At 41.5% G+C, this 60,357-nt stretch overlaps 4 protein-coding genes across 8 annotated transcripts; 2 read left to right on the forward strand and 2 right to left on the reverse strand.

The window, feature by feature from the left end:
* Window positions 1-12,163: 12,163 nt before the first annotated feature.
* On the reverse strand, window positions 12,164-24,932 carry hnrnpc (heterogeneous nuclear ribonucleoprotein C). Of its 4 annotated transcripts, XM_030075852.1 has the most exons (10): window positions 24,807-24,932; window positions 22,271-22,304; window positions 19,126-19,175; window positions 17,472-17,737; window positions 16,139-16,211; window positions 15,983-16,030; window positions 15,394-15,554; window positions 15,162-15,275; window positions 14,124-14,281; window positions 12,164-13,577 (listed from the first exon to the last, which is right to left on the reverse strand). In XM_030075852.1, the coding sequence occupies exons 3-10, from the start codon at window positions 19,128-19,130 to the stop codon at window positions 13,482-13,484; spliced, it is 921 nt and encodes a 306-aa protein (XP_029931712.1). In that variant the 5' UTR covers window positions 19,131-19,175; window positions 22,271-22,304; window positions 24,807-24,932; the 3' UTR covers window positions 12,164-13,481. The 4 variants fall into 4 exon arrangements, with proteins under 4 accessions (XP_029931712.1, XP_029931715.1, XP_029931714.1 ...); XM_030075855.1 differs by lacking the exon at window positions 19,126-19,175; XM_030075854.1 differs by lacking the exon at window positions 22,271-22,304 and having other exon boundaries at window positions 24,807-24,905.
* Window positions 24,933-25,995: 1,063 nt separating this feature from the next.
* On the reverse strand, window positions 25,996-32,160 carry LOC115376579 (FH1/FH2 domain-containing protein 1). The gene is made up of 9 exons (XM_030076255.1): window positions 31,083-32,160; window positions 30,404-30,547; window positions 29,290-29,472; window positions 28,716-28,835; window positions 28,411-28,572; window positions 27,451-27,701; window positions 26,666-26,894; window positions 26,309-26,417; window positions 25,996-26,114 (listed from the first exon to the last, which is right to left on the reverse strand). The coding sequence occupies exons 1-9, from the start codon at window positions 31,566-31,568 to the stop codon at window positions 26,086-26,088; spliced, it is 1,713 nt and encodes a 570-aa protein (XP_029932115.1). The 5' UTR covers window positions 31,569-32,160; the 3' UTR covers window positions 25,996-26,085.
* A 5,355-nt stretch (window positions 32,161-37,515) lies between these two features.
* LOC115376939 (uncharacterized) lies at window positions 37,516-46,555 on the forward strand. 2 transcript variants are annotated; one of them, XM_030076784.1, is made up of 7 exons: window positions 37,516-37,701; window positions 39,912-40,017; window positions 41,138-41,227; window positions 41,356-41,430; window positions 43,120-43,190; window positions 43,285-43,456; window positions 44,251-46,555. In XM_030076784.1, the coding sequence occupies exons 2-7, from the start codon at window positions 39,949-39,951 to the stop codon at window positions 44,461-44,463; spliced, it is 690 nt and encodes a 229-aa protein (XP_029932644.1). In that variant the 5' UTR covers window positions 37,516-37,701; window positions 39,912-39,948; the 3' UTR covers window positions 44,464-46,555. The 2 variants fall into 2 exon arrangements, with proteins under 2 accessions (XP_029932644.1, XP_029932646.1); XM_030076786.1 differs by having other exon boundaries at window positions 37,516-37,705; window positions 39,916-40,017; window positions 44,251-46,392.
* On the forward strand, window positions 46,383-58,118 carry LOC115376219 (kelch-like protein 33; the record flags this gene model as incomplete). The annotated part of the gene is made up of 6 exons (XM_030075709.1): window positions 46,383-46,540; window positions 52,101-52,219; window positions 53,462-54,133; window positions 55,393-56,332; window positions 56,453-56,620; window positions 57,596-58,118. Coding segments are annotated over 6 exons (2,580 nt in total), but the record flags the coding sequence as incomplete, so codon positions are not given.
* Window positions 58,119-60,357: the final 2,239 nt, after the last annotated feature.

The following is a 60,357-nucleotide window of genomic DNA, read 5'->3' on the forward strand; positions in this document are numbered from 1 at the left end:
TCACTCTGTCTCTCGCTTCTTTCTTTTCTTATCCTATCCCCTTTTCTCTCCCCCATTCCTTGTCCCTTCTTTCCAAACACATCCAATCCCTTATTTTTTCATTACCAGCCTCTTTTCTCTGTCACGCATGTACAGACACACAGTTGTGAGATGAAAAGAAAGTGAGAGAGGAGAAAGACACAGAGGGAGAACGAAAGAGAGAGAGAGAGAGCGGCAGAATCATTTAGAGTTGCCAATAACCTAATTTCCACAGATTAAAGCTATATTGATGAATATTTATATGCTGGAGAGCAGCATTGGCCTCAATGACATGACAAAATGGGAACGGGTGTTTCAACCATATGGATAGAGAGAGACCGTGGATCTGCGCCACAAAACATGGATGATTTAGCACTGAGCCCCGTTTATTTTTATATCTACAGCAGTGATTTTTTTTTAAAGGAAATAAATTACTGAAGCCATTTCTGTGGAGCATAGCACAGCACTGATGCATCAATAACAGAAAAGTACAGTCACAGTATTTCAAAAGTATAATGACTCCAGAGGTGGGAGCAATGAATTACATTTACTCATGTTTCTGTAATTGAGTAGCTTTTTTAAAAAATACACTTTTACTTTTTGGAGTATTTTTTTTTAAGTCAGCAATTTTTCCTTAAGTACATTTATGCCTGAGTGTTGTAGTACACTACATTCTGAACCATGTCCTTTACAGAGAACAAATGATCAATGACGAACAAGAGGAACCTGCTTCGGCTTTGTTGGCTCTACTTTTTGGCATTTCCAAATTTCACAATAAAAGCTGCACAATGAAAAACTGCACATAGTCGATGGAAGTGAGGACCGTTTAGACTCAAACAGACAAAATGTGGAATAAGTGTGGAAAAAAAGGGGAAAACTATTACAGAGTCAGCCTGATGAGGAGAGCCATGTTGACTCAACCATCAAATGTGTTGTGATGTGTTTATTCCACTTCTGTCAGTTGAGTCTACAGGGTCTTTGCTTCAATCAAGCCTCGGCAATTTTGTGCAATGCACCTTTAAAATAATCTAGTCTGAACAGTATTTGCTCCTACTTTTCTAAATGCACGGAGAAGACCAGACCGAACACATTTACTGCTCTGAAAAAGTAACTCACTTTTACTCCCAGTACATTTTAAATGAGACACTTTTTACTTTTACTTCAGTAGATTTTTACAGCAGCACGTCTACTTAACCCTATAAAGCCATTTGTGTCATATATGATACACATTTTCAATTCTGTTTTTCGTTTTCAGTTTAATCAATACTTGACCAAAATACTGTTGTATACCTTTGAACATGTCCCCTGTTCACCCTGGACCATACCATTGGCACTTCCAGTACATATCATATATCATACACCAGAAAGGTCGTGTAATAACATATTTTTTGAATTTTTTTATATATATATTTTGTTATAAGACTAAATAAAGGGTTCAGTTTCAAAAAATTGGAATTTTCTGCCAATTCTTTCATAGTTCAGGCAGACCAACACAGTAACAGTATATCTACTACTTCTACTAGCAATGTCCAGTACTCTTTCCACTACTGACTGTATTGTACTTGATTAAATGTACATGAGTATCCTCTCGTACAGTGACCAGTGTGTGTCTGCCAAGCCTCATAGCTTTTGAACGGATCATTTATCCTCTCTGTACCGAGAACTGATCCTCTGACCAAATCCACACATTTGAAATGGAGTAATGCCAACTTCGTCAACTGGGATATGTTTCCTGTGCTCCGGTGTTTTCGACGCGGTGCGCTCAGCCGCAGACGGTATCCAGCGCGGTGTACATGTATAAATGCATTAGGGGGGAAAACAGATGTACTGGCAGATTCTGTGTTCCTGAACACAAGCAGATTATCTGCAAGAAGCAGGAACGCTGGGGGCTGATTACAGCCCGGGGTCGGATCTAATCTCAGCCAACAGTCAGCATTGTCCGACCTCGACAACAGCTCTGGGGCAAAGAGAGGGATGGAGGGATGGAGAGAGCGAGAGGATGACAGAGATAGTTGAAGGAAGGGTTGAGAGCGGAAGGTAGGGTAAAGAGATAGAGACAGAGAGAGATGGGAAAAGCGATAGACAGTGCCAGCAAAGAAACAGAAGGGGATGTAAAGGTGGAAAGAGAGACGGAGGTGTGTAGAGAGGGATGGAGAGAATGAGAGGGAAAAAGGGAAGAGGGGAAAAGGGAGAGTAATGAGAAATGGAGGGATGCAGGAAGAGAATAGTAAATAGTAAAGGGATGAACAAAGGTTGTGCAGATTAAAGGAGATAAAGGGAGGCGATGCTGTGAAAACAGAGAGAGTGAGTGAGTGAGTGAGAGAGAGGGAGAGAGAGAGAGAGAGTGAGAGAGTGAGTGAGAGAGAGATAATCCCACTTTCCCTCCCTCGCCTGAATGTGGCCAAAGGCAGAAAGAGAGGCAGGAAGCAAAACAACCTCGAGCACCAGCTCCTCCTCTCCCATCCTCCTCCTCCTCCTGCTGCTCTTCAGCATGACCACATTGTTAGACACAAGCCCTCTCTCTCCTTTTCCTTCACGCTGAAGATTTTAGCCTCTGTATGTCTGTTGTTCTCTCTCTCTCTCTCTCTTTCTCCTTCTCTCTCTCTCTCTCTCTCTCCCCCTCAACCTGTGCCCCTCTCTCTCCTCTGTCCTGCTTTGTGCTCGGTGGAAACCCTCTTTCTCTCTCATTTATATTCAAGCCAGCTATGGGGCTAGTCACAGGGCAACCACAGCACAATACTGTTCCCAAACACACACACACACACACACACACACACACACACACACACACACACACACACACACACTGGTACAGTCGGGCTCTTTTCTTTTATGCCAAATTAAAACACACCCACATGGAACAACAACAGCTAGGAACTTTTGTTTCGCCATGTGTTTGTGTTTCAGTGTGTGTGTGTGTGTGTGTGTGTGTGTGTGTGTACTAGATTGCATGACTTTTGGTGAGTCATTTAATCTGGTATTGATCAATGGAGCCATTTTGCACTTTTGTGCTGGGAAACTCTACTTGGAAGACCGCCATAGATACAAAACGATCGTTATTTATTTCCCACGTTCCCATAACCCTGTGTTCTTTCAGTGTAATTTTTCCAAAACTTTTAAAACTTTTCACCCTGAAACGTCAATCCTATATTCCCTGAATGTAAAAGCAACGATGGCTTCCATGTATATATTGTAACAAAAATTGCACAATCTGATAATACATATTCTGTTGACTAAATACTGTCTAAAACGGTGTTTATGGATATTAATGTGCTTCCAAAGGTACTCTCAAACACAATTTTACACCAATGTACACTGCCTAAACCATACACCTGTGCTCCCTTAACATAAAAAGAACTAAGAATAATTACCATAACACCTATGTCCCCTGGTATATCAACAAAAAATCAAAATGCAAATAATATCTGACATGGTGTTTGAAAATGCTGTATAAAAAACAAAAAAAAAAAACATAGAGCCCTAGGAACACAGATAAAGGAGTCATGCCTATTTTCCCCAGTTCTGTGTAGCACATAATGGCGGACAGTATGGACCAAAAACTCTATATAGTGCAGCTATCGGCCCTATTTCAAGATATTGTCACTTTTTCTATTAAAACATGTGTGAAACTGCTCTGTTATCAATCATATTTTGCATGAGCGCCTTGCTGGGACGGACATTTTTTTGCAGTGCAGTCCCCCGGTGACACATGAGTAGTTTATCAGCAATTAGAGTTAATGTAGAGGGAATTAAATTTAAATTGGCTAATAAGTTATCTCGTGCCGTCACTTTCCTCACGTACCCATGTTTCCCTGCATGTAGGCTGCACACACACACACACACACACACACACACACACACACACACTCACATACACATTAGCATATATTTGGACTTTGAGAAGTCATTGATGCAGGAAACTACATGCAGCAAGCGACCTCATTGGGGAGCTTTTGCCTCTTTATGTTTTGCGTTTTATTCTATGTTCTGCTGGTGCTGGGTTTCTTTCACAAATACACCTACACACACACACACACACACACACACACACACACACACACACACACACACACTTCAGTTTGATTCTTTGGTTTGAGGCTGAAGAACACTCACACCGGCTAAACTACTTTGATGAGTCTCTTTCATCATGTTTTTGTTTCTCCCTCCCGTTCCTTTCTCACACACACACAGACACACACACACACACACACACTCACACACACACAAAGAGCTCCCAGTGGCAGACACTGATAAATCACCCTGGAGGCTTATAGCTCCATCCTTCTATCTCTCCTCTTCCCCTCTCCCATCCTTTTTTCCCCCCGTCTCATGACCTCTCTAGCGCTATAATACTCTGCTGCTTTCATCTCCCTCCTCCTCTTCCTCCTCTCTTTCACACCCCTCTTATCCCTCGCTTTCTCTTCCTCTCTCTCCATCTCAGCCGTGACCTCTCTTTGGCTCAGATTATTGTGCCGCTTTTATCTCGCCTCCCTCCCTCACCTCCATTTTCCATCACCTGCAAAGCTCCGTCACTCAATGCAGCATTTGCCTTCTGCTCAGTGCCGTAACATTTTTACACCTCATGTGTCCATGCTTAGATTTACATTTTGAAGGAATTCACCAAGTCTTTACAGTAGACGTGTTGGTCAGCTTACCTGTTATGAGATGCAAACCGATCCCATTATCATCACTCTGTTGGACGGCTAGTATAACTTAAGTAAAATGAGTCACCTTTAAATGCAAAATGGTCTCAAAAAAATATAATAATCTGAGCACAAACTCTGAAACCCAGATGTTGCGCACATGAATCATGAATAAAATTATGCTTCTCTACAAAAAAGGGATTATATGCTGCAGACTAGATAATGAAACTGGATGCAGTATTTTCACCTGTTCATCACATGAAAGAGTAAGGTAATAGTTAGAGTTCAGCTGGTTAAAGGAAGGATTTGGAATAGTCCAGTGTTTTGGGCGAAATACCCCTTTTTCCAACTTACCCTGACTGAACCAAGATGTTCAAAACCATTCTCACCTCTGTACGTCCAGTGGTTTGGCTCCTGTGGGTAGCATTTTGCGCTAGCTTAGCATAAAGACTTGAAGTCTATGGGAGTCGTTAGCCTAGTTCTGTAAAAATGAAAAAACAGCAACTCCAAAGCCGTCTTATTTACACAATGTCCAAAGTACTGGAGTATTCCTTTAAATAACAACCACTTTGGATCCATATTAATTCACTAGTAGGCTTGAAAATGAATTTACATGAGCTGAGATTTGAGCCGTGGCTGTGAGAAATATCAGCAAATGTATTTTCATATCCACCACTTCGCCCTGCATACTCTTACTTTCCACAGAGCTATTTCCATGTCTGACAAACTAAAAGGTCTTCACATCAGCTTTACTGTTCAATAACTCTACAAGTACACGTGCAGGCTACAGATAATTTTACTGACGGGTGGGTGGAAAAAAAACGAATTAAACAAAACACCAAGAAAAATCATTCATTGTATGGGGCGTTCATGTGCGCACGTAAATGACAGCACCATCCTCAACCAGGAGAATGAAATGTGTTAATCAGCTAAACTGGATTGAAAATTTCGCAGGTAAATACAAAACATAAATGAAAGAAATACAAAATAAATGTTTCACCCGAAAGTGAGGAAGCAAGTTAAGCAAATTAGGCAGCTTTAGTGTCTTCTTCTAGAGCTTTGATTGAGGAAACACAAGAGTATCCTATCCTTAAGTATTTTTCACAGCAATCCCGATTCTCTTTCCTTCTCCTTCCCTCATCCGCTTTCCTCCTTTCCTTTCCTCGCTTCCTCCAAGTTGCGTCCTGGAAGGAGACAGGCAATAGTGAGGGAAGAAAGGAAAGGACTAAGGCTATTATTGTCAACAAAAACTGATGAAATAATGAAAAATAGGTGTGGAAAAAATATTTTCATTAGCTGAAACTAACTGAAACTCTATTGCGAATTTACAAAACTAACTAAAATACACTAAAATTACAGAGAAAATGTGTTTAGTCTTTGTCAAGTTATTTCATACATAAGCCTTGTACTTTGGATGGATATAAAATCGATCTTCCAATTTTTTAGCTGTGCCAGTTTTAACCCCAGCAGACCTTTTTGAATCTCGCCCCAGACATATACCCCATATTACATAAATAAGACTACAACTAACACAGAAACTCATAAAAACTAAACTAAAACTCAAAAAATAAAAACTATACTAGAAAACATGCTTTAAAAGCTAATTAAAACTAAACTGAAAATGAACACAAAAAGTAAAAATGAAATAAAAAAATAACCTGAATGCCTGAATCTAACCTGTGAACTATATACCTGAGATGCTCACAAGTCATTTTTTGCAAGTTCAAGTCAAGTCTCTTATGGTTATAATGAGCGTCTGCTTTGAACACTGCCTCGCTAATATATCCAAGGACTTCAAAGCATGCGAGTGTTCCTCTTTTAGCACACAGTATCCGCGTTGATTAGTCATTTTAAACAGGCTGTTGCGATGCAGAATTAAAAACACACACGTTGAAAGCTCGCGTTTCAAGTTAATAACTGCATTTTGCCTTGTAACATGAAGGCCTCGTGCCTTTTGAGGTCGAGTCTCAAGTCCCTGTGTGTGAGACCGAAGTGACTCGAGTCTCCATCTCTGACCTATGCTGTTACACACACACACCATTTCCATATGTCTCTGCTGGCCTGCTGGTGCTTACGTATGTGTGAAAAATGTCCACCGCTAGCCTCCGTACATGTGATTACAGCAGCGTTAATCCATAAGCAAATGTGACACAGTTATATAATGTATGTACTGTAGCTCTACATTTCTCTGTGTGTGTGTGTGTGTGAGAGAGAGAGAAAGAGAGCAAGACAAGTGAGAGGCAGAAAGATAGAAGAAAGTGTGCCAGAGAGAAACACAGGGATAGTGTATGTGTGTGTGTGAAAGTGTGAGAAAGAGCCAGAGGGAGAGAAAAAGTGAGAGAGGAAGAGAGACAGTGCGAGATACAGTGTGTGTGTGTGTGTGTGTGTGTGTGTGTGTGTGTGTGTGTGTGTGTGTGTGTGTGTTCACTGTGCCCATGCCTGTGTCTGTGCATTTGCTCATCTGTGCTACTAAGCCACTGATTCCGCTGGACTGAGCAATGTTCCCCGTTTAACTCTTATCATGCCACGGTCGCATATTAACGTCCTTCACTGTAGTCACGTTAACATGCTCAGCCTAAATTAAATTCTTTATCTTATTTATTTTATTTATTTATTTTGCTTAAAAAAAATCATTACTTGTCCTGTGAAGATCCATTATAGTAGTATTTCTATACATGTATATATGTATATGTATATATGTGTGTGTGTGTATACATATATGTATAGATAGATAGATAGATAGATAGATAGATGGATAGATAGATATGTGTGTGTGTATTTTAAATTTCTTTGACTTTTTATCACTTAAGGTATCTTGAAATTTTAATTTTTAACTTTAAGTTTTACAAAATCTTTGTAATATTTGTATTACTTATGAGTAATTACCAATTACTAATTTTCCCCTATATTTTCCCACATCTTTGCGGTTTCTGACCAAAAAAACCAAACAAAAAAACCAAACAAACAAACAAAAAAAAAAGCATTTCCACCGGTAAACTAACAATTTTAGACAGAAAGGGAATTTTGTATCCCAGTGATGCGTTTAGGCTTCGGAGGGTTAACACTGGCATATAGCATCACAGGATTAACATATTAAAGATTATACAACAGTTAGATCCAGTGGTGCAATCTGATTGGACAAGAGGTGTTCCATGGGTGCTGATATACAGTATAACAGCACTCCCATGTTTTACTATGACATACCACTCTGCTTTACTAATGTTCAGTAATGACTGTGATTTGCACTTCGTAGCGCATCAGCACAAACAGCTTTCGGGGCAAGAAAGTAGCACGAGCGGAAACAACAGTGGAAATCTTCAGGCAAGCTAGCTCGCGGTCAGGAAATTGTTTATTTTTGTCATGATCCGATCTGACCCGATCCCACGTTTTATGGTTGTGTCAATAAAACAGTGAAAAGACTAAGGGCCATATCTTGCGTGAGAGTCCCTAAACCCATTATTTGGTGATTTAGCATTGCGTAAGAGGCGTTCCCCCGCAAAAGTTGCTATCTTGCACACCTGCCGTTATCCCTAAAACACCTGCGCTACCCGCTATATTATGCATAGGCGTGTTTTGGGTGTTATGCCAGTTATACCAATCAGTGTGCCAGGTGCCATTGCCTTTAAGGGCAGGCTGCACTATCCCAAATCCGCAAACCGAAACCCGTGATGGAGAGAGGAAGGTCGCGATTTAGGACTATCTCTGCCATTTTCTCAGGGGTTCAACTGAGGCTAAAGCAAGGTGGGTTTTTATAGGCGAGTTAATTGGGGAGGTGGAGCCGCATGTGCACGTCCACATGTGTCCAAGTGGACACGCACTGAAGCCGCCTGGGCACGCTCTTGTAAAAGCCCAAATAGGATAGCGGGTGGTTCTGAGGAACCGCTATCCGCTTTCCCTAACGTGTGTGGTCAAGTTGGTGGAGAAGTCCTGCCTCAAGTGGAGCAGTTCAAGTATCTCGGGGTCTTGTTCACAAGTGAGGGAAGGATGGAGCGTGAGATTGACAGGAGGATCGGTGCAGCCTCCGCAGTGATGCGGTCGGTGTACCGATCCGTCGTGGTGAAGAAGGAGCTGAGCCGAAAGGCGAAGCTCTCGATTTACCAGTCAATCTACGTTCCTACCCTCACCTATGGTCATGAGCTTTGGGTAATGACCGAAAGGACAAGATCGCGGATACAAGCGGCTGAAATGAGTTTCCTTCGTAGGGTGGCCGGGCGCTCCCTTAGAGATAGGGTGAGGAGCTCCAGGAGAACCAGTTGAGGTGGCTCGGGCATCTGTTTCGGATGCCCCCTGGACGCCTCCCTGGGGAGGTGTTCCGGGCATGCCCCACCGGGAGGAGGCCCCGGGGAAGACCCAGGACACGCTGGAGGGACTATGTCTCTCGGCTGGCCTGGGAACGCCTTGGGGTTCCTCCTGAGGAGCTGGCGGAAGTGTCTGGGGAGAGGGAAGTCTGGGCATCTCTGCTTAGACTGCTGCCCCCGCGACCCAGCCCCGGATAAGCGGCAGAAGATGGATGGATGGATGGTGTGGTCAAGATAGCAATTGTAGGGAAAGCGCATCAAACACGCCCACGGACACACCTCCAGGCGCAAATGATGGAGTCGGCGTAATGTATAGCGGGTAGCGTGGCCGCAAGATACCGTTTAGGGATAGCGGAAGCTGCTAAATGCGTAATTCACGGGTAGCGGGTAGTGTGCTTGGTGCAGTCAGCTTTGTTGGCTAAAGCTAGTCTCGTTTTTGTTAGTTTATCAACCTAATGGCAACAACCTGTGTTTGATTTGCTGAGCATATCAAAGTACTGCATTTGGGATTTCATCAGATCAAATTTCTGTTGAACATGCACAGCACAGATCGGGTAGCGACGGTGTTCAGTCCAGCTTCATGATTTCTGACAGAACTACGTGTGTTGGCGGCGCCGAACAACTGATTAAACATGTGAATCATAAACTTTTGTGTCTTACTGCTGTTGTTTGAGTAAATATGTTGTTTGTAGAACTGTTGTATAAAAGCCAGATCACACTCGAGGTTGTGGTGTTAAACTGAATCATCAATCTTACTCATCATAGGTGGGATTATCTGTGATTATCAACATCTTAAACCCAATGAGAGAATCACAAATATTCAGTATAACAGCACTCCCTCTCATGTGACATTGCTTAAACGCTTTACAGGCTGAAATGTCAATATTTTAACGTCTCGCTTGACGTTCATCCTGCTCCACATGTTCTTTGCATCATCGGAGCCATTAGAGGTGACATGCGTTGCTCAAGGGCGGCAGAAATAATGAGTGTTGGTCGTTTGCTGTCCCCGCGGAGTGTTTTTCAGACACGGTTTCAAATCGATGACCTTCTGATCACAAGCCCGTCTCTCTAGCCATTAGGCCACCAGCGACACATGAAGTCATGCGGATCAACGACATAATTTAATGGCTTTTCACTGATCGGAGGAGGTATAACATGTCTAATGCATCATGACACCATGTGAGAAGAGGCTCGGCATTCATCGCCGCCTCAAGACCTCTGACAGATCAATCGGCATGAAACCACTCTTTGTCCCGGCCGCAAAAGAATGTGTTATGGCTTAATGCTTTGAAAATGCTGTCTATTCTTCACGGGGAATAAAAGCACTGCTGTGTTTCAGTGTCCGGCCTGTTGTGGAATGCGACTTGATGATATAATCAGCGGTTCATTTATCTAAATTTGGGACACATCCAGAGAGTAAAGTGAGGAGTTTGAAACTGTGCTTGTAAAAATGGAGACAAATCTCTAGCTCTTTGGCCTCGAAATACTATTGGTATTTGTGTAATGATTAATCAGTTAGTGCATCAACAGTAAAATGAGTCGACTAGAATACGCTTAAAAAACACTTTGGTTTTTCTTTCACTGCTGGTCAGACTAAGGAAGCGATTGAGCATTTTTCATTATTTTTGACACCTTATAGACTAAATGGTTCATCTAACAAATGACTGTAAAAAACACTAGTGCGGTTCCTTTGTTCAGCAAATGCTGCTGTGCTGTAAAAGAAAACCCGATGGTTTCCAGCAGAGTCAGAACCATAGAACTTGAATTGGAGCAGAACGGACTTTCCCTGTTCGAATCAACACAGCAGGAAGGTCGGAGCGGTGGACATTGTTACATGCATCGCTGCCATCGCAAAGAACTGCGGCTGTTGCATTGGGCTCACTTCTGTATTCCAGTAACAATTAGTTATTGTTCATTTACCAGTTTTAGCAAGCAACCACAGCGCAACAGATCTTCTCAGTTCTCCATGGAGTGTGCCACGCTTTCCTGCCCTATATGTGCATTCTCGCTGTTGCTATTAATCGCCATTTTATTCTGAAAAGGCCAAATGACCATGACAACCGGCTCAGCGTCTGTCCTAAATTGAGGTTCTCTGGTCAGAACGAGAATCGTCATGCATTGTTCTTCAGTCCTCCCCGCTCAACTCAAAAATCTCACAAAATCTTTTCCGCCTGTTGTCATGTGATCTCTCCATCTGTCGGCGACTCCTCCATCTGTTTCCAGTCGTCCGCGGCAGATCCATCCGTCCATCTTCCCGTCCATGCCTTCATCAACCTCCCTCCCGTCTGTCTCTGCTGTTCCCTTGTTAAATCACAGTACAACATCAAGACCACCTATGGATCGCTCGTCGCTATTTCCGATTTGCTTCCCTCTCTCTTGCTGCCGGGCCTCTGCAATCACATTCATTAGCAAGGTCCAAAGACTCAGAGGACTCCTAGCAGGATAATAGCTTATATTTTAATTATGGTGGCATGTATTGATACTGATTAGTGACTTGATATGAGGCATGTCAGATGCACAGAGGATCCATTTCAGTTCTCGTTTCCTGTGTTGCTTTTTACATCCGTCTCAGGTGATGTGGTCACCATTTACCATTCAATTATGTGTCTCAAATGTGTTTCCAGTGATTTGTTATCGACCTCAGATCCATCAGAATTATGTCTCTTTTCTTTTTCTGCACCTTATTCCAACTCCCTCATGCCCTTTCTTCCTCCAAACATCTAGATTTTATTGATCACTATCTTCCCAAAACTACCAATCCGTCCTATTCCCTAACTCTGGCCCATTTATGGAGCAGTTTTGCCTAACCTCTCTATTTTTAGGATTACCCCACCTTTCAAGGTTTTTTTTTCTTACTGGAGTCAAGAAATACGAGTGCAGACATTTTTCACTAACACTTAATGTGAAAAGATGTTTGAATGGAAAAAGACAGAACATGCAAGACTAATGAAGGCTTAGAAAAGGAGGACTCCAGTATTTTCTGTGTGGTTTTTTTATGTCGACTGTAAAAATAAAAAGAAATCTCAAACTCAAGCCTGTCTCAACTTGCTATCTGCTCGGCATGCACGCATACACACACACACTCAGTACTGTTTGAAAGCACAAGCACTGGTAAAACCCCACAATTTCACTCTCATTGAGACTGGCATGCATGGGCTGCACCTGAACGTGTCCATTTGCATCCAGACAACAGGCCGCCAAAGATCCAACTAGGAAAACATGTTTATTTAAATTCACCAGTGCAGTCAAATGACAAACATAAACCGTAAACGGACGAACATGGAGTATTACTGCATTACACAAGTCAAGGTCAATTAAAGTCACAACACCTCCCGATACCGTAACAAACTAAAGAAAACTGTGTCCCAAACCATGATCTTGAGAGCATTTCCGCAATCCTACGCGAGATTTCAAACATGCTCGTATTACAATAATTTGCCAAGCAGACAAGTGACATAAAAATTCCCTCTGACCAACAGAAATAATTCCTTGTAACCCTTTGTGGTTGAAGTTGTTATGACGTACTGCCACCTGCTGGTTAGGAGGCAGTCGTGCAGCAGCTGATCACATCTGATTGAGAAGGGGGAAGAAATAACACTGATACAGGATCAGGAGTCCAAATGAGCCTGTAACTAATTCAAGCCTGGGCTGCAGAACCAAGTCTAGGATTTATCATACGACTGACTCGAATAAAAAATTCTTGCGCTCAAGCGTATTTTGATTTTGGTTTTGCCTTGGTTTTGGACACCGTCATGTGGCAATTTATTCAATTTTTCGGCATAAGATCATCACACCAACCTAAAAAAGCGGAAAGTGATTTAGCCACTGTGTTTTTCCTCTTCCAGTGTATTAGGTTTTCATGTAAAATAGTAAGATTAGAGTGTAATCACAGAACATTTAGAGAATGCTGCGGTCTAGAAAAGGATTTGAATTAGACCAGAGAAGACTTGGTCTGTTTCTCAATGCAAACCTCATGGACCTCACTACAGCCTGCGTTGAAGCCTACGATTTTAGGGTCTGAAGCATTCGATTGAAGTTGAATTTTGTCTAAATGTGACATATAACAGTTTGCATTTGCCCAATGGCATCTTCTTCCTTTATAGCTGCAAGGCAGAAAAAGTCTACGCATGAAAACTGACAAAAGTATGGAAGACGGCAGATGAGATTACCAAAGATATAAAGGACACAACAGAAAACAGAGCAAATCTAGAAATAAGGACTTTACATATTTATGTATGTTGTGTGAATGTGTGTGTGTGTGTGTGTGTGTGTTTGTGTGTGTAAGAGAGAGAGAGAGAGAGAGAGAGAGAGAGAGCAATAGGAATATCTATAATACACTGTATAGAAACCTCCAATCAGCAGATATGAGCACATGACCACGGTGTACAAGTCCGGTGTGATAATACAATCTTACACAATTCTTTTGTGTATCTGTATGTAACTGTGTGTGTTTGTGCGTGTATGTGTGTGTGTCTGTCTGTCTGTCTGCCTGTGTGTTCAAATAGCCAGTGTAGTGTAATGTTTAGGACTCTTCTCCATTGGCACTGTCTCCATCATCCTCTCCCTCCTCCTGCTCCCCTTCCTCCTCCTCATCTTCCTCTCTCCCTCTGCTTTTCATCTGCAGAAAAATAAGGAGAAAGATGAATAATGGCACAAGTAGGAACATACAAATTTAAATGAACAGAACTTTATTTATTCCACATGCACAACTGAATAGGGACAATGCATTGAAATGACTAAAACATGCTGCATATTTGTCAGAATATTATCGTTTTAAAACACTTGGAAGTCTGGCTTTTTATAATGTAACGATGAAGGTGCAGAGTGCAAAAGAGAAGAGGACAGTAGGGTTAATTTAATTTAATAATAATTTAATTTAATATAATATAATTTAATTTAATAATCATCACCCATTTAGGACTGAGATATTCCTTATAATATAAATATCATGAGACCAGATATCATCAGGAATTTTGGATATAATGTGTAATGTCGTAAAAGCTGTTCAGTCACAAAGCCTGTATTTCTTTCATCAACTGCAATCTACATTTTTCAAATCTTCCTCAATAAAGTTTGCTCTCTCCTCTCATCCTGTAACTCCTCGTTTAAAAGTCGTCTTTACTCGTTCATTCTGCTTCCATTCCTTTCTCATCCTCACACTCACCTCATCCTCCTCTTCCAGCAGGTCCCCCTCCTCCTCGGAGTCGTTCAGATCCTGGCTCTCCCTCTCTCTGTCCCTCTTCAGGCCATCCTCCTTCTTGCTGGAGGTGGAGGAGTGGAGGGGCGACACCTCACCAGGCTCTGGCTTGGAGCTCTTCATCTCTGTATGTGGACGGAGGGGGAGAGGTGAGGGAGGGAGGGAGAAATTGGGACGAAGAGATAGAGATGGGTGAGATGAGCTGGAGGGGTGGAGTGATGAATTGTGGAGGACTCAGACAGGTCATAAGTGACAAAAAAAGCTAAAAATACACCTGTTTTAGCAGCCTGAATCACAAAGTGGGTCAGTGATATTGAAGAATGTCCCAGCCCTTCTAATTGAGACACTCTAGATTCACCTTAAAAACCCAAATTTGGTTTCCACTGGCTTCCACTGAAAGCTGTATTGTACTACTATTGCTTTGGTTTCCTTTGGCATAAAACAAACAGACTGGCAGGATCTGCATACATTTTTACTGATGTGACGCTACAGGATTTCTTAGTATTGAAGTCCAAAAGTTTTCAAGCAAACACCTCTAGCTGCCATTTGGAGCTACCATTATTGGCTGTGTACTGCTCAGTTTTAAGCCAAGTGATAAATAAATAACATGTTTAAGGAATGCATAAACAGCTGTTGATATCAAGCCTATGCACCAAACAAGTTCACATGTACAAAGGAATGCATTATTGGTTAAAATAAACTAAACTGTTTTTTAAACCCTATGTAGCCAAACTGTAACCTGCATTTTATTTGGACATATTTTAAACTTTTAATCAATGTAAAACTGCTCAGTGGTTGGTCTCATTCAAGCAATCTGATTTGTCTTCTCTGTTTCAATAATTCCCAGGTGACCAGATTGTGATTCTACGTTGTCTCCTGACTGGAACAAAATAATGCAAACCTTTGTTTTCTAACCAGATATCACCTCAGTGACTCTTTTGTTTTAACTTCCAACTTTGGTTTCCTCCAACACGCCTTCCCTGGATTCCCCTTAGGGCCGCCCACCTGACTTCTTGCTGTGATCCTTCTCCATGCGCTCCAGGCTTTCCAGCAGGTAGTCCACTTTGTGTTTGATCTGGGTGAGCTCTCTCTTGATGGTCTGCAGATCGTCCACCTTCACTGTGGAAACGGGAGGGAAAGAAAGGTTACACACACTGTTTACTGTTTATTTACCACACTGTCCCGCTGGAGAACAACATCCCTGCAGTGTGTGTGTATGTGTGTGTGTGTCACCTACTTGTACGAGAGGTCCTCTGGCTGCTCTTGGAGGAGGAGAAGCTGGTCTTGGTTCGTCGGCTCCCACCTCCACTCAGACTGACCCGCGGGCGCTTGGAGGGGATGACGGCACGGGACAGAGGCGGAGGGGGAGGGGGCACCCGGGACTGGTAGGAGTACATCCTAATATAAAATAACAATTAAAAAAAACAAAAAAAAAAACAGATTTGTGTTTCAAAAAGTGTTCTTTATATCACAAATTCTTTGTGATTCACAAAGAAGAAACAAAGAAAGATAATGAGAGCAACCAAGCCTGAATTGAGTAGTAATAAAATACAGGATAAAATTATTTTATTTATGTTTTTTAGGTTATTTATTAATCTATTTATAATAACAATCAAGATTCAAGATTGAAGACTCTTTACTGCCATTTGCAACCGCTTCATTGGAAATCCTGCACACTCTCTCTCACAGTATCAATAATACGAGGAAATAAAAAAGAACCTGCAGTTCAGCAACAGCAGAAAAGCAGCACTTGGCTGAGCGACCATTTCCGTTTATTCTGCCAATAAGCATGACCTCAAATAAACTGTACAGAACAGACATCTTACCTGTCGTAGTAATCTCTCTGAAAGTCATAGTCCAAATCAAAAGAGGAACTGTGGAGAGGGAATGAGGCAGTGAGATTAACTGCAGCCAAGTGTGTTTAAACGTACGTGGACTAAATTGTTGTGATGTCACTGTGAGCGAACGCGGCGTGCACCCACCTGTACATGTCTCCCGCAGAACGCTTCACCGTCTTCGATCTGTGCGGCTTCGGCTCGCCCGCCAGGTTAATGTCTGAGGGAAGAAAAACACAGAGTCAAGAAGGAGGGAAGGGAGGGATGAAAAGTGAAATCTGCCAGGTTTGAGAGAGCAGGAGAGGAAGAAGGTGTTGTGGACAGAATGTGAGAAAATCCAATTAGCACCTATTATCACTCCTGCTCTCCACCTCATCGTAAGTTATTTTGGAAGACAACCAAAGGCTTTGCTCCAGCCAGATGGTATTTGAAAAATAATTCCGGGAATTTTATTCTAACCCTGCTTGGAGTAGCAGGCAGGTCGAGTCTGCCAGGAAGTTTGGAGCAGAAGCAGCTGCTTCTTTTCCTTCTGAGGTGTTTCCGTAAGCCCTGCAGGGTTTTTTAATTTCACCTGCACAAAACAGTAACTTGGATCCTTCCTGTCCTGCCCCTACTCTGCAAATAAACACAGAATTTCTTGGGAGTTTTTTTCTATATTCCCTGTTTATAGTGTTTATATTGCTTTTTGCTATTTATTATCTGTTTATACTGTGTATAATGTAAATTATGCTTCATATTTTGCTATCCACTTTGCTGCTGTAATGCTTGAAATTTCCCCACTGTGGGACTAATAAAGGAATATCTTATCTTATCTTATCTTAAGTGTTTTATAACAAAAAAGCAAAAGTAAATACACGGGAGAAGACGTGCACCAGAATCGCAGATAAAACATCACAAATAAAAAGATAAAAACAGCTATCAAGGTAAGTACAAGTCAATAAAAATTACGATTTACAGGCAAAATAATAAAAGTAGGTGTTTAAATGTTTCTTTAAAAAAACAGAATGCAGTCTGCTGACATAATATTAAAAGGAGGACTGGGTGCTTCATCATCCATCTTGCTAAGTTAAAGTTATTTGGGGTCTTAAAATCATGGTTTCCTTAAGACAAGTGAAAAAAAAAATGTCCTGATGTGTCACATATTTTCCCATTTAATAGTGCAATATATCTATCCAGATAGTTTTTTGTGATTTGGTGAGGTTTCCAAACTGTCAAAATTTTGCATGTGAGAAAGTGAACAATGATTGGATATCTGACATATTACATAACCCTCATAGGGAAGAGTTTCATTAGGAACTATTTCCACACAAAAACAAAACCCATCCAGCCCCACTGTGCTGCGACAAAGGGAGAAACCTCACAAAATCACAAAAAAACTAGATGGATAATACCAGACTAAATGCCACTGCAGTGCAGCTCTACCAGGGGGATTCCTCATCATAATCAGAAAACACTCCACACCTGCTGAACCCGTCCTCACCTAGCACCTGTCCCACGATCATGCGGCCATCCTCGCCCGCCACGGCGGCCCGGGCGTTCCTCTCGTTGGAGTACTGGACGAAGGCGAAGCCCTTGTGGACGGAGCAGCCGACGATCTTGCCGTACTTGGAGAAGATGGCCTCCACGTCAGCCTTGGTGACCAGCAGGGTGTTGAGGTTGCCGATGAAGACACGGGAGTTGAGGGAGCGGGGGTCTGTCTTGTTGGTGACGTTGCTCGCCATCGGGCTGGAGGCGTTGGACGACCAACTGGAGGGGGTGGGGGAGGTGGGGTGGAGAGGTCAGATAGAGCAAAGAGGGGAAAAGGGAAATAGGGAAGAGAGGGAAGGAGGAAGGAGGGAGAGGAAAGGAGGGAGAAAAGTGAGGGAATGTGAGCGAGGAGATTCCAAAATGGAAGGGAGACGAGGAGGAGTGGAAAGAGGAGGTGTGGGACAGAAAGTGGGAGAGGAAGAGAGAGAGAATGAGTGGATGAAGGTGTAGTGATATCTATTCACAGTCTCTAGTGTGTCCTGCAATGAATGTGAGGCTCTTTTCGACTATAATTAATCAAAATATTATTAAAAATCACAGCATAGGCATTACAAAGTCCAAACCGCGGGAGCTGCGGTTTATTGATAACAGTAAAATCTGACAAACTAACTTGACAAATTAATTATTGTGCTACAGAGATGTCTTGGCCTTGACATCAAATTCTGCAAACATGTCTGTTTAGTACAGACCCCAGCAAAAATCAAATTATGATCATTTTGCCACTCTTTTTCAGAACATTTTTCACTGCAAATATGATCATTCCCGCTTAAACCATGAGTCATATCGCAACCGCAATCTGTGAAGATCACGGAAATATGATTTGTTTGACATATGATTCAGCCCTACAGTTATCAAATGTATATGAGCACTCTCTGAGCTGTTGATGTCTTTGTCCTCTGTGGATCTGGGAAAACCAGATCCACTGTACCTGCTTCATTAGACTGACTGAGCTTTGATTCTGAATCTAAGGCAGAGGACGTTCCTCAAAAAAATGAGGAATAGTTGAATTTCACGACAATTTAATTCACTAGAAATTGTTATGACACAAAAAAATGTGAGTGGCTCCCCTATTTTATCTTTTAAACTCACTCCTTTGAATCCATTTGTCAGTGTTTAAAAGTATGACATTTAAATTTAATACTCAACACTCAGACAATATATTTTTTCATATCAGTATGCATAGGTTAAAATCACATCAAATGGGGCTCGGCAATTTAATGAGAGTCATCATGAAAAAAATTAAAACTCCCTGATCCATGATTCAATTTGGCTGAAAGTGGGCGTGCATGTCAGCATAAATACACCTCGCATTCTCATTAACTAATGTTACCATGCGGCTAATGCATCATCGGTAAATAAGAAACGAGTGTCGTGTTGAGTTCACTGACATTCACATACATATTCAACGTCTGACTCTGAATTTTCTACCTGCTACAATGCACTTAGATTCAGGGGAGCAGGAAAAGGGGGCACTTTTCTATATAGTTACAAACACTAGCTGTGTTTTTACACTCGGGACTTAGTAGAAAGAGAGACAGGAGTCTCTATAAGTTCATATCAGACAAGAATACACAGTGTGGTCAGGGATTGAAGCAGCCAGCACTCACTCCATTGTGTCTGTACCCTGGTCGGTGGAGGTCTGCCTGCCTTACTGTCTCTGTTGGAGAGAAGAGTGTCGTTATTTGTCCCTGATCCTGGGTGGAGGGCCTCAGTGGGGAACTATGGGAAATGAAGTCAATGACTATGGGGGGAAGCGTCTATCACAGCTTCACAGATCTACACGTCCGGGGTGGAAAAAAAGTGTTGATTTCTGTTGGAGTTTTGTATTAAGCAGAAGGGAAACTAGCTCTGTGGTATAGGTTGGTTAGGTGGAGGAAGAAAAAAGGGGGAAAAATGGAAAAAATGCATGATTTCACAAAAAAAGTGAAAAAAAAAACCAAAAAAAAAAAAAACCTGTGGGATAAATTTCACAATGATGAAACATGACATCACATGGCACTAAGGAAATATCTCTCAAACTGTTTTGCTGACTCGCCAAACTATTCATGACTTTGCATTTTCTAAGCATGAATGTAAACTAGGACACGCTCGTTCACTTTGGTATCCTGCAGAACTTAATGATGTATATTTTTTTCAGTATCAGGCCACATTTATCCTACAGTGAGGGAGGATTAGCCTTGGTTCTCATTTAAATTCTAATTACCCAGTATCGTTTGTTTTATTTATTATCGGCCACTTCAGACATTTACAAGTGCAAACCTAAACTGCTGAAGTCTGTGTCGCTGCCAATCGGACTAAACTGCAGCCCAACATCACCCTCTCTCTCACTCTTTCTTTCTCTTTCTCTCTCTCTCTCTCTCTGGGCAGCTGCTACTATCTGGGGATTACATTGTTTGTGGCGGGCTGTCTGGCCAAAGCTTAATGCTCTCCTCTCCTCTACATGATTTGGCAGGGATGTTTTTATTGCTTGGCGAGCTGACAATGTGTCTGCAACACAGTGTGTGTGTGTTCAGGAGAGAGGGAAATATCACACACACACACACACACACACACACACACACACACCGCTTAGTGCTGCTCATAATTCTTTGTGGCATGTACGTCTTCAACCCAGATATTCAAATTAGAGCATCAATAGCTTTGTGGGCGCGCTCCACATTGTTTGCATGACAGGGACTGATGCTGACCGCGACCAATCACGCTGAGTCTTGTGACAGGTGTTGGATAACAGCACAACTCTTTACAGGAATAATATCATGCAAATGAAACATGATAGACTTTCTTTGATTGGACTGTTCACCGCTTTGTGCAGCCCGTGACAGGGAGTCACCTTGTTTTAAAGAGTATTATAATTGTTTTTTGATGATAAAGACCTGGGAGGAAATATTTTAGGGCTTTTCTTGCAAATAAAGCCTGACAAGCTGTTTGTTATTTTAAAAGCCGCTGGCTGCCGATTGGCTGGCAGTACTGTTGGCCCCTCCTCTCTGGAAGTAGCGCTTAATTGTGCGCCCGGTTTTTAAGTGAGCAGACGACTGAAGTTGAGCACAAGCTGTCACGATTGGGTTCCACGTGAAACAGCACAGTCATAAACAATAATTCAACATATGCATTTTATCAACTAACTTTTTAATAATACTTTTCAAAACAAAATGATCTACTCCTTGTCTTCGTCAGCCATGTGCTTTGTGTTTTCTTGTCTTTGACGGATCCGCCGCTCTCATTTTTCCGAGCGGGACAAGCTGCACATGAGCCAGCGGATATTGGTGTTTAAAAAGAGCGCCATCTCTGCCTACACCTGGCATGCCACTGGTGTTTTGGCATTATTTGGCATACAAGAGCACCGCCGCTGACTGCTATCCCAAACTGGCCATTACAGCATGGGCGGGCAGATGGTAATCTAAGTAAAAATCCTTACCAATAATAACCAAACCTGTTTCCTATAGGGAACATGAGCCAAAAGTTTGAGAATTGTTTTTTATGGGTAGAGTTTGACATCATTGCTGCCAGTATTTTGCTTAAATTCCAACTGGGGTCACTTTTACTAAATATACATGCACTAATGGCACTTTAATGGCTAAAATATCCACCAAAAGTCAGGCGGTGCCAGCAGCTTATGAGATTTTTGACATTTCTTTGCCTCTGCCTCATTTGGGCCTCATTGTCTGGCAACATGGCTGACTGTAACGCCAGCCCCGATTTCATTTTGACAGGCAAGTGAGTTCATTCAAACTATTAAGTGGTGTGAGTGAGTGAGTGGTTTAATGTTTGTGCTTCGACTGTGAAGACACTGCAACTGCAGTTCTCAAGGCTCATGCTTGAAGACAGACCACATTAAAAAAAAAAAAAAAAAAAAAAAAAAAAAAGAAGAAAGAAAGAAATCACCGACAGGAGGAGCTGCTGGGTTGATGTGGTTGCAGATGTGTCACATGGGTGCAGTTGTGGATGTTATTTAATCTTTCTGGTTAAATAAAGTAGACAAAAAAATCTGTAATGGAGCAAAATATCAAACCCTTCCTCTGACTGTGGGCCATTGCTAAAATGGTGTTTGATTCTGCCAAAAAAGAAGCTGGAAAAGCTTCTTACTTCCACCCAAGTAGGTTCCATATTAGTTATTACTGAATCAGTTTGTGATTAATGGGAATACTATTTAGCCATGCTTTTTCAATAACAAGCCAATTGATGGGGAAAAAAAATATGGTGACATTACCGGTGTTTGAAGTGCAACACCTCGTTAATGTCAGGGAATTTGTGTGTGTGTTTAATAGACTAGATGTGATTCTATTAAATCACATGCACAAATACAGGAAATCACATTACAGCAAAGGGGAGGGCAGCACCAGCCAGGGCTCCTTTTGCCTTTTCAACGGCGCCTGACTGTAATCTGAGGGCTCGGTGCATGAGGGAGTGGGGGAAGAGTTGTTATTTGGTGAAAACTAGAAACAGCTCTCTGCAATCCACACTGAGCATGACGTGTTTAATTGTTTGTAACTGGGAAAGTGTGAAAAGTTTGAAAATGAAGCACTGATTTTTTTTTTCTACCACAGCATGAACAACACTACATGCTACTTGCTCTAGGAAATCCAAAAGGGGAGGGGAAGGGATGGGGGACAGGCGAAGATCACAAAGGGGAGAAAACAGAACTGGAATGTAGAAAAAAAAAAAAAGAAAAAGAAAAATGCAAAAGTTGAGGTGAAAAATAACCCCCCCAACCCAAAAAAAAAAAAAAAAAAAAAAAGGTTGAGACCAACTTACGATTTGTCGCTGCTCAAAAAAGCGGCTTCAAAAACTAAACAGGGGGAAACAAAAAGGTAATATTAGAAAATAAGGCCTTGTAAAAATGACATATCTGTTGATACAACAAGCAGGGGAAGAAATGAGGACAAACTATGGAAAATAAATGGAAAAATAAATAATTTGCCAAAATATCCTCTGTGCCACTGACAAATTCCCATTGAGTTTGTGCCACATTTGACCCACAATTTGCAAACCTTGGGACCAAAATACAGTGCAGTGAAGCACAGATGCTTTCTCTTAGGGCTCTGCTTGCCCATTTATTCATTAATCATCCTTTAATTCACTTTGGAAATACAATGCACATGTTGACATTTATCCTGAGTAATTTCATTATGGACATATGCACCAAATTCACCTCCTGAACTGACTGATTTGAAAGGAAAGTGAATCCAACACCAACTCAAAACACAATCAGTGAAAGGATTTAGCCATTTTTTTCTCCATTGCTTAACATAAAGTGGGAAAAAAAAATCATTTTGAATGGCAGTAAAGAGTCTAAATCAAGCCCTAGAGTGTGCAGACTGCTTCACAACTATTTCATGATGCTGCCCAAGGTGTTGTCTGCATGTGTGTGCATCTCTTTAGGACACGAGGGAGGAAAAGTTTTTATTAATCAAGCCTCTCAGGACTGGGGTGATGATCTCATCAGGGGTCTTTGCTTCATCATGACCTAAAAAATTTAACTCATCAAAATGGGAATAGGCCCAATCATTTTACTGATGCTTAACATATTAAAACCATCAAATAAATCAAATCACTCCTACACACTCCTGCAGAAAACGCTGAAAGGAAGTGGAGCTGCAAAATTCACATAATATGCACATTATCAAACCATAACTGTTTATTTCAGAGCGGTGGGCACTGCTCATGCTGGTGTCCACTTATGCTTTGCTTTGCTTCCCACCAGTAGCTCTGATTTGTTCTGCCACTTTAATTTGATTAGTAACATGACCATCGATGGCTTCATATTAAACCAAGCTGAGCTGTGGGGATTTGCTTCTGTCCTGCCAAAACGTGGGCAGCGCTAGTGCCTCGGTGATATCCCCAGCTACCATGCTGGCAAAGAGAGAGAGAAAGAGGGAGAATGGGGGGCTCACATGTCACATGAATATTATAATGTCACTGCTATGCAAATTAAAAAAAAAAGGGAAGGAAGAAGCCTATAGAGTCTACGAACCTTCTACAAGTCATCTCTGGTTGTAGAGGCACAAAACAGACATCTTAGGGGAGATTCCCAAAAAAGGGGGGAAATTTATCGTTTCTCCTGCCCGGCCCTGGAGCCATGGAGGGAGGAGTAGGAGGAAGAGGAGGAAGGGTGGGGGGTAGAGGGGGTCCCGCTCAAGGACATTGCCAGGGGACACACTTGGGGGCAACAGGAGGGAGGATCAAAGCTGGGCCCTTGCAGTTTCACCACTTTAACCATGAGGCCACACTACAGCTCCCCACTGGAGGCCTTTTGATTTAAAATAGAGGACCAGGAACACTGCGTGAATAGGTATGCATTTGATCATTCAGATCTATGAACGCAACAAGCAAAAAGCACAAGAGCAAAGGAGAGGTCTAGGCCTGGTTACAGCTTGTAAATAAAGGTTTGCACCAGCTCATTCAGCAGGCCCTTTGTCCCGTGTATAGACAGTTCACCAATGCACAATTAATAAACTGGTAATGAATGCATGGGTTTCTCAATCTGCAAAGACTTTAATGGCAATCAGAATTAACAAGATACATTAAATTAGGTCGCAGCAATGCCACAGAGCTCGCCATAAATCAAGTCCTTTGACTACACAATATACACCAAAACACCGTTGTGTACATTTGTTCCCGGAAAAACGCCCCCACTTCTCACTGGGGAGGGGAAAAAACATCTTGCCTGAAAAATTACATCACTCCATAGAGACTTCTTTTTTCTTTCTTTCTTTTTTTTTTACTGCAGAAAGTACCGTCTCAGCACCGCCAAAAACCACAGAGAAAACACGAAAAACAGAGCTTTATCAGTCAATTTCAACGACTGCAAATCAAGTTACAGATGGAGGGAGGGGGGGGTGAACAAAGATCGAGAATGGAAAAAGCCTCTGTTAAAAACATATTTCCAGAAAAAGGGGGCGACCCGCTTTTGAACACTATCACTTGTCCAGAAAAGACAGGGATCAAATCTTCGAAATTGCTCTCCTTGAAAATACGACCACAATCAGATAAACAATACGCTCATTCAGCAGCCCTGAAAAATGGAAGCTGTTTCTTTTGTTTCTTAAAATGTCTCATTCGAAAAATAAGGGGAAAAATCTTGCTGTGTGTGGAAGCTACTAAACACTAGGTCTGCGCAGCTTATATTGCCACCAGCTGCATCACAAAATGTACGCCACTACAGCCAACACAGTCTCAGAATACCAGCCAGAAAAATGCATTAAAAATAAAAACAAAAAAATCCCAAAGATGGCTCAAAGTTAGAAAAAATAAAAAAATAGAAAAAAATCTCTCGGTTAAAAATACTCACCAGGAGCTTAATATTTAAAAATGAGTAAAATTCAACGCTGTTTTACTTGAGTAGGTTACGATCCCTTAGCGGTTCTGCTGGCTGATACCATCACCTTGAAACCAGTGGACACGAAATGGCGTCGACTCGTACGCAGGAGCAATGGGTCACGCCCCCTCTTCAAATACTGATCTCTGATTGGGTGTTTCCGGAGGACTGTGGCGGTGTGCCCTTCACGGATTGGTGAATGCGCCTCTCAGTCAAGAACAGGAATGACGACACAATGACGAAACGGAGTGACGGTTATTCTCGATCGAACTGACATACATTTCAAAATAAATGAGAAAATGTAACCTATTAACGCATCTGCGCGATGGTGTTTATCAATAATAAATAAGATTAAAAGTTAAGATCTGATTAGATCGATGGTTCAATGATACTTAATGAATCAAAAATAAACAACGATTAAAAAAAAAAACTTTGTTGAGATTGTGCCGGAAAGTATTAAGACTTACACTTTTATGTTTATTAGATGTTTATTTATTTCAAATTAATAATCAACCTTGCTTTTCTGTGTCCAGTATTCTTTATTTTTCCATTATTATTTGTCATTTTTATTTTATTTTATTTTATTTACTATGTTTTCTCCTTGCATGACTGGCTGACTACATATAGGCATAGATGTTTATCTTAATGTATTTTTCTTTATTATTATTTTTAATTTATTATTTATTATATATCTCTTGCTTTACTGTGTTCCATATTATTTATTTTGTTCTATTTTCTTCTTTTTTTTTTTTTTTGTCCTTGCATGCATGTCCATTGATGCCTCCTTAATTGATTATTGTTTTTTTATATGTTTACCATAATAAATGAAAGAAGGAGAACAATTCTACTGGCAACACATACCACAACAAAACTATAAGGACACAATATCCTGTTTGAACAGTGAACTATAATGACATTATGTGCAGGAAATAAAATACCATAAAGTGTGATGATGAGGTCACAATAAACTCATAATTACAAGTGAAACACTGTAAGCCCCTGTGTAAATATTCTACTGATATTTTATTAAGGCACGTACACGCATACACACAAACCACCAAACTGTTTTCTTTATTGCATCTACACATTTAAAATAATTAGAAATCAAAAAGCATGTAATACAAATATCTTTTTTCTACCAGTAAACTTAAGAATAACAACAGTGTAAGAAAAAAAAATCACAAATAATCTTGTTAGAGCGTTATGCATTTGTGAATGAATGGCTTTGATGAAACAGGGTGTGTGGTCAGAGTCACCACTGCAACTTCCGTGAGAATGCACCTGCAATATGAACAAACATGGGTTTAGTTCATCATGAGAAGAAAAGTCTGTGTTTAACAGATAAACGAGTAGAAAGAGAACAAAATAAAGAGGGAGAGAAACAAAGACACAAAGGCAGAGTCTGTGTTCTTCCAGGTGCATTCAAGTGTGTGTGTGTGTGTGTGTGTGTCTGTGTGTGTGTGTATGGATTGTACCTTGGATGTCGGCCATCCTCCTGCGGTTTCGGGGCAGAGTCAGATCCAGTCTTGAGGTGGACTCAGGTGTCCTCAGCACTTCCTCCAGCCTGCACTGCTCGTCACTCTCCTGGGGAATCAACAGATAAATTACTGCATTTATTTTGAAATCACATCACTATTGAAAACACTGTGTATACGCTATCCAGAGTGGCACTTCAATCTTCAGCAGTATCTACAATATCTATAGTCACAATTTCTGGGTTAGTGCATCACTATTTTGACAAGTAAATTGGGTTTCCATGGATTATTATCACGTGCCACACAGGATTACAACATCAAATCCTGCGCGCTGGTAAATCTGGTACATCTCCCTACCTGAGATGGAGTCTGCTGGCGTTTCCTTCGGGCTCCAGGGGTGCCGGGGCCCGGGCTCTCCTCTCCACCTTTCTGTCGTTCCCTCTCCCGCTCCCTCTGCTGCAGGATGGCCTGCCGCGTGGCCCTGTACTCCAGAGAAAAGTTACTAACGGTTTTGCAGAAGTCCTCAGCCTTTGTGTCTCTCACCATGGCTTTGGAGTAGCCTAGGAACAACAGGAAGGAGTGAAACCTGGAGAAAGAAAAAGTCAAAGTTAATGAAATACATGGAAGGCCTTAAATGTGGACATGCATGTATATAATAATACTACCCTTATGTGTGACCTTTTATGCCGGTTTGTGAAGCTTAGATGAAGCTTTAGATGAAGGATTAAACTAAACTACACTAAACATGACATATGTAACATGACATATTGTCTTGTTTATGGGAAAATCTACTGATGCATAGGCAATAGGAGGTGAGGTATTTTGGATTTTATTGGGAATAAACAGAGGAAGGACTGGGCCGTTAGCATGAACAGCGGCCACCACGGCTAAGCAGACAAAGACAAGAGCGCCACCTACAGAAAGTCAAGCTCCATAAGCAGAAAATCAGAAAAAAACTGACCATGTTGTTTCAATGAAAATGAAACCACCACAACTACAAAAACAAGCTCACAGATTATCACTTTAAATTATTATTGCTATTATTATAGGCGCCTTGGCATTACATTAGACTTTCATAATGTTCTGGATGTAATCAGCTGTTATATCTAGGACATAATTAATGCGATTTCTAGAAGATCCACCTGTTGATAACTCGACGATGGACAGCCCTTAGGACCTTCAGCCGGCCCTCACACTCCTTCAGGAACTTGGGCAGTGTGTGGCGCAGGGAGCCTTCCGGGGCCGAGGCCTTGTCCTCTCCACCTCGTCTCCTGTCACCCTTTCCTCCTTTCCTCTTCTCCTCCGCCCGCTCCAGTACCTGCAGCTGCTCCCATGATGCTTTGCACAGAGCCTCAAGCTGGGTGTGGTTGGACTGGACTAAGGAGTAGTCGCACTGCAGAGACAGGACAGATAAACTGCAGCCTCAGAAACACCTTTTGAAAGTGATGTTGTCTGAAAAATCTTGGATATTAAATGGTTTTCAAATTTCTATTCATTAGTCAGTCCCTGTGCAATTATTATGCTTTGGTCTTTGCCTTAAAGTCACAATAAAATGAAAATTGACTTCAACTTGTTAACTAATTTTCCATGCAAGAATATGCACCGATTTAACAATAAATGCCAAAAAAATGCTAAGAATCTATTTATTGGTTTAGTGTATTTTTGGTATCAAAATCCCATTTAATTCTACATGCCGGAAACAGATGCATCACTGGTAATATCATGTTGAACCAATAGGCGTGAACAAAAATTTCAACCAATGAAAACATCAGTGTGCACACAGCCAGGAAAAATTATTCTGGTGCAAAAAACAAACAAAAAAAAAAATTAAAAATTAAAAATTAAAAATGCAAAACAAAAACAAAAAATAACAATAATGACAATAATAACTATTATTATTATTATTATTATTATTATTATTATTATTATTGCTGTTGTTGTTGTTGTTGTTTTTGTTGTTGTTATTAAATTATTAAATTCTCTTTTTTGACGCAATAAAAACTAAAATTTTTTTGTTGGGCGCTTAGCAGTGTGCAGACCTCATTCTTTTGAACCAGTTAAAACGGCACATTTTCGACCAGCCCGCAGATGAAAGCACACACCTTGCTTGCTTTGGTGACAGCGGTGATGTCAGAGTAGAGGTCTGAGGATTGTGGGTAGAGCTGCAGCAGCAGGACACAGACGTGGTGCAGCAGGGGCTGGCGAGAGTGTGTATCCCTCACCTGGGACAGCTTCCCCAGGTAACTCAGCTCAAATCCACGGGCCTTGGCATATTAACATGTGTTAGTTGTGTGTTAGTATATATGTTTTCAGGTGTTTGGCAAAAAGAAATAGATATTCACAAAAACACTGCCAAGAAGCATAAAAGACGGATTAAAGAAGGTTAATAGGACCACAGTGAGCTCACCTTACATCCATTCAGAAAGTTACCAATAGCTAAAACTGTAGCAAGAATATATCTGAAGGTCTGACTGGCTGCCAGCTGTTCCATGGCCAACTTCAGGTGGAAGAGAGGTTCAGCGATCTCCTGGTAAGAAGACAAAGACATGATTCACACCAAGGAGGAGATCCGTGAGATCTGTGTTATTTTTATTTTTTCTTCTACTAATAAGAGTCTATGATGTTTATTTGTCTGAGCAGTTCATTTGAAAAGATCTCAGCAATATTGTGGTGTGTTCAACATTTTGATACAGAACTGTATCCCATGTCATTTATGAAAGAGATGGATTTGCTTTTCCTGATAACAATGCACAATATGTGTATAAGGTTTCGGCTTAGTTGGCTTAGTTGCATCCTCTTTTCCTACCTGACTCTTTGGTGTTTAAAACACTAAAAGTAAAAGGTTTTATGAACCAGTTACACATTTAATCAGTATTTTAATATATAAGTTAGAGAGTTGGAAACTGCATGCAAATACGAAAATGTAATAGTGTGGTACTTAAGTCACTGCAAAAACAGTTTTCGTCTCCACATTCACTCACCCTCTCTAAAGTGTCATAGTCCAGAGCAAAGGCCCAGAGCTGAAGCCTGGAGCTCAGGTGGGGGATTTCTCCCAAAGTGAGGAGGCAGAGCTCGGCCGGGGCCAGAGGGGAGCGAGGGGACTGGGCCTTGGCTTCCTGGATCAGACGAAGTTCCTCCTCACTTGGGACCAGCGACTGAAGCCGCTGTTGCAGTGGGAAGACATAGAAAATGTGAGAAAGACAGGAAGAAAGGCAAAGATACAGACAGACAACTTCAAAATAAAGATGCTGAATCAAATTTTACAATGTAAAAACTATTTGAGAGACTGATTATGGTGCCCCTAATACAAGCAGTCTCAATGTGCGGCCTGCTGGCCAGTGGCAGCCCTTGGAAACGTTTCTGGTGGCCCGCAGTGAGGTAAGGTGACACGATGATATGCATGTGTTATATTTGGTCCAGTTCTCATAGGCCTGCAGCTTAAAACCAACCTACATCACACACTTTGCTTTGTGCTAAACTGCCAAGTTATGAATGGCTGCATGGCGAATAGGCATCTCATGAGTTTTCAAAGATGCTGAGATGCCCAGCAGACAGTTTTCACAAATCTGTTTTAGACTCATTAACTACAAATTGTGTTTATTTTACACTACTGGCTGCAAACCATTTCCAAAGCATAAATTGTGGACATGCACTTTTGTCTTTAAAACATCTACAAATATGGACAAACGGGATTTTTCTCCTCTAGAACACACAACATGCATTTCTCTCATGATTCACAATTGCAATGACTTTTAGTCTAAAATAGGCTATTAAAGAAAAAATGTTGGAATTATTTTGTGTTCCATATTTTTTCTGGGGGGGCCCTCAATCCCATGTTGGGTCCCTGAACTGGTCCTCAGTCATCAAAACTTTGAGAACCCCTGCTTTAATAAATCCTTGTAAGTATAGGACCAAATCTCATCAGGACCTTCTCTGCGGTGTTTCTCCCATTCTGCACCCCTCTCAGGTTTCACACTGTCTCAATAAGGAAACACCAAGGGCAGCAGGTTGCTCATCCAATAAAAAAAAAAAGACCTAGAAGTCAATCAAATGCTGAGATCCAACTTTTGAAGGACATGACCCTTGGCGCTGTACCTGAACGTCCTCCCTGTCCAGCACGCTGCCGTCCATGCTGTAGATAGCAGCAGGGAGGAGGCGTGGAGGAGGAAGGCTGCTCAGGGCGATGGTGATGATGTTACTCCGCTTCACACCTAACACCGAGACTGTCGGCTGCTGCTTCTGTGTTGTTGGGATAGAAGAAGAACCATAGAAAACAAACAGGAAGGCAGGTGAGATAGAGAGTCAGTTTAAAATCGAGACAGTGGGTCAGGTAATGTTTAGGATAGGATGCATTTTAGGATTTGTGAAGTAAATAGAAAAACTGGAGCACACAGATCACAAGGCAAACAATTAATGACAGACTAACATCCTAACGGAAGGCATGCCTTTGTCATATGTTTTGACATTTTAGGATTTGCCTTTGCCTACTACTAGGTACAAGAAAGGACAATATGAGCACCAGATTTTATAGAAGCGAACTATCTGAAAAACAGTTTAGTAAACTTTTTCCATGATTGACAACTGCCAGCTCTTACATAGCCTATGGTTGGTTCATAAATCTGCATTGTATTGTATTAGAGAGAGAAAGAGATGCATCTATAACAATGGTTAAAAGACAGCAGTATCGAGACATATTGTCTATCCATGCCAAATCGCCCAGAAGCAGATTGATTGCTGCTGTGTCTGAGGCATTGTCCTGTCTCGTAGCTCTTACCCGCCACCCACCAACCACATTACAGGTGGAGCTGTTGCCTTTGGACTCAAACAGGTACTCCAGTCGGTTTGTATCCAGGTGGACCGGCTCCAGTCCAGCCCAAATAGTCTGCGCCCCAAAGCGGGTCACCTTGGGCAAGGGGGGCAAATTGTGCAGTTCCCTCCAGTGAAGCTTCAAAGTGCGACCTTTAATGGTCGTGGACTTTGGGGAGGCAGAGGGTAAGGGTGGGGCAAGGGGAGGGGTGGGTGGAGGCAGGGGTGGAGGGGCTGGAGGGGCCGGAGGAGCTTGAGGACATCCCGACGTTTCATTGGAGGAACTGGATCCATCTTCCTCTGCACTGTCTAATCCCAGGTCTTCCTCATCCCAGAGGTCTGTGAAATCCAAGGTGTTGAGGTGGAGACGCTGAGCGAGTTTAGGGAACGAAGCCCAAGATTGTTCGAAATCCCAGGTGAGGGGCGAATCCTTGGTTTGGTCGGACTCCTTCATCTTCTGTCAGAGTCGTCCTTGAATCAAGAAAAGTGATCTGTGGCTGTTCAGTAGCACTATCTTCTTGAAGAAAGTGATCATGCAGTCATTCCTCATATCAGAAAACACTTCTTTGTTATGAGATAAACAGCTTATTCTGAAACTGTTGCCTTTTGATCCTTTCAGCAGCTAAACTTCATTCCCTCTCATCGGTGGCTCTCACTGTGCCGTCAGACTGTGTGTTGATCTGAATGTCTCTTGGATGCTCTGCCTTGCTCGTTGACCACAGCTCATAGCTCTACACAATCAAGCCATAACCTCTGCACCACCTCTGGGTGTTCTCACTGTCTCATAACCTGTAATTGCGTTGGGTGTAGCGTTTGTCCCTCACATCTAAAAAGTCAGGTTGCACAAAGTTGTCAGAAACGGAGGCTTTAATCCAAGATCCAAAAGTTGGCTGTTGTCCTGCCGGTGCATCAGGACCCTGTTGAAAGTCGTTTGAAGAGAAAACTTTTCATCCTGTTTTCATTAATTCTTGATCAGTTGCATTTAGTCTTGAATCCAAATCGGCTGGGGAAATCCAGGGAACGTTCTCTGCAGCACAACTGGCCTGCTTCTGTGGCTATCCCCCCTCTTTCATCTCTCTCTCTCTCTCTCTCTCTCTCTCTCTCTCTCTCTCTCTCTCTCTCTCTCTCTCTCTCTCTCCCTCTCTCTCTCTGTCTCTCTCCCATTTGAACAGTTGGTGCATCAGTCTCGGTTTATTTGAGTTGCACCCTTTCCCTTAATTTCCTTATCGAGCCAGCATCTCCTGTTTGTATTGCTGCTTGTGTATACACAAACCGCTCTATCAGCCTCTGATGATCTTTCTCTTCCCTCCTGCTTCTTCTTGCCTCCTCCTCCTCCTCCTCCCCCCTGTGAGCATATAATGACCTCTTTCTGCAAGGTTTACCCTGCATCACTTTCACATTACATACAACCTTGCAGCAACATGTGTATTTACAGCTGTACTTCAGAATAATTATAATCACCACTAAATGAACACGAACACGTACAGGATGCTGCGTGTTGACATGATGACACATGTTGAGTATCACGTTATAAACTGACACACTTGTTTACAAGACCCACCTGACTTCCCATGCATATATGGCAGAAGGTGACAGTGCAAATCTCTGTTTATTATTGCTTCAATATTTTGTTGCTGATCTGAAGGAACCATATGCTGAGTTAAAACTATTTTAACTCCTTGATTTTCCTCTTAAGTAGCTTCAAAGTTTAAAAAAAAAAAAAAAAAAAAAAAAACGTAATGTACAACAATGTCAAATCCAAATTCTGTATCTGCTGATTACAACGCTTCATTGAAACTATGTCACACTTATATATAGTGAAATATTCAAACCCAAAATTCCATTGTTTTATGGCTACAGCATCACATCAAATAGAAAACATTTATCTGTCCTGTACATCATTTTATATATATTTCCCTGTAGTTCAGCAGGACATATGTAGTATGTTTGGGAAGCCTGGGGTCTCCATTAGAATTTAAAATGAAGTTCCTTAGAGTTGAACAAAGCATTGTGCATTTGTAAGGACAAAGTCAGTGATGGGTTGAAAAAAGAACATGACATGAAAATTCAGTAGCAGAGACAATGATGATTATGGACAGTGGAAAATGTATGTACTACAAGTTAAAAGGCAATAAATACTATTTAAAAGACATTACAGTGTACAATGGCAAAATGTGGTTTTAACACATTCGCTATTGCTCACATATACCTATGTATGTATGTATCTATCTATGTGTATAAATGTACATGAAATTATCTCTGAAGTGGGGGTCTACTAAGTTTATGTGGCATCTACAACTTTGCCCCAAAACAGGCAGTATACACTTGTATACACAGGGATCATTTGCATGGTTGACATGCAGTCATAATGAGGATCCCTCCCTCAGCCATTAGGTCTCCCCTAATTACACTTCATCAAATACAGTGCCCCTGCTGTCTAGAGGGGCCAGTCGGGCTCCTGGGACATTAGCAGGCAAAAATGAGCTCTATATGTTAACCGAAAGCTTCTTCTTAACACTTATTTGTTACGAGAGGGTTTCTGACCATCAATGGTCTTTTCAGGACCCCCTATATGTCTGACAGCCATGCAGTTATTTACATTCATACGTGGGAGTTGCCCAGCGCACACACAGTCCTATTACTGTTAGCTGGATCAAGTGGAGGTTTATTGCCTTGCTCAAAACAAGTTCAGTAAGTTAAAATACATGTCATTGGGAATTAACCCTATAAAGCCATTTGCATCAGATATGATACACATTTTCAATTCCGTTTTTCATTTTCAGTTTAATCAATACTTGACCAAAATACTGTTGTATACCTTTGAACACTTCCCCTGTTCACCCTGGACCATACCATTGGCACTTCAAGTACATATCATATATCATACATCAGAAAAGGAGTAATAAGAAGTAATAACATATTTTTTTTATATATGTTTTATATATATTGTTATAGGGTTAAATAAGTTAAAGGGTTCAATTTCAAAAAATTGGAATTTTCTGCCAATTCTTTCATAGTTCAGGCTTTATAGGGTTACACTGCAGTTGGCATTGATGTGAGCCTTGTGTCTGTTTTGTAAAGTTATTAAAATCCTGGTAATATCCTTCACTGTCTGGACTGTGCGGTGCTTTGGTGATCATTACATGGTGCAGCCGGTAAAACCCAGCAGACTGAGTTCCCCATGAGAACGGACGTTTCCGGGTGATTTCCTTTGATGAAACTGCCCTGGGACTTCCAAGTTTGTGTGTCTGTGACGGTGTGTGTGTTTGTATTTGTGTGTGTGTGTTTGTGTGCGTGGGTGTGGAAGTGAGTTCATGTCTACGCATCTGTGTCTCTTTATTTTTTGTGAATTTGTGCATTGTTATGAATACGTCGGTTATTCCCACAGATATGACTCTTTTGATTATGTGTATGTTTGTGTGTGTGTGTGTGTGTGTGTGTGTGTGTGTGTACACTACAGCATGTCTGTCTCACCATGGATACACAGTTTGACTCCGTGCAGAGCTGTTTGTGTTTGTTTGTGTGCCTCCGGGCCTCCAGAACATCAGATACAGATCAGAGCAAAAATTACGTGTAATCATTTCCAGTTCGCTTTGAAAGCACCAACGGCTTGAGTAAGGAACTGCAGCTTCTGATTCTGCCTGTGGAATATATGACAGAATTCAATGCAATTTTCAATTCAAAAATAAATTATCAGTCATTCTGGCTCCAATTTTGTGAGATTCGGGTGAATTTGGGTTTATTAACTGGATGATTTGTTGTGCACTTAATATAACTGTGCAAAAAATGGATACAGCAGAGTTTCATATATATTGCAATATATTTTGCTGCTAAGTATTGATTTTTTTGCAGCACCTTTTAACAATTTGTATCATTGATGTACTTCATTTTCACATACCTTTAAGTGCCCCATGTTAAGTAAGTGCATTGTGCTAATTCTGCTGTAATAAACTGATCATTAAAATTAATAAATAAAATTTTTGGAGTGTTTTGAGTTGACGTGTCACCATGCATTGTCTATCCAGGGTGTTTTGTATTTAGCTGTATTTTAAAGGTAGAACGAGTAGGATTTGACGATTGTGGTTTGTATGCCCAGTATTCAAGGTTGGCCCCTCCCCCCAGCTAAGGTAACCAACAACAGATTGTTCCTAGTAAACTGATTTTTCGTTTCCTAGGATGGTGACGGAATGCAACGACTACCCAAAATATAACGTCACTGTCCTAGGGAAAAAAAATTGGCCCACTGGCACCTACCTGTCCAACAGAAAACAGGCCAATACCGCATTGCTTTTCATCATCATCCTCTCCTACAGTGGTTGCCAGCAGGTGAAAGCGTTCCTCGATTTTCGTAGCTTCCTGTTGGATGCCGTGCTATCATTCTGTCACTGTGCACTGTGATTGGCTGTGAACTACACACCCACTGCCAAAAGGTCAACACCCAGAAGAGTCCCGAGCTCAAAACAAGAAAATCCAGGCAGAGGGTAGGTTCTCTGCAGACACGCACACCAACACACACTTCTAGTGGCTCATAAGTGATGATTGAGAGGGATTATTTTTCATGAGTCTAAACATTGTTTTTTAGGGAAATCTTACTCATTCTGCCTTATTTATACATTTCCAATCAAAAATTGCAATATTACATAATACAAATCATAACGTGGCCCATGCGTCATGATACATGTTGTAGCATGAGGTCCCTGCCCTATGAATTACTGATAATGTGATGTTTATATAGATTTGAAGGTAGTATGAATGAAAGATCCTGCTGCTTGGACCATCATGTGTTTCCCTTACTGTTTAAGATAAGCGTAATTATGCTCCCAACTTTCCACACTGGCAGTGAGTGTCTCTAAAATGCACTGAAGCTTTAAGGACAAGATCTTACATTCAGTTTAAAGCACGCAGCACACATTTTGGAATATGCACTATTTTAAACCTGACTTAACGTCTAATTTACTTGAAAGAGAATTATATACCGGAGTACCACACTGCTATGCACCACAACAATCCAGTGGCAGCGGCGACTGGTAGTGGTATGACCATGAAGGGCGGCTCCTCTCAGACCTGGCGATTGGTGGGTTCACAGAAACCACTTTTGGGTCGGGATCCAGCAGAGCGCTGCCAGAGAACAACAGAAGAAGACCTGAAGTCACACATCAAAATATTCCACTGTCTAAAGAAATTAAGTTCAACCAATGGGTGTGAAATTACATAATATTCTTCTTTGTTTACCTTCTGATGATCACCAGCAGGAGGTCATATTTGCATGTTTTTCATCTTAGATCCTTTGGCAATTTTGTCACACCTCTGTTGTTGCAGACATCCTTTTAATTGCCTTTTTGTATTCATGGCATTGTGGTGGCATCTCACACGGCTATGGAAATATTACATGGCTATTAAAATAAACTGTGAGAAATTAATGAATACAATTAATTAATAAATTCAACTATCCAGTGACTTCAGCCTCATTTTGGTGGTTCAGAGTCCAAAAATGTTAAGTTTATGAATGGGAAATTTTCAATCATACTTGCAAAACAGCAATACCTATGTCAGTTTGTGCACACAGTTATCAATTTCTTTTTTTTTTTTTTTTTTTTTTTAAATAACTGCGTAAGCCATTGAGTCCCACTGCATTTGTGAACATTGCTCCCTTTTGACAGGCCAGACTGGAGTCATTTTTTTCCCTAGCATGGCGACGGAGTTGTTCCACATTTTAAGTGGTCATTTTGGCATATTGGTTAAGGTCATGGCTATGTTTATAAATTGGCTTATATGTATAAGTAGGGTTATAAGTGTAATATCTAAAACGCACTCAGTGGCCACTTTATCAGCTCCACCTGTACAGTCAAATGCAGTTCAGTGCAACAGCTCTGCCATAAATTCTACCTTTTAACAAAGTTTATAATGCTCAGTTTTTGTTCAGATGGTAGAGAATGTGTCAATTTAAATCTATCTTTATTATTGAGGTTGTAGTTTGCAGAGGTCTTGTACTGGACTACATTATACTAAGACAATTTCCAATTTTTTGTCCTCCCTATTAATATACACGAGAGGGGACAGAATAGTGGAAACACCTCTCAATAAAATGCATTCCAGTCCAACAGCGCCACTAACTATGAGCTCAATGCCAAACATAGAACTGAATGAACACCTCTATTACTGTGACAACAAGAAAACCTGAGCATTATAGGCATTAGAACAGTAAACTTTAACGCACAACGGTTGTATTTGATTGTATTTGACTGTGCAGGTCTGAGTGTAGAATAAATCCTCCGTCGCCATGCTAGGAAAAAAAAATAGCTGACCGGAAGCCTCTCCTGCCGCTGTGCGCGCCCCCGCTGTGTTTTGGGAACGTTATTATGGTCGGCGCGCTCCCGAGTCTGTAGCTGACTGTCATCCGCTTCGGGCTGACATCACACAGCGGATTACAATGTCAAATATTTTACAAGCGCTGCGAGCTCATGGCTTCACCGGGCTGCCGGGACAATCACAGGCGCGTTTTACTGCACATCCATAAAATATAAAGTCTAATCTAATCTGATCTTCAATGGGATTATACCCTCCGGACACGATGCGTTCAAGTTAAGGTAGGTTACAGAGAGTTGTATCCCGTCGCTTGGATTGGAAGTTATTATAATTCTCCTTAGAGCTAATTAAAAGATTTTTGGAGGCGGGGATGTAGGAGATCTGAGTGGGTTTTGGTACAAGAGCATCATTTTTTCTGCAGGTTCCTTTTCCGTCTTTATGTTGAAAAGTTGGCCGGGCTGTAAAAAAAAAAAAAAATTGACTCCCGTATTACGTAATGCGAGTGCGGACACTGCCGACCAGATGTTACAGAAAGGTGCTGTGATGACAAATCTGTGGCAGCACGACCTCGCTTCCTGCGTTACAGCATCACCCCGCAGTGGCTCTCACACAAGTTTTCCTCACTGATTTCTTACATGATGTTCCCTGTGAGGAGGGCAAACTTGCAGAGACATGCACTACTCTCATAATCCTGAAATAAATGTCAGGAGGATAGCCGTGATGCAAATATTACAGCAAAATGAGGAATATTCTGTAGGAATATTATAGGAATGATGATACTAAGCATTATTAGGTCGTTACTGGGAACCACAGACACTCTCTTAGTGCATGTGGGATTATTACAGGAATATTATAAAGAATATTTTATTTTGTATTATTTTTTGTGGGATTAACTGATGAAAAGGCCATATTTCACATGTTTTTTAAATGTGTTCGTATGCTTATGTATTTATTTATTCATTAAATCACGGATGATGGTAAGTATCTTCACATCACAGTCAAAGTGGGGTTCGGGGACCCCCAGGGGTCCTTGAGGGGCTTGCAGGTGGTCCTCAGCATAATGAGGAATGGTTTAATTTCATTGTAATGTAATTCACAAGAAATTGCTGAAAAGTGACAAATGAATGAGTGGATGTTATAATCTCACCCGTTTGACTGCATTTGTTAGAATTCAATTATGATGTTGAAATAATTGAACACTTGAAGCCCCAATCTGGGTTTGATTTTGCTCTCGGAGTGCAGCGGTTGAGCAGAGTACTGCAACAGCCCAAGCGAGGATTTGTTTACATCTGCAGGTTTGCAAACTGGAGGTCAGGAGGGCTGTTCCATTGTGCTGCTGGGATCAGGAAGGGGAAAATAAAGCCTCGTGAGAGGACGGGAGGGCGCAAAATGTAATCAATGTAATCATGGAGCTGCAGCCTGTGTTACTGTAATCTCCGCCTCAGGGTCATTTACAGCAGAGCTGGGCTTCATAAACTCTGATCCCACAGGATAAGAAAAGGCAAGGCAAGTCAAGGAAACTGCCCAGTGAAAGTTACAAAATAAAAAATATATTAGCAAGGCAATTAAGTTTTGTGTATGATGTAATCAGACTGCTCTCTCTCTCTCTTGCTTGCTCCTTGCTTTTCCTTGGTTGGGTAAATGGGTTGATACTGGTTATTTGGCAACAGTGACATGACCGGGACAGGATAGGAAGGAATAAATGAGTATTCGTTAAAAGATGGGGTGGCAATTCTCACTCTGGTGTCCTCCTCTAACCCGAGACCACCTACTTTGAATTTACTGGCTCAACAGGAAGAACGGCAGCTCTCTGTCGCTCTTGAATTGATTGGAGGATTTCAGGTTTCAGGTTTTCCGCTGCTCATCTAACGCTTCTCCAGTGCTGATTTGACATTGAGCTTGGTTTGTGGCGTTTTTTTTTTTTTTTTTTTTTTTTTTCTAATCCCACTGCTGCAGAAGTGAGCTCTGATTGGTTACTCTTCTTCTTGATTTTTAATGGTGGCTGACCGACAATGAACCGGTTACCACTCCATCCAGTAACCCCTCCTCCTTACCCCTGAGATGATCCTGGGATGGATAGGGGCACATAGAGGACGTTGTTTTCAAATCCTGGATTGGGGCTTTAACAGAAATCAAAATATCTTTTTATAAATAGGATCCAACCTCAAATGGGGGTCTGAGGCTTAGTAAAAGCCAACTTGGAGGTTTAGAACTTGAACAAGTTTGAAAACCCTGTAGGTAAGATATACACAATAGTAGTAATGCTAATAATATGAAGAGGAAAAGGAAGAAAAAGAAAAGGAAGAATGTTACTACTAATATTCATAATAATAACAAGAAGAGGCAAAGGAAGAATTATGAGAAATTTTGCAGTGATGGACTACACGATTCACATTTTTCCAGATAAAGTGTGACACTAAATCACAAGGAGGCTCCAGTGCAGTGATGAAATGTAATTGTTAATTAATTGTGTGCTGTGCCTCGTGCACAGGGAGGTCTATGTGAGTGTGAGAGCCAGGTCAGAGGTCATGCTGCGGAGGGAATCTGACTCCCACGGCCTCTTTTCCTCCGGAGAGACATCCGACAATGACTGTGAGGTGAGACGGTGCAGCAGCACTCAGTGTGTGTGTGTGTGTGTGTGTGTGTGTGTGTGCGACAGGATAAGATTTAGCATTAACATGAGAGGTTTGTGTGTATGTACTTGTACAAGTGGAAAAAAAGTCAGTGGCCTGGCCAGATAGTTGTTGAGTCACTTGTATTGATCAAACTAAATCAACTTATCATGCTAAAACTTATCAATTGTTTTGCACCTTTAACTGGAATGAGTTTCTTTGTAGAACCCTTGCTCAGATGTTACAGTTAAGTTTATGTTAATGAGAGGTTAAATTGTAGGGGTATAACGATTCATTCGTCACATCAATACATCGATTATGCATTCTGTCACTTCACATTTATCAGTCTGCTATAAGAAATAAATGCAATGAACTGCTGTGATTTCAGACTGAATTGATATGAAATGATTTGGATTGATAATAATAATAATAATAATAATAATAATAATAATAATAATAATAATAATAATAATAATGTTTAGGTAATTTTGTTTGGCTTTTTTCACATTTGAGAAGAAAAAGGATAGCCCTTCATTGTTACATGTTTTAATTAATAGATATAAAATTTTGGATAAAAGAGCTGAGTCAAATGGGGTTACAAATTGAATAATTAAAAAAATGAAATAGGGAGATGTGCATCGATTGCAACTGACTGATATTAAGCGATCAATTTGTAGCTCTTGTGCTGTAAGTCAAGTGCAGTGTTGAAACCATTAGTCAATTTACTGATTGGTTCGTTATCAGAAAATGCACTGATTATTATTCTGACAAACAGACTAGTCATTTATCAAGTGGGAATATCACATTTGCCCCACACATGCTAAAATTGACTTGTGTTTCCCAGTTTCACATCATTATAAAATGATAAATGATGTAAAACTCTGGGTTTTTTGGTTGCTGATCAGCTATTTTTATGCATCACTTTTGGCTCTGGTGACTTGTTATTGCAGACATTTTATGAAACTATTAATTGATTAATTAACAAAAGAATAAAAAAAAAAACAACCACTGCTAAAGTGCTGCCTGCTAACAAGTAATGCATAACCCATAGATCACTTTCGATGATCCTCTCTCTCTGTCTCTCTCTGCCGTCTCCCTCTCTCAGATGGGGGCGAGTTGCGGAGAGGTAGATGCGGTGTGTCTGTGCGACTCGGGTCCCCGTACACTTCACTCAGAAGCACACACGCCTACGCCGGTGAGTGCTTATGCATCTTACTCAAGTGTCTACGGGCATCGCTCAACCTGCTTGAATCACGGAGCCTTTCTTTGTCAGTAATCATGCGGTAAATACTAAAAACTTTCTCGTTTGTCTTCCATATGCAGGAAACACTGATGTGTGAACACTGTGGGAAAAACAGGGTCGTGATAACCAGATACTCTGAGGGATACGGCACAGAGGTAATATGTGTGAGTGTGTGTGTGTGTGTGTGCTTCCATGCTGCTGACATGAAGAAAGCATGTGAGTGAATAAGAAAAACACAATATACTGAAGGTCAAATTCTACACTGACGGGAATCTTTTAATCCAGGACGGTAATACCTACCAACACTCAGTGAATGAGAAAGTATAAGTGGTTAAAAAATGATTTGAAAAGCAATAAATGATGGAAACCACACGTCATAGCCAGGTTAGCATTTGTAGATACTTTTTGTGGACTGCATCCAGGAGCGATCATAACAAGATTTGGCTTTATTTTTGCTTTATTTTATCTGTCATGGAAAAAGTTTGCTGTGTTATATTTTTGTACTGGGGTCACTTAGATTCCAAATAGGTTAAGAAAAAAAAATGTTGATTTCATGATATGATATGATCAAACAACACAATAAGCTGCAGAACGTTTAGTACAGGCATAATATCTGCGATGATTATATATAAGAGTGAGGATGAGGACGATGATTTACATTGCTGATTAATCAATTTCTTTAATTAAATTCAATTAATGGATTAAAGTATATGGACGGGGAAATGTAGTCAAATTCCAGCATCTTAGTGATCTTTAGTGAAACTGTAGTCAGCAAATTTTTGGCATTTTCACTTGTGTATTATATGTATTAGATATATTATTGTTATTATGTTATGCGTTATATTTATTATAGTACGTGAGAGTCTCATTGGAAATGTTTCAGCACTTCTGCATAGATCAGTTTTTTGGGTATTCAAGGGAACTAAAGTATCTAAGGCAACGTGAAGCGCCGAGCACATTGACGCTAACTCATTCATGAAGCCTCGGCGAGCTAATTATTCATGAACTACACTAGTGTGCAGAGGTGTCTGGTGAATCATGCATAATGATAATGGTGATAATGTAACGTGACGCATGTGTGCACACAGACAAACATGCACACACACACACACATACACACAAACACTGTCCTCAAGTGTTGCTGCTTTTGGTGTACTAAAAGTGGGAGTAAGTAATGATTCATTGGACCCTTGCAGGGGCAGATGTAGTTATTTGGGGGTCCTGGGCAAAAGCAAGCATGGGCCACCCCTGAATCCCATCTGTCATTCTTTTCAGTTCACACTTTTGTACATTTCCTCCACATTGTGGCTGATTAAAGCACACAAGCAAAGGCTATTCTCCCACGGCAAGTGTTTCCATGGCCAAAACCCACCCTGACTGACCTTCTCCAACGTTCTCATCGTTATTATCCCACTTTCCGATATTTAGCTGCCCTTGGAATCAGTTGGCATGGCAGCACACTCACAGTTTTTGTTGCTGTTGGTGCCAATAGAGGAGCTAAAGTTTACTTTGCTAGGGCTTGTTGATCCTGGAGGCAGTGGTAATATTGCAGCAAACAGTAGCAGCAGCTGATTCTTCGATAGAAAAAAAACAAAAAAAAACATTGTAAACAAAATTCTTATTTTCTCTCTTGTTGTTTGGCTGAAGCACTTGGATAGCTTTTCATTTTTATTTATTTTATTTTTTTATTGGAAACAACCTGCACAGTGGCAAAGAAAATGAGCTTACAGTCAAGTGGCAGAAGTGGAATGGTAACAGGAGGAGGGGCGTTTTTCAATAATTACATTTATTTTTAACTGATTAAATATAAATTCATATGTTTTCTGTGTTTTGGGCCTTTGCAGGAGGAGTGTGTCTTGTCTGATCCTCAGAGAGAGAGTGACGCGGACGCTGATATAGAGGATACAGACTGCAGGTTTGATGTACACACATAAACACACACACACACACACTTTGTTTGTATGCACTTTCCACCTCCGACCCTCTGCCTTTGTCCTGATTGGTTCCAGACTGCAGGAGCCAGGGTCTCTCCAGCGAATCAGCTCGCGCAGACGGAAGCGTCCACGGATAGCGCGGCAAGACACCACAGAGAGCGAGGATGATGGTGGGAGGAGCCACAGGTCCCATCGCTGGAACCTCAGGCTCAGCCCCCACAGGGCACACAGCAGGACCATACTGGAGGTAGGCAGCACAACCACACAACAGCAAGAACAGCTTGAGATATTAGACCTGGATATTTATGTTGAGACAGAGCTGTCTTACCAGCCTAAATCATGAGGTGGCGCTGCAGCAGAGGAGAGCTCCATCCCTACAGTTGAGAGGTCTGCCCCAGCACACAAACAGAGCCCAAAGTTTGCCCAGATGTTCTGCAGTGCTGCTGAAACTTAAACCTGCTTGAGGTCAATTTAATCCCATTCAATGTTCAACATCTCTAAATACATGATAAACACCATATTTTGCTTCATATTTAATGACTTTTGGGTAAACATAAAATTAACATGATGATATGTTTTCACACATTATTAGCTGTGCAAAAGAAATAAGAAATAACAACATATTAAAGACACTTTTGAGGAACTGTAAAGTGTCATTTATAATCATCAAAAAACTTCCCTCAGCTTTAGGGCCCTAATCTAACATAACCACACCTGTAGCAGTACGAACCAGCTTATATGACATTTGGCAGGGAAAAACATGATTAAGATAAGAACTTTGATGCATAAGAGGGGTTGAGTCAGAGATTATGTCTTACTTAAAGGGCTATTTAGGTAGTCAACAAGACATGAAGTAGCTGACGCATAAACTTGAGTAACAATTTGTATTATAATCTTTTTCTGGAGGTTTGAATTACTGGGGTCAAATGGACTCCAGTTTTGTTTTTTTTTGTTTTTTTGCCTTGTTTTTCCACTGTGGAAGCTCAGATTGAGTCGTATCATCTCTCTTTCTGCCTCTCTCTCTGTGCCTCTGTCTTCCAGGAGAGCGTATCACAAGTCAGGCCGCTGGTCATCTGCCATCCGAGCGTCGACGGGCAGAAAACCTCGGTCGAATTTTCCAGAGGCCCCAAACAGCTGATGTCTCTGTGGCCCTCGTCGCTCTCTCTTCCCCTGATTCTCCTCCTCTCGCTCCCTCTCTCTCTCTCCCTCGTCATCGTCATCATGTCCTTCCTCCTGCCGTGGGCCAGCACTTGACTCGGCTTTTTCCGTTGCAACAGCTTCACAAGCAATGAGTTTCGTTCCAAAAATGAAAGGGAAAATTTGCTCCCGGCCATACAAAAATCGATAGCACAAAATTAAAGCATACATTGTGGTGCTTTTCAAAGGATAAACAACATTCTAATGGACACGTTCCTCCTTATTTTAGAGATGTTGAATGACGGATACACTTTTTGGACGGAAGGTCTTTGATTGTTACTCTGTTTTTGGGGGGGTTTGCCTCTGATTTCAAGTGGAAGATCTGGGTCAAAATATTTGAAATCCTGTGCAAAAGCGTATTTATTTAATCAGGCAGGGATGATGATTGCTGGCTCAATCTCACAGTTATCCTGAAATGTAGAGAGTCAGAGGTTCAGTCGCTGCAGCAGCCATTGTGTCCATCTCTGATGAAGTGAGCGAGACACCGAACGAGGGCTTGGTCTTACGGACAAAATCACATATCTCAACCTTGATGTTGTGACAATGTCATCGGGGCTATTGATGCTTTTATATGGTATTTCCACGCAAGAGATGGCACAATAATTAGTAATGTGGACATGATGATTAAACAGGTGGTGATGGATAATAGAACAGCTAGAAAAAAAACTAGAAAATATCCATTTTGCTGTAATTGGGCCTTTAAAACCAGGAAAAGACAGCACTTTCCCCATATCTAGAATCACAGATGATATCTAGTCTCGTATCACGATTTTACCAATATATTGCCCAGCCCTACACTGAATCTCTCTCTGTGCATATGGGTGTTTCTTGAAGGCATATGCAAAACAAAACGAATCTCTATTTACATTTTGCATAACATGGCCGTACCAAATGCCTGTAAAAATTCCCTTCGGTGTTTCAAATATTTGACTCTAGTCTTTCATGCGGCACGCTTTCAGCATCCCTCGGCTTTTCGCGCCGCTCTGTACATTCTCATCCAGCGCGAATCAGTCCAGCAACAACAGGAGACACGACGCTTGTGCTTGTGCCTCACGTCTCGCCCTCCGTCTGTCACTCTCTCACCCCCTCGTTTGTAAAAATAGACCTCTCATCTCGCTCCTTGCGCTAACGAGCCACGGGGGCGATACGAGGGGGGAAAGGTTTCAGGGGTTGCGCAGTTGCGAACGGCAGGCTCAATAGGAAAATATGTAAATGGAGACAAAAGCTGAACTATGCAATCCCTCTGCTCCTGCCGCGGTATCTAAACTGCTGTTGATGTACGCCTCCTCTGTCCTTGGTCCTGTCGTCACCCTCTCGCCCCCCCTCCTCCCCCTTTCTTTCTCTCTGAGGTATATACTTCATGAATGCAGGGACTTATGGTTCGAAAATAGAGCTCGGCCTAGTTTAAAAAGCAATAGCAGGAGAGATCAGATATAGCTCCCATCTTGTACGGTCTACAGTACCTCTATTGTTTTAATGTAACAGCGTGGATTTTAAATGGATTAGACGTATATTGTTTTCACTGCACAGATTTGGTAATGCTGCTGAAAAGAGACGGATTGTGGAACATAATATTTTATTATCCTTCCTGAGTATTTTTTTTTTTTCCAGCAAAATAAGCCATCCTCAAACGTGAGGAGCTTCCCAACAGTGAATCCTGCACACTTACAGAGCAAATAAACAATTTCCACAGCCCTTCAGTTGAAACACTGCTCAAGAAGGGAAGCGAGATTCAAAGCACAATTGGGAATACTCCTTATTTTTCCACGCCGTGTCAACTGGGAAAAGCCATTCTGCTGTGGCTTCTCTTTACTGTATAATTCCATGTTATGTTGTTATTGTACGATGCTTTCAGTGTCATGATTCTTCAGCGTTTACACCATGTTGCAGTTGCTTGGCATCCCCCGTAGAGAAACGTTCATTCTAAATTTAGACCTTCTGCAAAAGGCTCTCAACATCATTTGCGTAATGTTTAAAACCTTTTTTTTATTATTTTTATTTTTGGATCTCTTCCACATTGTTGTATTACCCGTCTTAAATTTTGTTTCCATGTGTGTGTTCACCTCTGTGTTTCATGGGGCCATAGCAGTTCAATAAAACTAGATTGTATTTTGACAAAGAGAAGTTTGCCAGTGTTATGTGGTGTGCCTTTTTTTTTTTTCTGTAAGTGGCACCGGTTTTATTTTTTCCTTTTGTGATTTCATAATTAACACCTTTTATTGTGTCTAATTTCTTCACTGGCGAGCAGCACAGGGAGAGTGACGGAGAGAGGAAAAAAAAGAAAGAGATGTGGGGGAGGGCAGGAAAAAGTCACATCATGACTCTTATGAAACATAAGGATTAAACAGACTGTACTGTAAGCTCTCTTCACCAGCAGACTGATTCAAATGACCCGAAACCATATGAACACTTTCATTCCCAAACACGCTGTGTCTGTTTTGGAGAGGGCACATTGCTTGCTTATTTCTTGCAGTATGTTATTATGATTTTAGATCAGTCAACACTCTTTGTCAGTCTTTTAAGTCTTTCAACTTGGGCAGCAAATGACCTCATTGGTTTTTGGTTTCAACAGTAAACATTTGGACTGGTCTATAGCAGATGTCACAGTTGTCAAACAGCTGATGCATAATTTTGAAACAAAATTCATAACTCAGCTTTATAGGATAAAGCAGGGAAGATGGTGAAGAGTGCAGGTTTTTAAAGATTACTTTTAGCACTTTATAATTTACAGTAGTAATGCTGCTATGACTGATACTATTACTATCACCACTAGTGCTACTACTAACACCACAACTACTTTTAGTACCACTACACTGCAGAACAATCTCCAGCATATATTCTCACAATCACTTTTAAAGTCATATCACTCTTTAAAAAAAAAAAAAAAAAAAATCTGCACTTGGGACTGCATGTCCATTGCAGTTACACTTGTTTCAGGACTTTTTCTGGGGACAAAAATAAATGTGTTGCAACCAGGCACAGTAAGCAAGACTAGAATAACTAGGACAAAGAAAATGACACTTGATTCAAGAAAAGCTTTGGAAAGCAGTGGGATTATCTCATCCCACTGTCAGATTTTTTATGCTGTGTGTAAAGAAAAACAAGAATTTATCACTGAATATGAAGCTGAACGACTCGTTAACATGGAGATTATTTTGACCACTGCTACTGTTACTTGTATTTCTATTAGTACCGCTGTTAAGAGGGAGAATCCAGGCTTCATGAGTGCAGACCCAGCAGTGCCTGCTGCTCTTGAGGAAAGGGCCTGAGGGGGAGGGTCCCATAACGAGGTTAGCACTCTTCACTCCCCCTCTCATTGCGTCGCCATGGTAACAATCAGCACTGCAGAGGGAAACAGACTTTTCATAACTAGATTGTGAGCTTGCCCAGAGCCCAGCATTCTCCTGTAGGCGCTAATGTGAATAAAAAAAAAATATATTAATTAATTAACGAATAAACAAAAAAACGCATCTGCACATCTGCTGTGATGTAAGCTCAGGCTGTGAACATGATGATGAATAAACATGTTTACTGTACTTCATGAATGAGAGCTGAATCTTCTCCAAACTGCCTTTTTGATTAAATACATTTTAGTTAATGTGGTTTTATTTTTGTTTTGCTTTCATCTCATGCAAACAAGGTAAAAAAAAAAAAAAAAAAAAAAGTCTGTTTGATTCCAAGTGAAACCAAAAGCACTTGTATACATGTGTAGTGGCCAGCAGTTGAAGACGATGCAGGGCAGCACCTATAGGTTTGAGTGTGTGTATATGAATCAGTGTGAAGCAGAGTTTTGACAGGAAAAAAAAGCATATGTACTCAGTAAAAGCCCTCTCTGAATAAATTTATGGATTGACACCTTCTTACACACAGATAAATAAACTCAGTCACGCAAACACACACACACACTAGTCTATAGAGAGCTGCAGGTTGCAAGCAGGCCAAATAATGAAAAAATGTGCAGACCCTCACTGAATCTCGTTGTTGACTGAGACGAGAACATAAGGTGTCGAAATGTTTTAAGCGACTGGATGGAATTGGGATTTTCCTGTTTCTTGTCATTTGTTCTAAGGAAATCCACTGAATGTAATCTGACTGGATTAAGAAATCAAGACTGCATTTATTATGCTTTGCAAAATGTGATTTTAGTTGGGGAAGAAAGGATGACTTTCCTGAGAACTGCACCAGATTTAAAGAAAAAGTAGATCCCACAAGGAGCACTCTAGGCTGGTAAACTCCTGATTAAAAATAATGGATTGCACAGGGTAATATGAATGATTTAATTGCTTTTAAGTTTTTAGCTGGCTATTTTTACTGTTAACTGACTCACTCATCTGCCTGTTTTAACCTCTATATGTCTGCATGTGTGTGTACATTTATGCATATACATGAGGTAGTGTCTCTCTGCCTTGCTGTCTGCCTGTATATCTGTGTGCAAGCATGTGTGTGTTTGTGTGTACATTTGCTGTATGTGTATGTGCTGAATGTGTATCTGCTGGGACTCGAGCATGTGCATTTAACATATGCATATGTGTGTCCCGATGGCATGTGCCTGCCTGTTTTTTTTTGACCTGCATGTGCATATGTGCATGCAAGTCTGGCTGCAAAGAGACATTACAATGCTGTTAAAACTTTTAAAGTGAAATGCTGCACTCCCCCACGATCACATGCACTTACAAGGTAGTGTGCCAAGGTCTTGGGATGTGAGCAGCCTCGCAGTCTCAGCTCCAAGACTACATGATTCCCTCTGGCAACCTTTACCATTTAAAACACGACCAGTGTGGGATACTGTGAAGAGAGCGGGGTCAGCGTGCTCAGGTGGGAGTGTGTTTTAAAGCACTGATGTTTCCCATCAGCACCGTTTCCTGCTCACCCACTCACAGTGCTTCATCTTCAAAGTTTTTCAATGAAAATCCGCCCCATGGTAACAGATATAACTTGTTGCAATGACAGTGATGACAAGGAGTATACTGATGTTTGGGCTGCAAGGTGCCTTGAAGGTAAAAGAGACTGGACCTGAGTTCAAAACTGTGTGACTGCAAGCAACTGCGATACTGAAGTGCCCTTGTGCAAGACACTGACTGTGTATCAGGGGTGCTGCAATGTAGCTCGCACTTCCCCTTTAAGCATGACATTTAATCAACACCAGTTTAGATAAAGAAGTCCCTCCTTCAACTAGAAACTAGAGAAATTTCACAGCATCAAGAAAACTAATTCAAGCAACCAGCAAACAAGGAGGAGGAATGTGTGGATTTATCAAGAGTGTTCAAGGCTTTATATCCAAGATCATTTTATTTCATCAAAATGGTAAGAAAACAGTGACAAAATGCTCCAGCAATCAATCGAGCTAGTCCAACACAGCATCTGGTAACATCATCTAGATAATCTGGACTGTTTCTGACCCTGTTGACACGCTTGCTTGTTTTCAAATGTTAACTGATCCTCTTGAGATTAGAGGAAAAAATTTTAATTAAATTTTATGGTTCCCTAAAGGTTTCCATATCATGTTCAGTAAGAAACTACTTTTCTAGCAACACGTCGGCACAATTCACAGGAATGAGCATCAATTATCACTTGTGATGACATGACAATACAAGGAGCGAGTGTATTTGTGAGGATCCACTGTCTGCTGCGGGTATGCAAAGTCTGATAAGCCGATTTTTAGGCCAGTGTTTCAGTATGAAATGGCTGTTTGTGTTCTTCACAAAGGACAACAGGTGTGAATGTGTTTCTTTCTTTTCGCCCTCCTCCTTCCCTTCGTGTCTTCTACTCCTTGACCCAGATTCCACAATGTTTGGCCGTGGAGGAGCAATGTGATCCTGCTGGTGACCTGCAGGCATTTAATACTGATCCTACCCCGCCTCCCAACTCACTTGCCCCAGAATGCAACAGAAATAGGTGCCAAGGCCTTGAGATGTCTTGGTTAACGACTACAAATGTGCAGAGATCAAACTGCTTCCAAGTCTGGATCATTCTTTGGTTTATGATTGAGGGAGGGTGAAACCTTCACATGTGCAAATCTAAAAACTGTAGAACATGATCACCACAGCAACAGACTGAGCGCGCATTTAGTTTTGTGACGTGCAAAACTGTGAAGATAAACTGCAGCCAACTTAGTTTGTGAACATTTATGGCAATATGAAAATAAAATGCTAGAAAAGCTGCAATACTTACAGTAATATGTCCAGATTGAGGAGTCAGTTAACATTGCAGCACAACAAAATGCACAGAAAAACTGCCATCATGTTAGTCCACAAACATCTGTGACAGTATAAGCACAAGAGAAAAGATGTCCGAAACTGTCACGTTCTGTGTCATATGAAATAAATTATTTAATTAATTAGGATGCAAAGTCTCCCAAATTTAAAGGAATCGCAAAAGTATGTTGAAATTGTCTTTTCCAATTGACAGCAAAAATCCCAAACAAAAGGTAATAAACTCTCAATGCTCTTGTTGTTCCCAAAGACAACAAGAGCATCAGATTAATAATCCATTCGTGCACCTGCAGGGTTAAGGGCTGACCCCCAAAACAGTTTATAATTCTTAGATTACCTAGTGATATGATCTGCATGACTTTTGAGGTATATTTAGCGACTTGTTTGGTTGTGTGAGGATTCATAAGGGCTTGTGTCATCCACGAGTGTTCACAAACAAGGAGGAGGGAAGGGGTGAGGATTGAACAGACGCCACAGCTAGTCTTGCCAGAGGGAGAGACAGCTGCTTGCAGCAATGACACCAGCATCCAAACAATGGATTACTTTTGGACATAAATGACCTGAACCTCATTTTCCCTGTGCATTTATCCACATAAACTGTGTGAACAAGTAAGTTAGCATTCCAGAGGTGTAAATACTTGTGTGTTTTGGATGCAGGGAGGGATTAAAGACATTGGTGGATTTTCTAAAATATTTTTAAGTAGTTTTAGCAGAGATCATGGCACTAATTGAACCGTGCCCACAAAAGGAGTGGGGAGAATGGAGGAGAGAATTGGAGGAGAATAGGAGGAGATTTAGAGAGAGGTTCAGACGTTTAGCATACTGGGTGCAACAGGAGGAGACTGAGGAAGAGGGAAAAGAAGCAGGTAAGGAGGAGGAAGGTGAAGAAGAGGAGAAGGGAGGAGAAAACATGAAGGAAAAGAAGAAGGAAGAGAACAAAGACATAGAGGAGAATGAGGTAGAGCCAGAGGAAGAGGGTGAGGAGGAAGGAGTGAGGGGCAAAAGGGAGTGGGAAGAATGGAGGAGAGAATTGGAGGAGAATAGGAGGCGATTTAGAGAGAGGTTCAGACGTTTAGCTTATTGGGTGCAACTGGATGAAACTGAGGAAGAGGGAACAGAAGAGGATACGGAGGAGGAAGGTGAAGAAGAGGAGAAGGGAGGAGAAAACATGGAGGAAGGGAAGGAGCAAGAGAAAGAAAAGGCTGAGGAGAAGGAGGCAGGGAATGATGATGAAAAGGACCCAGAAGAGGAAAAGGGGAAAGACATAGAGGAGAATGAGGTAGAGCCAGAGGAAGAGGGGAAGGAAGAGGAGACAAAGGAGGAAACAGAGGGACAGATGGATGTGAAAGGGCAAGAGGGAGCACTAGAAAAGGAAGAACAGGGTGATGGAGAGGTGGAAGGGCAAGGGGAAGAAGAGGTTGAGGTGGAAGAAGAGGGGGAAGTCAGGGAGAAAAAAGAGGAGGGAGGACTGACAGGGGAAAGAGAGTGGGAAGAATGGAGGAGAGAAATGGAGAAGAAAAGGAGGATATTTAGAGAGAGGTTCAGACATTTAGCATATTGGGTGCAACTGGAGGAGACCGAGGAAGAGGGAAAAGAAGAAGGTAAGGAGGAGGAAAACATGGAGCAAGAGAAGGAGGAAAAGAAAGAAAAGGCTGTGGAGGAGAAGGACACAGGGAATGAAGATGAAAAAGATCAGGAGGAGGAGGAAGAGGCCAAAGACATAGAGGAGAATGAGGTAGAGCCAGAAGAAAAGGATGAGGAGGAAGGAGTGAGGGGCACAAGGGAGTGGGAAGAATGGAGGAGAGAAGTGGAGGAGAATAGGAGGAGATTTAGAGAGAGGTTCAAACATTTAGCATATTGGGTGCAACTGGAGGAGACTGAGGAAGAAGGAAAGATAGAAGTTAAGGACAAGGAAGAAGAGGATAAAGAAGAGAAAGAAAAAGTTGAGGAGGAGGAGAAGGAAGAGGAGGAAGGGCATGAAAAGGAAAAAGTGCTAGAGGAGGTAGAGGAAGACGGGAAAGCTGTGGAGGAGAACAAGGTAGAGCCAGAGGAAGAAGAAACAAAGAAGGAAATAGAAAGACAGGTGCGTGTGGAAGGGCAAGAGGGAGACTTAGAAGAGGAAGAAGAGGGTGATGGAGAGGTGGAAGGGCAAGAGGTAGAAGAGGTTGAGAGGGAAGAAGAGGGGGAAGTGAGGGAGAAACAGGAACAGGAAAAGGAGAAGGAAATGAAGAAGAAACAGGAACAGGAAGAAGATGGAGTACAGCAGGATGAAAAGGAGGAAACAAATGAGAAAGAGGAGGAAGAAGAAGGGATAGAGGAAGAGGAGGAGGAGCAGTGGTTATCACAGCTAAATGGAGATATTCAGTTGGGAGAGCAGTATAGAGAACAGACCTATGTGAAAAGACATGAGGATGAGGAGGTTCAGCAAGACCAAGGAAGCACAGGTCGACAAGATGAAAACCTCGAGGAGGAAGAAAACCTTTCAGAATATGCATCATCAGATGACACTGATGATGCATATTATGACTTGGAGGGAGCTGTGGAGGAGCAGCAACAAGATGTGAATGAATGCAACAATTTTGAAGGGATACAGGACGAACAGATAGATGCTGTAAATCAAAACAAAGATGCGGAGGAGCTGGAAAATCCTGATGAAGAACCTTGGAGAAATGAAAATAGCATCCTAGGGGCTCAGACATCTCATAACAACAGACCAGCAGAGGAAGAGGGAAAGCATAAAGAAGAAGAAGAAAAAGAAGAAGAAGTAGAAAAAGAGGACGAGGAGTTGGCAGATGATGAAGAAACAGCTGCAGAATGTGAAAGCGATGGAAACAGCATCCCAGGTGGTCATGAGAAGGAGGTTCAAGATTGTCAAGAAAAGTCCCAAGAACTACAGGAAGACCTGACCGATGCTGATGAGGGAACAGAACTTTCAACAGAGGAGGACATGGGAAGTTATGAAGATGTGTTGAAGGTTTACAGTGATGACAGGTATCCCACAGACATATTCCTCACCTTAAAGGAATTCAGGGACTCTTCTCTCCTCACTGACCTAACTTTGAGCACTGACGATGGGAAGGACTTCAACGTACACTCCCTGGTCCTGGCTGCTGTCAGTGCTCATGTCCAGGAGGCACTGATAGAGAGAAACTGGAAAAGAAAGCAAGATAAAGCAGACATGGAAGTCAACAGCTGGTCAATGTTTGTGGGCCCTGAGGTGGATCATGTGGGGCTACAGGCAGTTCTGGAGTTTGCCTACACTGGAGCCATACTAGCTCTGAACAGAGAAACCTTGGCCCAGATAAAAGCTGCAGCTCAAAAAATGGGGGTCCTCAGGGTGTTAGATCTCTGTGCTGAAGAGGAGAAAAAGTCCCTGAAAAATGGAGAGCAGAAAAAGGGGGAGAGGATCTCTGCTGCAGAGCAGCTGAAGATCAGTATCCAGTCCATTAGAGATTTGTGGATGGAAAGAAAGGGCTGTGATGTCATTTTGAAGGCTATTGGGGCATCACTTCACGGTGAGTAGGCTCTTATGCAGGCCTGTTTTCTTAAAGGTTCTCTAGGTGATTTTTATTCAAAAATATATTCTCTTGTCAGTCTAAATCGTCAGTCTAAAAGCAAAACACAGAGCTGTTTCCTAAACAGCAGAGAGCAACAACCCATTCAGAGAAACCTGAACTCAACAGAAGCCTTTCCCATTACTTATATCCTGTTGTAAACACTAATCTCAGACCGGTCAGGTTGAGAAATACGAACATGTGGTTTGCTACTTATTAATATTATGTCACATGATCTCTTGGTGTTGAAGTTCAAATTTCTAAAACAGCTCTTGCTGCCATGTGGAGCCACCAACATGGATGGCTGCCAACTGTAGCTTTAAATAGGACATGATCTCAGTGCCTGTCCACTGTTTACCCTACATTCTCAAAAAAATGTCATTGACATCTAAATGCATTGCATTGCATTAAACATATTTTAAGAATTTACATATACAGGGGACAAATTAAAGGAAAAACCAACATAAAGTGTCCTGTGTTGGGCCACCAAAAGCTGCTAGAACAGTTTCAATGGTCATTGGCCTCGATTGTAGAAGTCTCTGGAACTGGAGGGATGGAGCACCGTTTTTTCAAAGAGTGATGTCTAACACATCAGTCCAGAAACTCACTGTACAGCTGGTTTGAGATGTGGCGACTATAAAGGCCATAATGTATGATTTACATATTCTTCATCCTCATTCATCTGTTCGATGAGCCTTCATGCCCTGTGGATGGGGGGTGTTGTCGTCCTGGAAGAGACCGCTCCCACAGGTTGGAAATGTTTCATCATAGGATATCGATGATCCTTCAGAATAACTTTGTATTGCTTTGAAGTGAGTCCTCCCTCCATGGGGACAAGGAAAATGTCCCCCACAGCTTATTAGAGCCAGCAGACACCTCATGAAACAGGCCCAACATTCAGACCTGTAACCTTCTCTTGTGTGGACACTGCACACACACTCGCCTCCTTGTCCAGAATATGGTGCAAAGAACGGTGCTCCATTGCTCCAGTAGAGTCGCAGAGACTTGCAGAATCTTTGCCAGGGCTTGTCAAAGCTATTCTGGTTGCTTGTGGTGGCCCAACACCTTACTAAGGCACTTGATGTTGTTGTTGTTTTTTTCCTTAATTTGTCACCCCTCTGAATGTATATAAATGCAAATTGAAACATTTAAATAAATTTTTTTACTGGGATGAAAAGTATCTAACAAAAGTATCTAACAACCATCTTGGCTGCAACCAGTCCACAGGGTGATCCTGGCTGCCAGCAGTGACTACTTCCGGGCCATGTTCACCTGTGGGATGAGGGAATCCCATCAGTCCTGTGTGACACTCCCCTTCCTGTTGGGTTCCGAGCTGGAGGTTCTGATTGGCTGCTCCTATAGCGGGAACCTCCCCCTCACCTGGGGGTGTATCTTCGAGATCACAGGAACCTCCCTTCAGCTCCAGTATGAGCCTGCCCTTTCATTGTGCTTGAACTTCCTGCAGCAGGAAATAAATCCCGACTCCTGCCTGGATGTGGTGTCTTTTGCAGAGGCCTACGGGATGGTGCATCTCCTCGAAATGGCTGAGGATTTTGTCCTACGGCAATTCCAAAAGGTGTCATGCACCTCGAAATTCAAGGACCTGAGAGCAGAACATCTGCTAAAGTACCTGAACAGTAAATCGCTCTGTGTTCCCTCTGAGCTTGTTGTATTCAAGGCGGTGGTGGCATGGATCCAAGCCAAGCCCACGACGAGGATGATGCTTGCAAAGGAACTGATGAAAACAATCCACTTTCCCCTGATGACTTTCAAAGAATTCAAGGAGGTTCAGTCTTTGAACATGTGGTCTGATCGCAGCTTGTCAAAACTTTTTGCCAAGATTTTTGAGGACTTCTGCTCAAATGACACTGATCCTCAAAATCAATGCAGGGTCTACCTGCCAAAAGAGAGTTTGGTCTTGGTTGGTGGGGAGCAGATCTCTGGAGACTTCAGCTGCCGCAGAATCAGCAAAGAACTGTGGTTTGGGAACTCCTTGAGAAATCATACCGGGATCATGAAGGCGATGGAGTGGAGGCAGCTGGGAGAGATGCCAGAGCCACCAAGGCTTAGCCATGAGGTAGCTGTGCTCAAAGGACTCTTGTACGTGATTGGAGGAAGAAAGTATTATGGCATCAATGACATACTGGATTCTGTTTACAGGTGAGAGAAGGTGATTTATGATCCCACCCCAAACTAAACATGTATTTCTGAGCATTTACAGTACATAACCTACCCATTTTATGCCCTCTATTATCATTTCTTGTTTTACTGCATCTGTAGGTATGACCCCCTTCAGAACAGCTGGGAGAGACTGGCTGACATGCGGGAAAAAAGATGCTCTTTCTCTGTGGTTGTGCTGAATGGAAAGTTATATGCCATTGGTGGGGATTCTCAGCTTAACAATGTCGAAAGTGTTGAATGTTACTGCCCTACAGCAAACTCTTGGAGGTAAGATAACTTTAGTTAGTTACATACTACAGGCCTGGGAAGTAATATTTCACTGTTTAGTTTTTTGTTTAGTTTATTTTTTGTTTGTTTGTTTGTTTGTTTTTTTTGTGAAATTCATAATTCATTTAAGTGCACTAATCAATAAATGTAAACATTTTATCTTCATTTTCAGCAAAATGTTTTATATTGTTTTCTTTAGCCATTTGGTTGACATGTGCTGCAATATACATCAAGCTTCACCAGTCATCAACCAACAACAAGAGCACAGCAACTCATAGTTTAGAATGCTGCTAGCCTTGATAGAGATCACACATTTCCTTGGACTTATTATTTATTTTATTTGTTTATCTGGTTAGGGTTAGGGACAGGGCACATTAATGAACATCAATATAAAATTTGCCGTGATTCGCAAGAAATATAACTGCTGCTGTGGACTCTCATGCACATGAGAGCGTGAATAGAGTGTGGATACCTGAGCCAAGCCCATTAGGACCTGATGGGTCAGGCCAGGTTCAGACATAAAATTCGAAATTATATTTGGGTTTGAGTTGGGTTCAGTCACATCTGTGTTTTAATTATGTTTTTATCCCGTGCAATTCTTGGGTTTCTGTTTCTGCCTGCCCTGCAAGACATCCTTACCCATGAAAATTGTTAAGGCAAAAAACAAGTAGTACTATGCAATCACCTGTTCACAGCGAGTGTTGCCCCAGAGTGAAGGACCTCCACTATGGCCACCACCATCAGAGTGCGTATTATGTCACCTGAAGGTCCTTAACATAGAGTCCTGGTCAGATGCACAGATTTGCACCTCAAAGGCCAATTTTCCAACATCCATAAAAAGTAACACCTTTTAGGCTATGACAAATAGCAACAACACAAAGTTGAAATTATGTTTGTTGGGTTTAATAAATGAAGTAGTTTGACATTTGTTGTAACTATACTCATGAATGTCACTGTGTTCATCCTCTTTTTCAGCTTTACCCGGCCCTTGGACATGCCTCTGACTGGGCACGCGGGTTGCGTTTTACATGAGCAGATCTTTGTCTCAGGAGGGCTGAGCAGTGGGTACCAGTGTCAGTCATCCATGTTTTCGTACCACCCAGAGAAGGGAAACACCTATCTGGCAAACATGAATAAACCTCGAGCCCATCACTGCATGGAGAGCCTGGGTGGCCATCTTTATGTTGCCGGGGGAGTGACCACAGATGAGAACATGGCTATGGTTGACCACCTGGCTTGTGAGGTGTACAACCCCGTGGCTGACTGCTGGACTGCCATCATGCGTCTGACCGCGCCTCATGTGGGAGCAGGATCTGCAGTTCTGGAGGGGAAGTTTTACGTGCTTGGAGGGTACAGCCAGGAGGACTACAGTGACACGAAGCTCACTCACCGTTACGATCCCAACTTGCAGCAGTGGGAGAACATGGGCAAGATGCCCGGGCCCAACAATGACATACGAGCCTCTGTGCTGTTTTTGCCGCCACATTTGCGATCGTAGGACATGCTGGGACACTACTCACAGTGGGCTTATTTGCATTATTTGCAAATGTTTCATTTCACATTAGATTTTATTATGCTCAATTTCACATGAGTTTGATGTTAATAACTGATCTGATTCTCAGATTTTAGAATAGAACTGTGAACTGCAACAACATTTTGATATCTTATGAGTTTATCATAAATGAAATGAACACTACGCATGGCACATACAGGTTTTTTTATGCAGTGTCTTTTGGAAACACCTTTTTATTTTTAAAACAATTGCAGTAATATTCCAAATGTGCAATGATAATGCTCAAATGACAATTTGTTTACTACAGTGAGTTTGCTGTAATGTAAAAAAAAAAAAAAAAAAAAAAAAAGTTGCCTTACTGCATGGGTTTCTATTATCAATACAAAGCCTAAGCACGAAATGCAAAATAGAGTCTGTGTGTCTCAATTAAACTACAAAGGGAAGAGGAGGAAGCCGCTGAAGGTTGTGTGTCCGTTCACGTTATCAAACACTCTGGCGTTGTTCCACAGCTCCATGTGCACGTCATCCCCAGCAGCCAGCTGCAGTATGATGGTGTTACTGCTGCTGTCAGAGCCGTCAGATGAACGGTTGTCATAGGTTGAAACCTGATGCACGCCGTTCTTCAGTAAAATGGCCCCCGTGAGGTGAGTGTTGTAGCCGTAGGTACTGAAGCTGAAGTGGTAGAGTCCATCCACCGGTGCTGTGAAGACACCTGCAACCAAGCACAGGAAAAACACATACAAGAGGTTTCACTCAAATGATATGCAGAGCTGTTGACTTTTAGTTATATTTAAACCTTCTTCTTGGTTGAGCTTTTTGAGCACAAATAAACAAACTGCCAAACTTAAATGGCAAAGAACAAATCCTGGTCAATTTATATATAGGAATGGTAAACTGGATGGTTATTTATAGCTTTCCAAGATCGTTAAAAGCTATTATGGCTACTTTGAACTTGAAAGGTCAACTAGGCTACGTAGTTAACATTAGTACAGCTGCATATCTTTACAAAGATTGCTAAGAGTCATAGAATTACTATTAGTATTATTAGTATTATTAGCATTATTATCACCATGCCTCACTATTAAAAACAAAGTTATTAAGTACTAAATGGAAAAAATAAAAAAAAATAAAAAAAATCATAAATCCATGAATTCAAATAAAATTATAAGTATATCTGGCATATACAGCTGGAACTAAATCTTCAAATTGCATGGCATGGCCTGTGCAGTATTACCACATTCTTCTACTTTGTTGTGTGGTTTGAAATATTAAAAAAACAAAACAAAACAAAAAAAAAAACGTACTTTTAAATAACTGTCATCTTAAGTCCCAAGTACCCCACCCATCCGGTTAAAACAAATGCTAAGACAGACACACACACACACACACACACACACACACACACACACACACACACACACACACACACACACACATTATGAGACATTACCTGTGTTTTGGTCATAACTGTTGCCAGTGTTAGAGAAGACGCGTTTGAAAACCAGAGTTTTGTCTGTGGAGGGTCCCTTAAAAATCTCACCGGAATTTGCCAAAGAGGCTGAAAACGCAATATGAGGGAAATCTGTGGGCATAAAAAGAAGATATGAGGGTATGAATGTTCAGGGAAAACATTAAAATATATGGGAGAATAAAGGTGGTGAGTATATTCTCTGAATTATACAATTTGTAACAGATTTTTTTAGTCAAATGTGAAACATGTAAACCCTAATATAATGACTTTATACAATCCATAATTTCAGATGAACATGCAGATCAAATAGTGTATAATAATAATAATGTTCACTACAAGTTTAAATACTGTGTGTGTGTGTGTGTGTGTGTGTGTGATGATCTCACCTTTACCACCACTCTGTTTAAGCTTCTCAATCTCCTCTTCTGTGGTATTTAGTCTCATTTGCATGTCTGTAAAAGAGAAAAAAATAGCATTATTTGAGGTCAACGAGTCTCCTATAAACAATTAAACACATTTCCTAGACAGACAGTACCTTTATTCTCTTTCATCAGTCTGTCCATTTCAGCTTTCTGTCTCATCATCTCCTCGGCGGTCACATTGAGCCTGGCCTCCAGAGCTTCCATCTCAGTCTGCTTCTTCTCTGTTTCATTCAGCTTCACCTCCAAGTGCCTCATTGAGTCCACTTTTGCCGTCAGCTCTCTGAGCCTCTCGCCAATGTCCGAGTCACCTCTCTGTCCCAACACAGACGCC

The sequence above is a fragment of the Myripristis murdjan genome, chromosome 18 (genome assembly GCF_902150065.1).
Source record: "Myripristis murdjan chromosome 18, fMyrMur1.1, whole genome shotgun sequence".
Classification (NCBI taxonomy): domain Eukaryota; kingdom Metazoa; phylum Chordata; class Actinopteri; order Holocentriformes; family Holocentridae; genus Myripristis; species Myripristis murdjan.

Coding starts and splice junctions, on each gene's coding strand:
- hnrnpc (XM_030075852.1), bottom strand. Junction 15,555..15,982: donor CAGAGAGATTACTACGACAG/GTAAGATGTCTG, acceptor ATTTTATATTAG/GATGTACTCCTACCAGTCCC. Junction 14,282..15,161: donor GGATCACAGCAAGAAGTCAG/GTGGGCGGCCCT, acceptor GTCCACATACAG/AGATGAAGAGCTCCAAGCCA.
- LOC115376579 (XM_030076255.1), bottom strand. CDS start 31,568: ATGAAGGAGTCCGACCAAACCAAGGATTCGCCCCTCACCTGGGATTTC. Junction 27,702..28,410: donor CTGTCACCAAAGCAAGCAAG/GTGTGTGCTTTC, acceptor CTGTCTCTGCAG/TGCGACTACTCCTTAGTCCA. Junction 26,895..27,450: donor CATCGTCGAGTTATCAACAG/GTGGATCTTCTA, acceptor TTCTTTCTCCAG/GTTTCACTCCTTCCTGTTGT.
- LOC115376939 (XM_030076784.1), top strand. CDS start 39,949: ATGCTGCGGAGGGAATCTGACTCCCACGGCCTCTTTTCCTCCGGAGAG. Junction 41,228..41,355: donor AAGCACACACGCCTACGCCG/GTGAGTGCTTAT, acceptor TTCCATATGCAG/GAAACACTGATGTGTGAACA. Junction 43,191..43,284: donor ATAGAGGATACAGACTGCAG/GTTTGATGTACA, acceptor GATTGGTTCCAG/ACTGCAGGAGCCAGGGTCTC.